At 32.7% G+C, this 72089-nt stretch overlaps 1 protein-coding gene and 1 pseudogene across 1 annotated transcript; one reads left to right on the top strand and one right to left on the bottom strand.

The window, feature by feature from the left end:
* The first annotated feature begins 16559 nt into the window (after positions 1-16559).
* Positions 16560-49883, top strand: LOC136970858 (zinc finger and BTB domain-containing protein 26-like). Its single transcript, XM_067265355.1, has 7 exons — positions 16560-16659; positions 39484-40201; positions 41621-41762; positions 41967-42089; positions 42217-42330; positions 42398-42525; positions 48943-49883. The coding sequence occupies exons 2-7, from the start codon at positions 39491-39493 to the stop codon at positions 49417-49419; spliced, it is 1695 nt and encodes a 564-aa protein (XP_067121456.1). The 5' UTR covers positions 16560-16659; positions 39484-39490; the 3' UTR covers positions 49420-49883.
* A 5565-nt stretch (positions 49884-55448) lies between these two features.
* LOC136970929 (5S ribosomal RNA) lies at positions 55449-55558 on the bottom strand (annotated as a pseudogene).
* Positions 55559-72089: the final 16531 nt, after the last annotated feature.

The following is a 72089-nucleotide window of genomic DNA, read 5'->3' as shown; positions in this document are numbered from 1 at the left end:
TCTCGTGACGTACCCTAACTGTGTACCAAATTTCAACTTTCAACTTTTAACCATTTGGGCTCTGCGCTTATTATTATTATTATTATTATTATTATTATTATTATTATCAACTCGTCTCGATTATATATATAGATAACTTTTATATTATACATTATTATAAATGCCAATAATGAGTAAAATTTTCATTAAGTGATACCTCAAGGTAGGGATCATGTGTCATCTTGAGATGACACATGATCCCTTCCTTCCTCGACACACTTTTGAGTTATGCACTTGAACATTCAATTGCCTTAATGTCCCTTGTATGTTAGATTACATTCACATATTTTCATAAATGAATATTGAATATTCCGTGTTTATCATCTATTCCAAATAGATAATAAAACTACAATTTTTTCACTATTGTATAATTATGAAAGAAAGATTCAACTTATATGTTAATTTATATCTAGAATTTGTTAGTATTATGCCAGAAAAGACCAATACTGGTACAATGGGAAAAATGAATTCCAGGTATATCGAACAAAACTGAAATTTCCTTCTAATTGTTTTGTTTTGTCAATATTTCTACAGTCTTTCCTAGACAAGTCATAGAGAGCATTTTTTTTCGTACAACGTTACCAGATTATCCGTTCCTCCATTTTGTTTAAAGAGAATTGTGGGAAGTTTACGTTGATTAGCCAACGCCGTTACCACATCTTAAAATATTGAATCCTGGGTAAATATTGAATCGTGGGTAGGAATAACTAAGGTAAATATGCAACGAGAATGAGTACTGTGAATATTTACAGACAATGTTGAAGTATAAATATATGCGATTATTGGGGTGTGTGAAAGCCGTCTTACCATGCCAAATATTGTCTTTTAATCTTTATTTCACCCTGTGATATTAAAAACATAGACAGTGCACACATATACATATATTTTCATGGATTCCTTCCAGTATATTGTTCTTTGCTTCAAGGATTCTTAAAACGTGGAGGTTTGCAAAAACCCAGTGCGTCAAATCTTATACGATTAAAGTACTTTCCGATATTATATTAAAACACCCAGAATCGTAAATACTAAAAAGAAAACTTGAAACAAGATTGCATCAATAATTACATTGTTCGAGTACGTTACTGATAACTTCATTAAGTTGCTCGAGGTTCCAGCCAGGTGTCCTGGCTGGAATTTCGTTAAGCGCAAAAGTTTTCTCTGAACATTGAACATTCTGATTTCATTTTCGCATTTTTATGATATTTTTATAAAAACGAAGCGTAAGATTACACCAAAATGACGTAATGGAGTGAACTATTCTGACGAAACAAATGCACCTATTGTGTGTAATAGACAAAACATTAACCTGTACCAAAAATTTTTATATTATTATTTTCACTCAGGGTTTATTTTTTATTACTAATTATTAATGAATTTTTCTTGAATAATCAGTTTTTGTAAATTTAGGAGGCGGATTTCTCTTCGTTACCTTTAGTTCTTACGCCTCGTCGGTTCGACTCCATGCAATTTTCGCCCGTGTTCATGTTTACACCAACAGTGTTTGTAATTAAAATTCCCGAGGATACATTTGATTGGGATTCCCTTTTGAGACCTTTTTCTATGTGGGTAAGTAACAATAGCAACTTTAGCTAATATTTAACCGAATCTAAAACGAAATTTTTGGTGCAATCAGATTTGGGTCTCTATATTTTCTGTTGCCTTCATATTTGGGCTGATAGTGCACAAATTTTTGGAGAACGACTTCCTTGCAGAATCAGGAAAACGTTGGTCACGACAGCAAATTTATTGGAATTTATATTGTACATTTGCGGGTCAAGGTAAGATTCGTTAATTATTTTTTTACCGACGAATTAAATAATTTAGTTTTTCTACATTTTAATAAACAGGAGTAAATATGAAAACAATAACGAGAGTAGCATCCAGATTGATGATTGGAGTTTGGTTGTTATCGGTTTTAGTATTAACGTCCAGTTATAGCGGAACATTAATGTCCTTCTTAACATGCCCTATAACAAAGTTTTATCCGAAAGATTTCCGTGAACTTGCCTCATCTGTTCAAAAGGAATAATTATGCATGTGGCACATCTGGAGGAAATGCCGTATGGACAGATATTCAAGTAAGTGAAAGCCGTTCTTACTTGTAAAAATTCACTAAAGAAAAGTATTGCAGTAAAAGAATATAGATAAATAATTCAATAATAATTCTATCCAGAATGAATGTATTCTCATTAGATTTGAAAATAATGTAGTATCAGGTTACGGCAAAACCCACATGGTTAAGATGAGGGGGAAAGAGATTATTTACGTATAGCACAAGTAGATTGCTATTAGTTTAACTTGATTATTTTTTTGTTTATAGAAATCGAATTCTGCAAATAATCTAATTTTCAAAGAACATATTTCATCCAATCACAATTTCTTGTCTCAATCACAAGCAAAGGAACGGATGAAGAATGAACGATTTGCTTATATCGACCTAAAATATGATACACGGGTTTTTGATAAAAAAGAAGAAATGCGGAAATATATCATTTCCACAGATTCTCTGCGTACATATAGCATGGCATATCCAATGAGGAAAAATTTTCCATTCGAGAAGGATATAAGTAAAATGTAAGAGATATTTCGTTAACTTGCTGTTACTTAAGTATTTTTTCTTATAACAGAATGATATATTTTTGCAGAGTAACTCGCATGTTCGAATCAGGAATTGTGGCGAAATATTTTCCTGCAGAAGTTCCAGAACACCCTTCTTCTTCGAAGTTTCATGCATTAACAATTGAGGAGTTGCAGAGTCCATTGATATTTCTTCTTTCTGGATATGTTTTATCTATAATCTGTTTCATTATTGAAATTATACACAGAAAAGTTATTGTTCTTATCTCTCGCATAAAATTATATTAATTTGTAATTAGTAATTATAGTTATTTATTGTTCAGGCAGAGAATATTGAAATTCGTATTTTGTCTTTTGTTGTAATTAATTACATTCTGTTCTTAGAGTATAAATGCTATTGAGGATTCTCATTTTATATATATATTTTTAAATCGTCATTGTTTACTGTAATGTAGAAAGAGTATTCTATTATATTTCAGTAATGATATTTCAGTGAGAAGAAAATGATATCTTGCATTTTTTACTAATCATCAATAAATGTATTCTGTTAGTATACTATAGAGATAGAAGAATATAAAATTAAATAATTATGTCCGGGAAATGCCACACATGAAATAGTTTAAAATCTAATTGTTTTCCAGCATTGCCGTGATAATTTATGATTCCTATCAATCGTGTATAAAATGGCATATATATTTGTTCTTCGCACATTTTTTCTATGACCTATAGTCTAGCTAAAACATCATTGTTCTTGAAGGATTTACTCTTTCAGTGAGTGTCTAACAGAAGAATCATTCTAAATAGGATGATAATGTGTACTGTGCTAGTTGCTTATTGTATATGAAATTTTAAATAAAGTGATGCTTCTCTTTTTTAAATTTCATTATTGCATTAGAAATTTTAAAGAACAAGTATAAATAAATTATATTCAATCAGTTTACTTGCTTTGTACGCCAAATTTTGCTCACTTTTTAACCGTCAGACGTTATTCTTGTTATTATTCGCTATTAGTCAGGACCACAGAGTAATAGTAGACACTGCAATAGTTGTCCACGTTTTTATTTTTGGAAAAATTAATTAGACTTTTAATAAATGTTTTGTTCACAAGAAAATCTAGATAATGTGCTGAACATTGATTACGATCGAAAACATTCTTTATATCGTAAAAAATGAAGAATTTGGGAGTTCTGCGTGAATTATACAGTTTTTATATCTGAGATGCTGGATATTTCAAAACCGTTTAATGTGTTTTTGTGGCCAATGTGGAGTTTTGATTAGAACCACTAGAGCTAAGGTATTACAAAAGTTCGGCGAAATTCAGCGGTACCTATTTGTTATAAGAATTCGGCAATAACTATCTGTATTTATATCAATATGTTTCAAAATAACCAAATATCTACTATTTATAGCAAAATATCCAAAAAATCTTTCCATTCAAACCTATAAGCACGCATCATTAACTTAGTTTAGTTTTGAGTTTTCATGAGATATTAAATATAGTGAATTAACACTTACGAAATAAATGTACACAAATGAAAAAAAACTGCGACGGAGGGTTTCAATGCATTTATTATTGATTAGAAACAAGAACACTAATAAATCTAAAAAATTTCCAATCATCAATGTTCTATCAGAAGCAAGATCATACAACACTAATAATTTTACAACCGCATTTAAGAAAAAAAAATCTAACATGTAAACTTTATCAATTTATTATGAAAAACAGTTGATAATATATAGAAAAATATTAATACTTTCCTGCTGCGTAATCTGTTTAATGAACAATCTACGACAGTGTCACAAGCAATAGTCGCCTAGATCGCCTATAAGTTGTACATATGAGCTTCCTAATATTGTCTTGATGTTCTTTAATTCTAGTGCTTAAGGATCTATACAATCTATTTATTGTTATGATAAAATTCTTAATTATCATAATTGTGATGTGCATATATTAACTGTTTACAAAGCATTTATTACAACAATTAAATTGAATTTTAATTATACCAAAAATTTGAATGTTATACCAAATATTCGTATTTTTAATTACCAGACACACATCCTTGATGTGCTTAACACTATATGTATCGACTCTTTCTCTAACATTGGAGCGACTACGATCTTTAAAAAAATAATTTTTTTAAGGTTATAAGTGCTCAGAGTAAGTTTCTTAAATTAAGTCATTTCACTTATTAAAAAACATTATTAATTGCCATAAAATGTTTCTTAAAAAGTGAAAGAAAGAGATTTACTACACAAAAATATGTCCATTTGTTTCCTCTGATCTGTAACATATTATAGTTTATAGGACGAGGGCGCTGAAGACATTCTCAGTCAGCACAGTACGAAACCAAGAATGGTTATATCATATTTAAATATGCCTAGAAGAAAAAGATCGAGTAGCGTAACTGACAATGCTTCTTCACGATTGTAATCAGGGAAGTTGCAGCTTCGAAGTTCCATTTCCGGCCGATTCTTCCAAAATATATTAAATTATTTATTAAATTTCAATTTAACGTTATGAATAAAAACAGTAGAGGAAAGCAGGGATGGTTATAACTGTTTTTGCTATTTCCTATGTATTGTCCATACTAGTAGTACTTCTAAAACAAAATTATTTACATTGTATATTTTATTGTTTCCCTCATTATACAAGCATAAAAGCTTTAAGCATGCTTTAAATCAATGGTTCTCAACTTTCCTAATGCAGAGACCCTTTAATACAGTTCCTTATGTTGTGATGACCACGAACCATAATATTATTTTCGTTGCTACTTTATAACTAATTTTGCTACTGTTATGAATCGTAATGTAAATATCTGATATGAAGGGTGTATTATCATTGTTACAAATTGAACATAATTAACGCACAATGATCAATCACAAAAACAATATGTAATTATATATTGTGAACTATTCATTTCTAATTAAAAATAAATGAAATTTTGTCATGAGCATGGTGTAGCATGAGTAACAGTCTTAATATAACAACAGTAAAAATCATTGCTACATTTTGCGACAATATGCGTAAAAAGCCATCATCAGTACGAAGGTTGAGATTACTTCTTTCTCACTAGAGAAGAAATTCTTGGGGTAATCTTTGCAAGAGCACAACAAAGATCATCTTCCTCAACAAGTCTACTTCTGTATTTAGACTTGATAACCAACAAGCTGGAAAACCCTATATCACAAAGATATGTTGTTGGAAATAGAAAAAATTGCAACAGTCTCAGACAGAAAAGGATATGACTGCAAACACTTGATCCAGAACTTTGTAACTGGCATTCTAGAGAAATTAGTTCTCGCTGTCATCGCTGTTAATAAGTTTAATGAACTCCTTATGTGCTATCTCAGGAACATCTTCAACTTTGACTGTGAATGGGCGTTTGGCAAGTGCAAATGGGGTGACAGGAAGATTTTGAAAGTACGATAAAATTTCGTCTGCAAGCAGGTGCAAGTGTTCTTTCACAAAAATTATCATCGTAATCCTTTTATCTGGTTCAATGACATCTTCCTCAAAAAAGCAGATAAGGTAGGCAACATGTAACTTTCATTTTCATTCAATCTTTTTGCCAAAAGTGAAGTTTCATTTAAAATGATGGGATCTTTTCAGACAAATCGAGGCATGTTGCATTTGATCCTTGCAGTGATAAATTTAACTTATTCGAGATGTCAAAGGTGTCAATCAAGTAAGCTATTTTCTGCAGTTCACTTTTATCACTGAAAAGTGCTTCGAATTATGGTCTTGTTTTCTGATTAAAAAACGTTTTTAGCTCACAACCATTAACACATTGCGGTTTCTCAATTCCTACTGTAATTATTGAGGTAAAACAATACTGTAAAATTCCTCACTATACTTTCTTTTCTTAACGTTCTTCTCTACACGATCCATTGTCATGAAATGGTTTCGTAATGAAAATAATATACAATAGTGGTTCTCAACGTGTGGGTCGCGATCCCTTCGGGGGTCGAACGACCTTTTCACAGAGGTCGCCTAAGACCATCGGAAAACACATATTTCCGATGGTCTTAGGACCGAGATACTATTTTTCTATCCGTTTCCATGCTGGTCTGCGCAACTGCAGATACGCCCACATAAGATTATCCGGAGTAATGACATCATCGCGCTAATCCCATCACATACACTCCGTACAAACACAGATGTATGTGACAGAGTTGGAGCCATTATTTACTTACGCAGACCAGTCATACATATGTAGAAAGCAGCTGCTGTGTTGAAAATAAAACGACACTTCACGAATTATAATTACTGGGTAAATGTAAAATCATGTACTGTAAAATCATCAACTACTGCAAAAATATGTATATATATATATATCTGTACCATAGAACTTAATCTGGATGCTGATCGGTCTTTTTATATTCATCTATGGTTGACGTGAATATTGCCCCTGGTGAAAGTAACAGGTATGTAAAAATAAACACAGAGAATGGTAAATCATAGGAAACTTTAATGAACTGTATTGATTGAATTATGCCTTGTATCATCTTTTGTATTATTAAAGCTATTATTAGGCCTATATATCAACGATTCTCAACCTTCTTAGCTCTGCGACCCCCAAAATGGTAAATATAAATAAAATTAATATTTCTCAACCTCCCCATCCAAAGAAATAATAACAGTAAGCCTTACTATTACTAATTGAATTTTGACTGTAATTATAAATGTAAATTTTTTTAAATATTACGTAATCACATTGCACTAATTTTATACATTAAGAAAACACCGACAGTATAAAAAATGTAATACAACTATTTCTATTATTTTTTGTCGCTGAGTTTATAGCGACAGGTATCAACATGCATATATGAGGTGTACATACATGAGCAATCTACAAGTTTCAACTTGATGTGTACGTGCTGGAGTCGCGAGCCCCAGGTTGAAAAACGCTGATATACAGGAATAAAAATTGCGGATTTTTGGTGATCGGTTTCTTTGTCCCCAAACGTACAAAGTAATTTCGAACATCTCGTTCTAATGTCTTAATTATAAAATCTTAAAATCTATTTCTTACATATCATCGACTTCTCTATAGAAATCATTTATTGAAAGAACTGTAGCATCTGCACAATCGATTATACTTGCAAGCAAGCTCGAAACGAAAGACTGGGTGGAAAACGAACGACGTAATGTACAACGCAACGTAACGCGGCTTTAATATAGCTATATAAAAAACAATGACATGCAATGAAGTATCATTTGAATCGGAATGAGTCATCGGTTTCTTCTGCAACATTTTAACAGGCAATGTCTTCAATGTTACAATTATATAACTCATTAAATACTTTTTCGCTTGCAGTTATTTCCGTATACTTTGGACATAAGCCTAGTTATATAACAAATATATAATTAACTTACGATTGTTCACATAAAACAATACATCATCAATATTAGGAAGACAATATCATTGTGGTTATCAGAGAATTATAAGTTATTACATAGCAGTAAACAATAGCCGGAAAAATTACAACTGGTTGTAATTGTTGAAGATTGCTGATTGTTCTATTGTATATTTTAAAATTAAAACAGAAAAATATTTTAATGGAATCTTTTTATGAAAATTATCAATTCAAAGATCAATTATTAGCAGGGAATTATATGTAGTTTTAGAGTAATCACTTAAATATACTGTATTTTATTGTTAATGTTGAAAGTATTTAAACTCCTTTTGATTTACGAATATCTTCCTTAAATTCTTTACATTTCATACTGTTATCATCGGCAAAAAAAGAATTTAAATACGCTTTTGTTATTTTGATTTCATTGATTTTAATTAAATAATTTGATATTTTTCATTAATAAAATATTACGTACGTAAATAATTTACATACAAATCCTTCATAAAAAAACTTTAAAATGAACGTGTACAAAAATCCAAAAATGATAAAACCAAAACTCGTTTGCTACTTGAAGAGAGTAAAATTAGCAAAATTCATAAAATATTATTTCAAAAGTACTTATATTATACATTTGAAAATATGACGAATAATATGAATATGACAGCTAAAATATCTGAAACCAGCCAAATGTCACATGAGAAAACAGGAATAAAATGCGATTATACCTCCCTACTTCCAGTCATTCTTGCCTTCAAATACATGAGCGTTTAATCACTCTCGGACAACAATAAAATTATAAGGAAAAGATTCTACATTAAATTTAAAGATTTAAATTTATCGCATATACTGTTTAAATTAAATTAATTAAAATAGAAAATGGCGACTAAAATCTTTATCTTGTGAAACACTCTTAATTTGGCAATGTTTTTTTAAAATTCCTGAAAGGAAACTTTCAATCCTTATCTCGTATCGTACCTACAGTACATATAGTCATATATATTTTCCGTTATATTTTAATATATGGTTATCATTTATATTATCGTGAATAATTTATATCTAAAGTTCTACTAATTACTTAATTTTACTCAACGAAAATTTTTAAAAGGAGAAAAAACATTGCACGATATGCAATAAAACATTTCGGACAAACCAACATTTACATAAACACATGCAGATTCACAGGAGTGAGAATCCGTTTAAATGCAAATTCTGCCAAAAGAATTTAAAATTCTGCCAAAATTCGGATATAAGCCATTTAACACGGCATTTGAAAGAGCATTCAGAAGAAAGACAATTCAAGTGCAATTACAAAGGCTGTAAATCTTGCTTTAAACATGAAGTTTGTTTGAAACAACATATGTACTTAAGTTATTTTGAAAAGGTTTTAAATGTTACGACAAGTTTCTATATTTTCATTTTAATATTTCCATTCTGAAAGCGATAAGTTACAAAATAATCTAACACAATATAACTGTATAGAGTTATATAAAACATTTAATTAATTCTTTAAACAATAGTGAATGTAACTATGCTAATTTACAGAAACAAATATTAAAACAATAATTATAATATGTAACTATAATTATCGTTAATGTTTTCATTGATCCGAAAAATCTTCGTCGTGTTTAACGGTTTTGACCTTTCGTTCCAAAATCATGCATTCATTAAGTTTTCTTGTATTTTCTACGCAAAATCGTTCTCTTTATTCACTCCGTATCAAATAATCACTTGAAAACATAAAATTATAGAAACCCTATTCATAATAAACTCAGCAGTGTAATTAGCATCTTAAGATAATCGCTTTTAATATACATTTCTAACTACAACTAGTTTAAATTATTAAGAGAATCATCTTTCGCAATTACTATTTCTACAATTGATGTTCTTATTCATAAAGCCGAGATAGGTTTGCATCTTTCACGTGTTGTTATTTTCTAATTTACTATTTTCTTTGTATAAATAGAAACGTGTTATTCATTGTTAACGGTGTTATTAAATTACTTCATGTTATTTTGTTAAAATCAAATTATGTTTTTAAGATTAAATTCAGATTACAGGCGAAAGGACTTCCAAAAACAGTTGTACGACGGTGCGTAATCGCTAATATCAATAATTAGATCTAAGCAAATTACTCTGCCACACGTCTGTATATTGGTTGTATTTTTATAAAATAATTTTCTATACTTAACCGGAAACATAACGGATGCTCTCCGTTGCCTTCATCGGAGTTTTCAATACCTACAGATCGATTTAAAAATAATGGCGAGAATAGAAAAAATCAGTGAGAAAGTTCAAAAGGTTAATTCAAATGTGTTATTCTTCCTATTTTAAGTAAACTTCCATTTATTAAAAGTAATCTTACAGAACATTTTGTTCAAATCCACAAAATGAAATGTTTTAAATACAATATAAAAATTACAAAACAAGGAAATAAAACTTCAAAATATACTGTTTTTAAGTTTAACACGCGTGTTTACATTTTATTGAATATTTTTCCAAACAAATGCAACAACGCGATTATCTTTAACTGTTTTTGTTTTTCTGTTTTCTTCCTAGAAAATATCATTTTACATCCTTATTAATGTGATTCTTATTAATATGATAATAAACCTGACATAAACGTTGCATAATTTCGTGGCATAAACGTCAATTTAATATTCTCGTAGACTGATTAATTTTCTTCCGTAAATAAACTGAACAAACATAATTCATAATGTTTCATGTCAACACGTTCGTGTTTTAAATTGAAATATGTTTATGTCAGTAAAAATAACTTTTGTTAAGTTTCTTGGTATTTAATTTTCTTCATATATGTGACTCGTATGTAAATGAGTATGAAACAGTTATTTCACACTGAAAATAAATTTTCAATTTTCGTTTACTATTACGAAATTTAAATGTTTAATACACAATCAATAAATCTTAAAATACAATATGCTGCAGTGAGAATTCATCAGAAGCGTGAATGGGTTAACTTCAGGGGGAATCAAGAAACGGTCGCGCGATTCTTGCGCTTGTGAATCCACCATAGAAAACAAATACGTTCTGCGAATCTCATCATCTTCATCTAGAGCAGGGGTCATTACACTTTTACATAGCAGGCCAGTTAACTGAGAGAATAAGGAGCAAAGGCGCCTAACCATTGTTGTTCAATACAACACACTTAATACACAAAAAAATAAAGACAACCCATATATTTATTTACCAATACACAAACCCGATCGCTGAAAGAATCTCGTAGTCGCTTTTGTTTGAAAATTCATTGCAGGTATTTACACAAAAAGCGCTCTTATATCCAAAGTCGCGAAACGTCGCCAAATTTTCTATTTTGCTGATTTTCCTAAAAATTATATTATTGTCAGATGCAAAATTAGATTGGACTTCTGGCATTTATACGAACTACGTATTAAAAATTAAAATTAGTGTAAGTTTATCTATTATAACAGTTCAATATAAATAATAATAATTTACGTCATTTGTGGGACAGTGTAGTGGAGGGCCGGATGAACTTACCTCGCGGGCGTAGTTTGGTGACCCCTGATATAGACATATAGAGATATTTTTAAGGAAACGATTGACTGATCAGTATTTATTAATTACAGAGGAGAATTCTCTGGTCTTGTTTAGCATGCGCTGTCTGCTAAGTAGAAAGTTTTGCTGCCAATATACTTTTCTATGAGAACAAACATACCAATAATAATTTATTCTAGCGTGCAAACTCTTTTACCATTTGTGTTAGCTTATACATTAACAGCTAGCGGCTAGTCGTTTTAATTCAGTGCGATGCTTGCGGGAACTCGATCGCTTGCTGGTATGGAGGTTTGCCGCGGCAAACAAGTGCTTGCGTATGACGTCATTCGAAGCATTTAACACGGCCAGATAGTATCGAAAGCTTGCAGTACCCAGTCAGCATACATGTGTTATGTAATGGGTGGATATACATAGGGACTAATAGAGCTTAAGCCTTGATCTCCAGATGTCAACGGAAAACAAAAATTGAATTATTATCATAAATTTTTAATACTTATTCATTCTAATATATTTACACTCATGTGTAGACATAATGGACTTTATAATAGTCCATACTTTTTAATCACACCAAATAAAGTTTCTGCCTATTGTTTCGTGCTAGAGATAGGCCTATTATTGTTGTTATAACTTCCAGCATGCCCGAAAATTTTGATCATGATTCGTCCCTGATTAATTATTACTAAGTATATAAAGCAAGGAAATAGGTTGCTCATGGAATCTTTTCAATGCTTGATTCACAATCAGATATTTTCCATATACTATAATCTACTTCTACTTGTTGCTTAGATAAAAATTGCGTTACTATTTTGCTGTTTCAATCTAACATTGCGATCTGCGTTTAGTCTCGACTTATTACGGAATAAAATAATTTAAAAGATATTGAAACCTTTATTTCCAGTTTGAAAGTACTGTACTTTATAATATTTATTATGAAATACAACAAATGTGTACAAAGGAGATTAAATATCGACAAATTTGACATAAATTAATTTACGGATAGTAAACACAATTTAATTTGAAAGGCGACATGTTTGCTTGAAAGATTTTGGATTTTGAAATGATTTTGGAGGTTGCAGAACGTTTAAATTACTTTAAAAAATAAAAATTATAATATCATTCGATTTTAAAATTTATTTTATATCTTAAAAATAATTAATTATATCTCGGGATCTCCCGGTATACCGGGAAACAGTCTATTTTTATCCCAGAATCCCAGGACAAGCAAGAGACCGGGAAATGAGAAACTCTATTATAGTATATATATGAGTATTATAATTGCCAAACATGAAGCAAGAAAGATCATAAGGAACAGCACTAAAGTTAAAGAATGAGTAACTAAAATACGTAAAGAAAGATAATACTTGTTATCGGCAATATAATAATTATACATATCACGTGTAAATTTTCTAAAATTTTATTTATTTTCCTTATAAAAATAAAATCACGAGCGAGCTCTTACAGTACAGATTTGCTTTCTATCAGAATGTGCCTTTTTATTTTATTTTCTATATTTACAACATACGTTTCTAACAAACGAACACTTAAGTAGGTAAGTATACATAAAAAATAAAGCCATAACATATTACATTACTTAGAATGAGAAAATCCATAACAACATAGAACAAACAGGAACATTTCCTATAACTGTGTATTTCATAACCAAAATGTGAGAGGCCGAGGGGGGTGGAGAAATTTCTACACGGAGATAACGATTATATAAGATATATATCGCAGTTGTTTCCATTGCCGTCTGGACTGTTGATAGTGTTGCCAAGTTAGGGTTTTTTACCCTAGATTTAGGGGTTCCTTTTGAGTCTAGAAGAGAAATTAGAGAACAGATTTTTTAGGGAGAAATTTAAGATGATTATTTTTGATTGAAAATTTTTAGAGATTTGATTAAAAAATTAAAATTTTCCATTTACTTTGAGAATTTCTCAATTTCATCACTGCTGGTGCTGTCTTCACCTGAAATGGCATCAACCAGCACCCAGTAGTAAGGCCGCGACTCCACTAGAGTACAAATGGCCGTAAAACTCCTCGCCGTAAAAGCTTTTAATCACGTAACCTATTTGCGTTTGCGCTCGGATTGCGGTGGAGGTCCGGCTAGCGAAGCTTTTTACGGCGACAGTACTATTGCGATGTATACGTGATATATCGATATAAAGACAATAATTATATTCTACGAATTTTTTCTGTACTATAATTACAAATGTAGTAAAAGTAATATCTTTACTTTCATATATTGACTTTTATTATTATATTATTAAGATAATATACAGCACTTATAAGCTTAGCTTTTTTATTATATACTCCTCTAAATTGAAAGATTTTCCTTTGGCCGTTCATATCGCGTGTTTTAGGCATCCATTATTATAATCGGGATACCTCTTGTCGTAGATACATGAATACTTTCGGATGTCTTCGATCAATCTTTCCCGATCTTCTAGAGTAGCCACGAGAGAACGTACACAAAAGCTCGTTTTCCGCCATTTCGCACTGTGTCACGATGACCTAGATTTCACTGACTTCTGATTGGTGAATAGTACCGGTTTAGGGTCGTATTCACTTCACTAGCCGTAAAAGGGCCGTAAAACCCCTCGTCGTAAAAGCTTTTAATCATGTGACCATGATATTTTACGCCTGAGCAGGTCGTAAAACCAACGTAAAAGCGAGTTGAGCAGTGTTCAACTTTCGAAGTGAATACGACCGTAAACCGGTAGCATCCACCAATCAGAAGTCAGTGAAATCTAGGTCATCGTGACACGGTGCGAAAATGGCGGAAAACGAGCTTTCGTGTACGTTCTCTCGTGGCTACTCTAGAAGATCGGGAAAGATTGATCGAAGACATCCGAAAGTATTCATGTATCTACGACAAGAGGTATCCCAATTATAATAATGGATGCCTAAAACACGCGATATGAATGGCCAAAGGAAAATCCTTCAATTTAGAGGAGTATATAATAAAACAGCTAAGCTTATAAGTGCTGTATATTATCTTAATAATATAATAATAAAAGTCAATATATGAAAGTAAAGATATTACTTTTACTACATTTGTAATTATAGTACAGAAAAAATTCGTAGAATATAATTATTGTCTTTATATCGATATATCACGTATACATCGCAATAGTACTGTCGCCGTAAAAAGCTTCGTTAGCCGGACCTCCACCGCAATCCGAGCGCAAACGCAAATAGGTCACGTGATTAAAAGCTTTTACGGCGAGGGGTTTTACGGCTGTTTTACGGCTAGTGGAGTCGCGGCCTTACGCTTTAGCAGGTCGTAAAACCAACGTAAAAGCGAGTTGAGTAGTGTTCAACTTTCGAAGCGAATACGGCCGTAAAACGGTACCATCCACCAATCAGAAGTCAGTGAAAACTAGGTCATTGTGACACGGTGCGAAAATGGCGGAAGACGAGCTTTCGTGTACGTTCTCTCGTGGCTACTAAGAAAATAACTAGAATAGATCCAGAAAGATTTATCGAAAACATCCGAAAGTATTTGTGTATCTACGACAGGAGGTATCCCGATTAGAATAATGAATGCCTAAAACACGAGATATGGAAGGCCAAAGGAAAATCCTTCATTTTGAGGAGTGTATAATAAAAAAGCTAAGCACGTAAGTAAGTAGTGCGTGTAAAGCTGTACCTTTGGCCTTTTTGTGCTCTAAGAGCGGTAAAGGGCCTAAAACCACAAAAAAAAGCTGTACCTTTACACGCACTACTTACAAAATAAAAAAATTCGATATTCTCCAAATTGGTTTACTAACTTCGTTTTCCATCATGATAGAACTTTTCACACAGAAAATTACTAATTATGTGATCTACAGCGATGCTGATATCAACATTTTCAGATATTTAACACTGAATGATGCTAATAGAATATAAAAATAAAAGACTTTTGTTTAACTTCAAGTCGTCTTTTTAGAAGAGTAAGTTATTTATTTTTCATAAACACTGTCCTTTAACTACTACAAATAATTATATATGATTGGACAAAACTCTGAAAAATAAAGTGAACATTTCAGTAAAAGTAGTCATTTCTAGCAATTTCCCGGCATTTATTAAGATTTATTGAGACATTCACAGTAAAGATCATGTCTCAATATTATGGTGAACTTTTGAGCGATCAAATCATCTCATGACTCTAATGATGCAAATTTTTTCACTGAAGAAGCAATGTGCCAACAGCAAACACATTACTTTATACTGCAAAATGTACGCAATCGCTGTTTGATAAACATTAAGATGTACTTAAGCATCTTCCTTATCATAAACAGTCACCTCACACTCACAAAGAAATTAACGATATAAATATAATTACGCCTACAACTTATCATGTGCTTTTTGTTTATATTTCATATACGAAAAAATGAAACAACATTTTGTAAACAATAGCCTGAAATCTAACGTGTGACATTAAATATTAAAATAATTTCAGAATAAAAACTAAACTATCAACGATATAAATAAATGGAGCTTACAAGGTACAATTTCACTCCATTAAAACTAGCAGTTAAGCTCAGCGTTGCTTGGGCATAAAGTAACGATAGCGAATGTTAACATTATTACATTAAAGCCACTCTTATCCGTTTTCAAAGAATGCATAAATTAGGTCCCCCTGTTTCCAGACTAATCAGAGAAATTTTAGATGGTTCTGAAAATATGTTCGATTTCCCGCAAAAACCCAAAAATTCGCATATTATAATCCATATTAGAAAGCACGTAAAATAAATTTTAAGAACTTCACGTCATTACAAACAAAACCAATGAATAGTTTCATAACACACGTGCATAAACATTGAAAATGCCGCCATCTTAAAATTGAAATATAAACGGAAATGACATCGAAATTTTTTTTGACATTTAAAATGAAATTTATGCTCCATTCTAATTAAAGTTTATTCATCTGTAGATAAAATGCGATAATAAAAGTATTTTTACCTTTAAAAATATTAAAATTCTTACGAAGCTATTAATTATCCTTAAGTTATTGTCTTAAAAATTGATTAAATAGATTTTATATTAATAACTATAATTAGAATTTAATTATTAACATATAGATAAATTGGAGAAATTAAAACAATGAAATTATGAATATACAAATACGAAAATAAGCGAAGAACTGGAGGTCAAGTTAGCAGATGACATAAGGTGAGGATTTCGTAGATCATCAATTAAATTGCCTAAAATATACCTTATTCGTATTTTAAAAGTTAATTAACAGCATAGTTTACTAGCGATATCTTTGTTCTTTGTTTTCGTTTATTTTGAATCGAGAGAAGAAAGAGAGTTTCCAGGAATTGATCATAAAAGTTGATAATACATATTTATATACAAAACAGAGCCGCCGAACTGGAAAAGTAGGGTGTCCTCTTGCGATTTGATAATAAAGTAATTGACAGTGGTCCTTGCGCTGCCAATATCTGTAATGCTACTACAGTGGGTGATCATATTATTAGAGCCATAACGTAAAAAATGCATTTTTTCAACTTTCACCATAATAAAAGCATGAAACTAAGAAAAATGTCTAAATTTTTTATTTACTTATTTCTAAGGGGTCTAATTGATAAAATAAAAATACAAATCAGGTATTTATATTCATATTTCTAGAACTAAAAATAAATGTAGAAAAATATGTTTAATGTTTTGTTGAACTGCCTTTTGCAGCAATCACCGCTTCAACTCTTCTAGGCATACTTTATATGCATTTCAAGCAATTTTTTTAAATTTCGTGCCACACTTCTATTAAATGCTCTATCAATTGCCACTTGTTGGTGATAAGACCCCTGGAAACCTCTCTTTAGCAGCTCCCAAAAGTTTTCTATAGGAATTTCCAGCCATTTCAAAACCTCAATTTGTTTATCTGCCAGGTATTTTGTGACATTTTTAGCCTTGTGGCAAGGAGCAGAGTCATGCATAAACAAAAGTCACTATTTGGATATCATTCCTCAACTTGGGGAAGCATCTTGGTGTCTTCATATATTGGTCTTGTCTCATTGTGCCCTCTACAATGTACAAGTGGCCAGTACCTTGGCTACAGATGACAGACCACACCATAATGCTTAGAGGGTGTTTCACTCTTCTTACTATACAGTCATTGCAGTACTTCTCAATTTGTCTCCTACCAAACTCTGATTCATGAGACAGAATCTGAATCGAAGACTCGTCAGAGAAACAAACATGAAAATATCCGCAGAGTCATTAAAACCTTCAAAATATGATAAAAAAGGCATTTAATTTATAATTTGGTACGAAACCACAGATTTACCTTTCCCAATCTTGAACAGTCCAATTTCTGTGATCTTTTGCTTATTGCAATCGCTTTGCCATAGTAGTGGGCGTAAGCCGCGGCTTTTTTGCTGGACGCCGACATGCCAGCCCAAGTTCTTTAAGACGACGATGAGTTGTCATTGGTGATATATTTATATTAGCATCCTGAAACTTTTTTACCAACAATTTCAGAGGTGTCTTTCTGTTCTCCATACAGATATTTATTTGATGCTTATCTCTGGGTGTAGTAATTTTTTTTCAGCCACATTTCCCCTTTGGGTTGGAAATTTCACATTAGTTTCGAGTTTCTTCTTAATTCAAGGGAAGCCGTTGAAACGCTTGCAATTGATGCAATTTGTTTATTTGAATGCTCTGTATTTAAAATGAGGGTTTTAATTTCACTTTTTTCCTAGGGGTGAGGTCGTTAACTTTCCCCATGACTAAAATAACCTAAAAATAATGAAAAGTTCATAATTGTAACAACTTTTAAACTAATAAAACAAAACAGTAAAATGCAAATTTATTTATTTATTTTACCATTACCTATTTATTAAACAGATATATTATACACAGATCTTTATGAACAAAACTTTTATTCACAATATGTAGCAATATAACAGTTTTAAACATTATAAAAGAGGTTCCGTCTTAAAAATTGTTGAAACTAATATCTCAAATACTATAATAGAGATAACAGACTGATCACAATGCTGCTTATAATATTAAAATGATAAAAGATTGCATTCTGATGATAGAAGTGTCATTTTTATGTTACCAGTAACAGGGTGATAAGTCTCTATTATCTCTACTATAGTATTTGAGATATTAATTTTAACAGTTTTAAATAGATATCTGTTTAAAACCTGGATAAATTAAACCAAAAATAATTTTCTTTTCGGTTTAATTATTTGTAATTTAATCCTCATCGGTAATTTAAAATTATCATGTTCATTTTTTTAATAAATCAAATACACGTTTCCTTCCTTTATACATGATATAAAATTTAAAAATGTAATTATGAATAAGATTTTTTGACAGAACAGTAGAAAAAGGTTACAAAAATGCTTGAAAATAGGAAAACTTCTAACCAAATAGATAAACTTCTCGCCTAATGGCGACTCTCATGCCAGCTAGGGAAACCTGAGGCATTAACTGTTCTTGAGAGCATAGCACAAGGATCAGTATATCCATTGACTCTGTTCGTACAGCTGCTAAATATTTTTAACTGTTCATTAATTCAAGAGATCAATTAAATTGAATTTTAGTGCAGAAATTAAGTTTTTAAGTTATTTATTGGATATGTGAACTTGTTTTTTTATGAAAATAAACTCAATAAAGTATAATTATGTTAAGTTTGTTAAAATATTAATAAATTATTAAATAAGTCTAGAAAATTGTTGAAAGAGGATGCTGCATGAAGGTGTAATATGGTGACCGTGGCTGATCACTAAGGTCAGATTTTTGAATGCAGTGTTAGAATGGATTGGGTGCTTGTTTGGGTGCTTTTTTTCTCTGTTTGGTGCAAAAACCAACAAGATGTACTATAGTTACAAACTACGTAATTCCTTAGTATATAATCGGCTTGCTGTATGGTATCACAATGAATTTGCTGTGAGATATGTCTACCAAATTATATGGTTTACAGAGACGGATTCACAGTGTGAAACTACATAATTGTTTATTGCAATTTAGAAATAAAGATGATCATTGTAATTTACAACAGTAACTATTTCAATGTTCTTAAAAGTGAAGTTTTCTCGTTTAGAGGATAGAACGTCTGTATATAAGGAAAAAGATTTTTTTACGTCGACCAAGACTAAGGGGACATGTTTCAGTTTTACTCAGAATTCTAGTTCAGTGTGATTCTGAATATTTTTCAAATCAGAATTTTTTGATAAACTAGATTTGAGTTTGTCCAGGGCAAAACTGTCCAGTACATCAAGCACCTGACTTACAACATTCCACTGATCCCACATTTCAGTTCCACATCTTTTTAGCTCGTTGATTTTATCTACAAATAACTTGTACGAATGCACAGAGTAGAGCTCTGTGGTCACTACTGGATCAGTGACCAGTTTCTCGACACTGTTGACAGTTGCAGAATCACCAGGAGGAAGTTCGTTGATAAACACATTAATTTTCTCGAAGTTCTCGCAGTAGAATACAACACTGTTCATCCAAGACCCCCAACAGATGACCAGATATTAGAGTTCATTGAGTTTGTACTTTCAAGTTGGTACAATTTGAACAACATTGGTTGTACATAGCACTTGGTCAGTGGTGGAAAAGTATGTTCAGCACGTACCGTTTTGTGGAATCCACTGTTTCTTCCAGTATAAACATTACAGGATTCTCTCCAACAACATCCAGGTGCTCCTATAAATATATGCTCGAAATTCCTCCTTTTTTGTTTGCCTACTCTATGCTTTTTCAAACTTGTGTCACCTGTTTTTCATTTCTTCGTGTTTCACATCAACTGAAATTACATAATCACAAATGGAACAGCAAAGAACTTTTCCATCTGTGCATATGCCTTCATCTTTAAACTTATTTGCTAAAATGTTCAGTTTACATTCAATTTCTGTTGTTTGTGTACTTTACCTGTTATTTACACTAATTATTTACACAGTGTAATTAAATGGTGGTTTAGGCTATTTTTGAACTCTAAAAATTTATTTTATTTGTCTTAATACCTTAAATTTTGTTATTATTTTTAAACATTATTACAAATGTCTGTACAGTGTCCCAAAAGTCTCTGTGCAGTGACACAAATTAAACTGCTAGTGGCTGAGTGAATAAAACTATTGAACACTGGTAGTATCAGTGGTTTGTCCCTGATTAATGGGCTGGCCACCATGCAGTGTTCTGGGTTTTTTTCATATATCTAACACCTAAACATTATCTAGTTTTCATATATGAAGTCCTTTTGTTCCCTTACTCCCTCTCAATCCACTGACACAAATCTTAATGCTGTCATTTGAATGTTTTGTGAATAAAATGACAAATGTTTTCTTTTGGTGTTCTCGTGTATTAGTTAGAGTTTAATATTATGATATTATATCACTAGTGAAATCAGGAATTGTGAAGATGAACACAAGTGTAAAGAATGATTCCTTTTACTTCAAATAATGAAATTAACATCATTTTTTACAGTTGTTTTTTTTCTTCTATCAAATACAAATTTTATATGCAGTTAAGAAACTAGACTGTCTTTAGATTTTACACTGGTCACAATTTTCACAACCTACCAAATTTTACCAGCAAATTTTAGTAGACTGTCTTGTGTTGGTGCAGGTTGCAAGGCCAGTTGTACGAGATGCCTAGGGAGGGCGTTTGAGCAGGCACGTAGGTACATGTGCTCCTGCTTTCGATCGTTTTTTTCGGCGGCGATTTCGATTTACTGGTGGAACATATATATCGTTCGACTTGTCTCAACGAGAGCCTTCATCTGATATGTGTTTTATGTGTCGTGCCATTTATAAGGAACTATAACGAAGACATTTTAGTAGGCTTTGGGCTTATTGCGGGCTTCGTGCGTAGGAGTAAAGTTTTTCGCCGACACGGGAGCTTAGTGGACTATATCGTAAGTGATCTTATCAAATGTTATATGAATCAAGCGCTTTTGTACGGTGTTATACGCTTCATCTAGGAGTACCAGAACAAAGACCATTGTTCTCTTAGAACCACGTGGTCGCTTTCTTCGCTTCTACTGTGAAGGCCCTTCTGTGTGGGGTATTACTGAGATCATCATCTGAAGCTCTATTCACTGTGCTATTACTGTACATTTATAAACTGTTTTCGTGCTGTTACGCCAGCAAACCTACTCGACCATAATTGTGTAAATCGCGGGCCTCGTATTGTCGCGATCGAGCTCAACTGTAGCTTGTTGGCTGTGTACATTGTCACGACTGTTTACATTATTTTTCGTGAAAGTCGAGCCATTTTTTACGGCGCAATAAGGGTAACTGTTGTAGCGGAAGGACAAAGCCAGTTGTCTCAGTACACGTGGCTCATTAGCTGATCGGCGTATCTTTTTCCTTTCGGCGTCGTCCAGCTGTCCGTCTTTATCTAGCCGTCCGCGCTGCCAAGCCATTTGGCGAAATCTAGTTCAAGCATTTTTTCTGGATCTTTCTTGACATCCCAATTGTCTGCTCTTTCGGTTAAGAAGTTTTGCTGATTTGTGTTAACATGGCTGAGTCTCAAGATATCCTCATGGGGCTAGGAGAGGAAATAAAGAAGAAGCTGTCCATCATCAAAGAATGTTTAGAGGCAACCCGCAACATGCGGACGGATCTCAAAGATAAAGCCATACAGAGTCTGGCTGGTGTGGGCAGTCTGATGCAGGAGCTCGAGAAAAGCTTTAATAATGTCATCAATCAGCAAAAACTCCACATTGACTCCCTCCAGCAACCTGTTAATAATGGCGACGGTTTGGGGAATTTAAGTCCCACAAGAAACAAGTGTACTTATGCGGACGTTGTGAGGAGGCCCTCACGTCCTGCTAACGATAAAGTTGTACTGGTTTATCCAGATGAGAATGCTGACAGCGAGGAGATTATTGGAAAAATTGAAAAGGAGGTGGACATCACCAATTTGGGCATAGGTGTAGCGGGTGTCCGCAAAATCAAAAAAGGGTTTGCTATAAACTGCAACAATAAAGAAGGAGCAGTTAAGTTGCTAAACACTCTAAAGAGCAGGGGAGATGTAAAAGTAAGAGCTCCCAGTCTAAGGGACCCAAGGATTATTATCCCAGGGGTTTCTTGGGGGATCAGTGAAGAGAAGATGAAAGAATACATCCTAAAACAAAATGCTCACATGCTCACTGAGGACCATATTAAACACGTCTTCTTCCTGGGCAGAGAAGAGAGGGGTATTCGGTCGTGGGTGTTTGTCATCACCCCTGAGCTCAGGAGGATGTTTGTGGAGGCGGGTGACACTCTATACATGGGCTGGAGGAAGAGAAAAGTATATACTTTTCACTACTACAAAAGATGTGGCAAGTGTTGGGAATACGGACATACTACTAAAATGTGCCACAATGAACTTCGCTGTACTGAATGTGCAGAAGCAAATCATTGCTCAAGAGAATGTAACGTGGAACCTCACGAAATGCTGTGTATTAACTGCCTGCGTTATAATAAGAGGTGCAGCCAGGATGCGGACCGTGTGGATCCCAGGCATGGGGCCCGTAGCTATCGCTGCCCTGTGTTAAACTACTACATTAAACTAAGTACTGACAGCACTAAGCAATAATGGAGCTAAAAATAGTGCAGATTAACCTCGATCACTGCTCTACTGCTGTAGATCACTTAATTAAGTTTGCTTTGGACCACAAGATCGATATAGCATTGATTCAAGATCCGTACGCTTCTTCTCGGATACTGGGTATTCCGGGGTGGATCAATTGCTATAGCCTTGGTTTGGCCTCTGCTGTGCTGGTTTTTAATAAAAGCATCTCGTCCTCTCTTATCGAGGAGCTATCGAATGAGTTTTCTAGCACTGTTTTAATTAGTGCGAATACTTCTAAATTTATTGTAAACTCTACTTATTTAAAACCATCTGGTGATATTGATGAACAGATTCTGGCCATTCATAGGCTTTTCTCTGCCTTTAAATTTCCTTACGTGATTGGTACTGATGCAAATGGTAGGTCGCCTGTCTGGTTTGACAGACTTCAAAATCCGAGAGGGGTGAGAATACTAGAACTAATATACGATTTAGATTTAGTCATTCATAATTTAGGGGGACCGCCTACATTCTCTTCCCACCAGGGAGAAAGCTATATTGATTTGACCTTAACTAAAGGTAGCATTAATATCAAAAATTGGAGAGTCTCGCTTGCTGAATCACTTTCAGGCCATAGGTATATTTTATTTGACGTTGAATTATGTACAGCTAGGACTCAAGAAACTAGCGAGCCTTTTAGTAAAAACTACAATGTCCATAGAGCTGACTGGAGCAGTTTTAGCGGTACATTCTCTGAAGATATTCCAGAGATTAATAATTTAATTCATCATAATCATCCGGTGGAATACATTATTCAAAAATACATAGAAATTATTCAAAAAGCTGCTGACAAAAGTATTCCACTCAAAAAATGGTATAGGCACTCTGTTCCCTGGTGGAGTCGTGAATTGACGGTCTCCAGAGCAGATGTTAATAGGTTAAGGCGTAGGTTTCAGCGATCTTGTGGTCCAGATCGTACAGATTTTAAGAAGCGTTATCTAGAAGCTAGGCGAAGCTATCAAAATTTAATTAAGTCTTCAAAAACTGAATCCTGGAAGAGATTCTGTACAGACAAGGGCAACATTGATCCATGGGGTCGCGTTTATAAATTATTAAAGAAGAGCTTTATTACTAGTTCTCCCAATTTAACTATCAAAAATGTTCAAGGCAAGACTCTGTACGATGACAGAGAAATTGCCAATATGCTCTTAAATCATTTCTTTCATATGGATAATACTGATAATGATAGTGATTCTCACAGTGATATAAGGAACTGTATTCAGCAACCTTACCATATGGGCGATGATCTGCCCTTTGTTCATTCGGAAATTAAAGAGGTCATTCTGGCTCAAAAGAATAAGAAGGCGCCTGGTCAGGATGGGTTGAATGCGGAGATCATAAAAAATGCCTTTAACACCTCGCCTGACTCCCTTGTTAATATTTACAATATGTGTTTAGCTGTTGGTGTTTTCCCCACAGCATGGAAGCATGCAGTGGTGAAACTCATTCCGAAGCCAGGCAAAATTCTGGATAATCCGAAATCCTTTAGGCCAATTAGTTTGCTCCCTGTATTAGGTAAAATTTTAGAAAAATTAATGATCAATAGGATAAATTACCACTTAAATCTTAAAAAATTCCTAAATAAAAACCAATTTGGCTTCACTCCTCAGATGAGTACTGTTGACCCCCTGATTAAAGTTAGGGATATTATGCAGCATGCCTTAAGTAACAAAAATATATGCATTGTTATCTCTCTGGACATTTCCTCAGCATTTGACACCGCCTGGCCCGTCTTCATTCTACGCGAACTTCGGACTGCCGAAGTACCAAAGAATCTGTACGATCTCGTGGTTAGTTACTTTCAGGACAGGAAGGTATCTTTAAGGTATAATACTGTAGTATCCACTAGGGATGTTTCGCTGGGTGTTCCTCAGGGTTCTGCTTCTGGCCCAGCTTTGTGGAATATTTTAATGAACACTGTTTTTAGGATCAAGCTTCCCGCCGGTAGTGAGCTCTTTGCCTTTGCCGACGACCTGCTTGTGACGGTGACTGACAAAAATATTTATTCTCTTAAAAAGAAAGCTAGTTCCATACTAGCCAGTCTTCAAAATTGGGCTAATGATACTAAATTAAATTTTAATACTGACAAGACTAAATTACTATTTGTAACGAGGAAGCGTAAGATTAGTAAACCACCTCTGACTTTAAATGGGAAGGTCTTGGAGTATGTAAATTCAATTAAATACCTGGGGGTTACTTTACATGACAAGCTTAGCTGGTCGCCCCATATCCGTGTGCAGTTGGGGAAGGCTGAGAAACTGCTACACATGTTTAATAGAATTGCGACCCTGCGTTGGGGACTTGCTTCTAAGACTTTAGATGTTATTTACGAGGGTGCTGTACTACCGTATCTGGGATATGCTGTAGGCGTTTGGGGGGATGCTCTCAAGTACCAAAAGAATAGGGATATGCTTTTAAAGTTTCAACGGCGTATTTGTATTAAAATAATTAAGGGTTATAGGACTATTTCAAGAGAAACTGCTTTACTTTTAGCTAACAAATTACCATTGGATCTTCTGCTTAGAGAGCATTATGATTATTTTAACATTAAGAGGGAAGGTACATTGCACCTTAATAATTATTGTGTTCAGTATGCTATCCAGGCTGGTGTGGAGCAGCTTCCTCACCCTGCATATTCACATGAAGATGCATTGATCGATTATGCTGACCACCACCTGCTTAAGATATTCACTGATGGGTCGAAGTCCGAGTGCGGCACGGGGGCAGCTGTGGCTTTCCTGTCAGGCATGCAAGTTTTGCATTGTTTAGACTTTAAGTTACATCAGGATTGTTCCATTGTTCAGGCTGAAATTTTAGCTGTCTGGCATGCTTTAAATTACATAATTAAAAACAAGCTGAACCAGGTGTTACTTTGCATTGATTCGCAGACTGCATTGGCTTGTTTAAAAAAGCCTAAGATATCCACCAAGCTTAGTTTAGACATCTACAACTTATTCAAAAAGTGCGTCGCCTTGTACAACACTAAGGCCTCTTGGATTAAGGCACACTCTGCTTGCCCTGGGAATGACTTGGCTGACCTCCTGGCTACTAGTGCACATTTAAATAGTAATATAGACTATTCTATTCTTCCTTTAGGGCATGCTAAGCATATTCTACGGCAGAGTTCAATTAAGCTCTGGGACTCCAGATGGCAGGCAGACACAAATGGTGCCGTTACGCATAGCTTCTTTCCTACTGTCAGTCACAGGATTAAAATTAATTGGGAACATCATGACCATTTCACTACGACTTTATTAACGCAGCATGGTAAACTAAATAGCTATCTTTACAGATTCAAGATCATAAATAACCCAAATTGTAACTGTGGTTGCCATGTTCCGGACACTATTGAGCATATCTTGTATGACTGTAGCCTTTTTGATATCTGTCGAAGAAAATTGATCACCTTCCTTTACGACCGGTTGCAGGTCTGGCCGGCTCCTCTCCACGCTTTAGTAGAGGACACTGAGGGTTTTAACTTACTAAAAGATTGCTTTATTCAGTGTGCTAGTCATTACGGTCCCCAATAAAACTCTTTCTGCTGGCTGCGGCTTACTGTCACTGTTCCTGGCTGGGCTATTTAGTGCTTCTACTGGGTCTATCTTGGTATTATATGTTTTTGTATAGTTGTTTTATTTAGATGTATGTACTTGTTTCTAGTTTTTGTGTGTGTTTTTGTGGGTGTCGTATGCTCTGTTCCAACTCTAATATTGGAATAGGGTATGTCGCTTCACCCGCTGTCCCTTCTTTGTGCCATCATATTATTCTCTTGTGCCAACTATGCCTAGGCTTCCCTGGGCCTCTTAGTGCTCTCTGAGCGGAAAGAGGTCTTTTCTGCAAAATAAAAAAAAAAAAAAAAAAAAAAAAAAAAAAGGCAAAGTTGTACCCTTCAAGAATAGCAGCTGTTATTAAACTATCCCTAATGTGATTGTATCTATTGCAGTGAAAAACTTGGAGATAGCTAACTTTTAATAAACAAAGCACTAAACAACTAAATCAAAGATTTAGATTTAGTGTCAAATGTATTGAATTGCAAAAGAAATATACAAAAGAAACTTTAAAACACAGAGTAATAAACACACCCGCTCAACCTTAAAACGTAGCAATAGTTTAATTACTAAAATGTTTTCACCTGTTTTAAACATTCATCTTTGTTTAGGGTACATAGTGGAATGCCAGAATAGAAACTTGACAAATTACATCATAGAATCACGGTTACCAGATTGGCTTTTTTGACGCCAAATTTACGAAATTTGGCTTTTTTTCAGTCCAATTGGCATCAAAAATTTTGTTTGGCTTTTTGTCTTTGTTTTGGCTTTTTTTGAATAACATCATGATAATTTTATTTTTTAACAAATTTGATTTTATTTATTTCAGTATCCATTCTAAGTTGTATATTATAATTTTTCATCATGGTTTATCGCATTTTGGCATTTTTATTCTAGCAAGCTGGCAACATTCTGGTATCCTATCAGCGACTCTACTTCACGCTTTTATAGATTTTAATCTGGCAACACTAAAATAAGAAATTTTGCTGCTTATTACTACTCTGCATGCCTACCTAGTAACTATTCAGCTGCGCCATACCTAAAGTGATTATAAAATCGTTCTCAAAGTTATTTTATTTTTTATTTTCATTTATAATTATGCCTAAGTGGAAATCGACATATGACAATAACAGAAAATATAATGATAAATGGAAGGATAAATTTCCTTGGATTAAAAAAGTAACCGATGGTTCTGAATCTGCATATTGCAAATTATGTAGGTGTACCATACTCCCAAGATTATCCAATCTTTCAAACCATGACAAATCAGACAAGCACAAGAAAAATACTCCATCTACATATCAAACTATTCTTCCTGTCACAAAAACCAGCAAGACAGTTGATGATAAAGTTAAGGAAGCCGAGTTACAGCTTTCAGTAAGTATAGCCTGCCATAGTGCAATAAGATCAATCAATCACCTTGGTGAAATTATTGTGAAACAAGGGTGTGGAAGTACTCTAGGCAAGATCAAATTGCACAGAACTAAATGCCTACTTCTGCTGAAAAATGTAATTTCACCTGTTTTGAAATCTGAACTTATTGAAGACTTGAAAGATAAAAGGTATGTAATAATCATGGATGAGTCAACTGATGTTTCAACTCAAAAGTATTTGTGTCTTTTAGTAAGATTTTTTAGTAATTTAAAACAGCAAATCACCACTAATTTTTTAGGATTAATTTCTGTTCAAAAAGCAACAGGAGAAAATATTTTTAATTTAGTTTCAGATGAAATTCATAAATGTGGCCAATCTTTAACAAATTGCATTGGTTTCGCCTCGGATGGTGCATCTAATATGGTAGGATGCAATAATTCTGTATGGTCTAGATTGAGTGAAGTTGCTCCTTTCTGTGTGCAGTATAAATGCATATGTCATTCTTTAGCGCTATGTATTCAATATGCTGTTTCAAACTTACCTTCTAATATTGGATATTTGTTGATTGAGATACCTAAATGGTTTAGAAATAGCAATTTAAGACGCCAAGATTTCAAAGAATTGTTTAATGTTTTAAACTTTTCAACAGATTTTGTTAGAACTGCACCACTTCCCTTTGAAAAAACATCTTCAACTTGCTGGCTAGTTCGGGGAAAGGTCATGTATAATTTATTAATGAATTGAGAAGAATTTATAGCAAATTTTATTTCTGCAGAAGTAGCAGAACAACGATTTGACACCAAATTTAAAGCAAGAATGATAAAAGAAATGATTTTGGATCAGACTAATTATTTCTATTTCCATTATGCAACTCCAATAGTTCAAGAATTTGAAAGGTTAAATGGCCTTTTTCAACAAAATAAAGCAGACCCTTATCAGTTGCATGAAAATTTATTTTTGCACTACAAATCTTTGCAAAGTAGACTTTATGATGATAATTATAAGAAAAGTATTTCTAAAGTTGATTTTGGAATGAAATTTTTGAATGAATGTAATAAATACCTGCAAATAAATAATAATGATGAAAAAATCAAGCAAAAAGTTCTAACTATCAAAGAAAGATGTTTACAAATGTTGGAAGAAGCTTTAAATCAAGTTCAACAAAGACTTCCATCGGCAAGGAATTTATTTCAAGATCTAGCGCAATTAAGCCCAAATATAATTTTAAACCAAGCTTTACGACCAAAGTTTTCTGAATTGCCATTTTTGAATTTAGCACAAGACAATCTTAATATGATTGAAGAGCAATACAGAAAATTACCTTTTGTCAATTGGATGGACGAAGATTAATTTAAGGAATGTGGAATACCCAATGAGAGTGAACTTTTTTGGCAAAAAATATTACAATATCCCCAATTCAAAGAACTTGTGATTTATGCCCTCAATTGCCTAATAACACCCATTAGCAATGCTACAGTAGAGAGGGTGTTTTCACTTTTAACTCACTTTAAGAATAAGGCAAGGAATAGAATGCAACTTTCTCTTCTAGATGCAATTATTAGGATTAGGTCACAACTTTTGTTCTCAAATATATGTTGCAAAGAATTTGTCCCTTCACATAAAATGTTAGAGTATTTTACTTCTGAGAAACTGTATTCCCCTGATTCAATTTCTTCTCTTAGTCATGAAGATATGCTTTTTAGGGAAGAAGTATTAATGTAATAAAATAGTTTTTCAAGTATATTTAAAGTATAATATATATAAGATAAATAATAAATTTTGGCTTTTTTCTGGCTTTTTTTTTTACCTTAGTTGGCTTTTTTTTTAAAATTTAAATCTTAGCAACCCTGCATAGAATTTAAATACAAATATTAAAAATGAATGTTAACATATTGTAAAAAAATATATAACGATATAGATATTAAAAATATGATTACACAAAAATAAAATTAAAAATACAAACAGTTAAATGGATTAGATATACATTAGATATAAAATAATTAAACATACCATTGAACCAATAGACTTGAAATTATTAAAAACAAAAACAAAAATGTATACAGTATTTTTCATACAGTCTTCATACACACAAACGATATTTGAAAAAGGACTTCTATGCCACTGAAAGAGAATCGTCGTCCTTGAAATTGGCATAATTCCACTTACTAAATATAGAATGCTTCTGCATGTCAGAAACTTCCAACTTTTTGTATGAATCTAGCTTTTAGGAAAAAGGAGATTTTGAGTGGGTGTGTTTATTACTTTGCATGTCAGCTGTGAATTAGATAAAACACAAGAGATAATAACTAACAAATATTTAATAAATACAATAGCCAGGACAATAATAATATAAAAAAATAGATTTTACGATTGTGCTGTATTTCTAGAATATTTTTGCATGTTTTCAAGGCATATGAATAGCCTCAAATAGAAGGTACATTCTGCCGTAAATACTTGCATTTCTAAGTTATTGAAAAAGGAAAAGATGTGAGGTATTGTTTTGGGGATACTATAGACTACCATGTATGGAATTTCGGGACTTCGAGTATATTTCTGAACTGAGGGGACTGAGATGAGTTCAATGATATCTTACTTTTGGACCGGAGACAAAAAATAAAAACATTATACTTTCTACTGGCAATCGCATGATGATTGGGAGTCTCATCACTCTCTCCACTAAGCCTATCACGTGTTTAACAGGCAATCTGGCAAGTCAGCCATATATACCTTCAACAGAGGCAGATGTCGATCCTTTTTGCACACCCTCGTGCTCCTTGACCTCGGGGCCTATGCGGCCCCTCATCCACCAACTTGCTCACTATCACTCATGGTTGGCTAGTACTACACGCCGCTATTGCAGCTTGTCCAACAAACCTAACCTATCCCTCTGGGAGATGACTGTCACCGCTAGGCTGTGGAAAAATCTGAAATGGCGTGGAATGCACTGTGAAACGCAAGAAATCGTAAATATTATAACTTTCTTATTTTTCGTCTCCTTTGGTCCAAAAGTAGGGTATTGTTGAACTCATCTCAGTCCCCACAGTTCAAATATATACTCAAAATCCCGAAATTCCATAAGTGGTAATCTATAGTATAGCCATTGTTTCTTCTAATTGTGAATAACTTTTATACGAACAATAACATCATCTACTTTCCCAGCAAATATTTTAATCAATTGACCAATGTTTTTAGCTTATTTTACATGCCAGTGCCAGGTCTACTCACTGAATTAACAAAAATTATTAACATCCTATTTGGATTGTCAAAGCATTCTACGATACCTTTTACAAATTTATAAGTTACAATGCATGCGCATTTACTGTTTATGTATATACATTCAAAATTCCAGAATTTTATAAATGATAAAAAATTCTATAAATTGTATAAAAACATCATATTAATATTGTATGGTAGAAATTTTTATACTGTCATACATGGCCCTGGTATTTAATCTTCTCCATAACAAGACTTCTATGATAGAGATGTCACAAGAATTTTCTAACTGTAAATGTTTAGAAAGAGTTACAATAACCCATAGAAAAAGATTAAATGTGAGGGCTGTGTATATGATATAAACTTTTAAAACTTGATAAAATTAGATTGTTAGTTTGAATGAAAAGAACAACTTATGAGAGACATCCAGAAAGTAAGTATCATTTGTGTATATCTATCATGCATTTTGGTAGTGTCAATGTTGCACATTCATAGTTACTTCTTCCACTCAAGAGCCATATTTGTTTTTCTTGTTCACGTTGAGGATCACTAAGCATTGGTTATAATGTTCAAAACGATCAAGCAGCTTGTCAGTCGTGAAATATGATCAATAATTAGGTTTTTGAATGCGAGAATAGTTTGAGTCCAGAAATAGTTTGAGTCTCAGTCTGTGGGAATCTAGGAACAGGGTATCTTGAATATAGTTCTAAGATATAAGTACAGTAGACCCCCCTATAACATTCCATATAAGATGGATTCATATAACATGGCGGAAAAATTGTGATCGTGTTCATATAATCTGCTAAAAGATGCTCGTATAACATGGTAAAAGAATGAGACAGATTGTCATGGCTGACTCGTGTCTCGACAGGATTGGTCAAATCTGGACCAATAGTGGACATTGCACAAATCGTTGAGTTTAAACGAGCAGCAGACCTACTAAAAACATTTTTTATTCAACAGCCATAAAAATGATATTTCTATTAATGATGTCTCCAAAGTTTAGTGAATTTTTCATGGAAAGAATAAATTATCAGGAAATACATCTGCCGTTCGATGAGCCACTCCACAATGAAAACAAGCTTAAGCAATGGTGTCTTTGAACAGTGCGCACTCAGTAAGTATTCCTGCAATTTTTTGTTTATAGCATAGTTTATATGGATTATCCCCAAAAAATTATATATGTTTTGGAAATGTTCGAGTCAAATTAGTCTAGAATCAATTAATTTTATGGAAAAAAAAACCTTTCAAACATCCGTACCCCCTAAACTGCACAAGTGCTGGGCTGTGAACGGCTCGTGTATTTGTAAAATCTAAGTGACTCGTACAACACAGAACGTATCTACCGTGTTATAGGGAGCTCTACTGTACTTCAATTTGCAGGACAATTATGTTGGAAAGTAGATAAAGTTATGTATAATGTAACGACAGTTAAATCACTTTTGTTTCAATTGCCTACTTTTTTTAAATAGCCAAACAATACTTAAAGTCTGATGTGCTTCATACTTATCTTAACTGCATAAATATGTCACTTCAATCAGTTGTTTGAAGGTGAATGAATGCGACTTAACTACAACATCAGGTCATCAGATTGATAATACACTGACCTTCTGGCAATGTTGCCAATTTTTATGTTTATATTGATGGCATTGCTGGAAACAGTCCAAAGGTCAGTGTATTATCAATTTTTACAGCAGTTCCAGTCGGAAGAAATAATAAATTTCTATGGGTCATTAGATTTTGCACATTCAGCTTTAGCTGAGGTTTTGTTTGGATAAGACTGTAATTGACTTCCCAGACACTCTGGGACCCTTTCCATAAGGAACATAAACACAACATTGGAGTGAAGGCAAAACTGGAGGAAGTAAAATTGATCTGAAAAGACTAACGAGGATCACATAAAAGCATTAGAAATACTAGAGATGTTCAAAGCAACGAAAGGATGAGGCTGCACCAAGTACAAAGATGGAGAATCATTGTCTGTTGCGTGGCAGTCACATTTTTGGTAATTTTGAATTATGACCATCTGACATACGACATTCACAGTTGGAATATACTGTCAAAATGAAAGCTTTTTAAATTTTATAGTTGTCTTCTCCTGATTGGACAGAATTTATGGCTCTGTTGTCCTCATCACCTGATTATTGGTGGACTACTTGTAAAGTGTTTCACAAAGAAGTATGAAATTAAGTCAAAATGTTTTTGTTTATTAAACTTATCTTGCTGGAGTTGCTTTAATGTATCTGAAATAAAACTTCAATACTTACTCTGGCTCATGATTCCAATAGACATGCAAACATTTTTGACCTGTATAGGGACTTTTGCTGTGCAGTGTGGTAATTCTGTTGAACTTGAACAAATTTTTAAAATTAAAAATAGTTCTTAAAGCAAAAATGTTTCATTGGTGACATGATTTAATATAAAAGGGCTGTAAAGTTAAAAAACTCCATGGAATGTTTTCACTTTAAGAACCTTTATTAATTTTATGAAGTTGGTCGAGTTCGGTGGAACTGCCGTACTACCCATTGAAGGTCTACGTGGAGTCAGAAATGTTTGAGTGTTTATCGAATCCTGATATCAAGCCTAACGTCGATATCAATATCAAAAATTTTGGCTTAGCACGTGGCTGAATAGGAGAAAGTGTGGATTACCATGTGTACGAACTCATTCAGCTAAACATACTCATGTTGATACCCTTATAACTGGAGAATAAGCATCTAGAATAATAGAGTCTAAAAAGGAAGAGCAATGAAGAAATGGAATTGAGTGGTGTAGAAAGATGGGAGATTGAGAGTGGGAAAGATGTTGACAGATATAATAAATTGATAAGGAGCATAAAAGAGATATTTTAAGCCACAAATCTTATAAATCTACATTTTTAAAACATTTGCTATTAACATAGATATAAACAAAGAAGCAATGTCTGATAATTGAATAGCTTACAAGTTGATTTTTAGATGATGATCAAATTATTAACTAAATTACAAAGTATGACATAAAGATAGATGATTAGAACTTTATCATCCATCATGTACCAAGTGTAATAATCAGTAACTAATTTTTAATTTAGTTTATTTAACTATTCTGAAGGAAGACAGTACACGAATGCATGGGCATCCATGTACTCTCTGGATAATAATTTATTTTTCATAATTATCAAGTCAAATCTAGGGAATAGAAGGTTACAATTTTAAATATTTAATTCAATAGTAACAGAATTGTCCGTATAGTTAAGTTTCTGATAAAGGCAAAGATTACCGAAAATATTTTATAAAGTAGTCTTTGAATATTTCCGGCAACGGATGTGTCACGGCAAAGATCACTCTAAAGCCTAACCGGCAGTGATTGCATTAAGAGTAGGCATCATAGATGACTTTATAGTATTTTTATTGATGTATATGTTTTGTATTGACAGATTAATCACCAGCACCTAGATAATGTGTCCATTTTGCCAATCTGTTCTGTCATCAATAGAAGGTTTAAATAGTACAGTAAATTTTTTAATTAATTTCATTCACAATTTCTAAAGTTTGATATTTTATTTAATATATTTAGTCAAGTTTTATTGAATTATTCCTCACATAGTTCTTAAAAATAGTACAATAAATTTTTAGATATGAAAAATTACTGTCACTCCTCACTTAATGATTTACCTGTTTAATGGCTGTTTGGAGTTACAATTGGCCATCTGGTACCAGGAATAACCCTTTCTTAGTCTTAGTCTCATTCTCGTTCTCATAGTCAGTTAGTATTCACTATGAGAAGTGTTTCCAAAACTACATATTTTGTTTATAAATTTGTTCATTGGAATCTCATTTGAAGGATTCGATGATTAAAATACTGATTTGAATGTTGCTTTTTATGAATCGGCCTTAATTTTTTGGTGCATCATTTTATAATTTTTGCTGATTGTATTTCTAAAAGCAAAAAGACACCACTCGTACTTCCTCTGGCACTTGAATTTTAATATTAACACTAGACGCAAAATGCTTTCAGCCACGTTTAGGATCCTTCTTCGGGTAAGAGAACCATTATATCACGATGAAGATCTCTAAATGTGGCCAAAATGTTTGTGTTTGGTTGAAAGTAATATCTCAAAAATTACAATGGTAGAGATAACAGAGTCTTATCACACTGCTACTGGTAACATCAAAGAATAGTTGAAAAAAAAATACGGGTTTATGAACTGACCTGTTTCAGATTTATTTCTACCACACTGTACAGTACTGTGAAAATTAAATTACGAACAGGCCTAAATTAATAAAATTTAAGTCCAATTACAAAAATTTTAAAATTATATTACATTTTTAAGAAGGAAGACACTCACCTACAATGTGTAAAAAGAAACCAGTTGATAGTAACAGTCATGTTTACAGTTCAACTTGCAGTGTAGTACGATTATTGTTGCCACTTCCCCATTGGGTAAAAAATGACAATCAGGATTTACATATTTCTCTTTCTTAATTATTATTTATTCTATATTTATCATCAATCTCTAATAATAATAAATTACAAAACAATTTGATACTAGAGGGAGGATTAGGTGCTATCTGTTAATAAATTTAATAATTATAATTTTAATTAAATAATTTAGATTAAACTGGATGAAAAGAATTTGCCCGGAGCTGGACTTGAACCTACAATGCTTGCTTACTGTGCAGATGCATTCCCAATTATGCTACCTGGTCCTTTGGTTCAATTTCATTTTCCAATATATATATAACATTACACTATAACTATTGTCAGTTACTATGGTGCCGTCTGGGGATGCATCAAGCACCCTCGTCCTATATATCAGCCATTATATAGCCCGTTGGCTTTAGTAATATATTATATTGGGTTCAGTAGTGTTGTTTATATATACAACATCTTATATTCTTAAGTGTTTGTAGTATTGTCTGCCTATTAGATAATTTTCATTCTTTAATATTTTAATTGACGTTTTACTTATTTCATAACCCTACTCTTTGCAGTGCATAGCCACCTCCGAGTCTACGTAACCGTATTTAATTGATGGTGTGTGTTCCGATAATCAAGTACCCAAAGTTCTTCTGGTTTCTTCCACATAAGTATAATGAGGGTTTCAATTACAATTAAAAGTATAGATCACTCCATTTTTTTGCAAAATATCAATTGCATCTGAAGGTTGTTCAATTTTAGTTAACATGGAGCCTATTTTCATTTTCAGGTCTGGTGTTACTATAATAATTACATATTTCATATTATAATCAGCTATTTTATTCTTAGATTTAACAAGAAAAGTTTTTAACCAGTTATCTAATATTTATTTTGGGTAATTATTAAGTAGATATATATTTACTACATTTTCTGTTTCTGTTTTCCGGTCATCTAATTTGGTTGTTTTATTTATAAATTTACTTATATACATATTGAATGTGTTTCTTTTTATATGCAATGGTAGGCTTGCAGTATAATTTATTATTTTAAATACATTGCTTTCTTTAATATACCTTTTATTATGAAATTTATTGTCAGTTCTAGTTAGCATTATATCCAAATATGGTAATTTATTATTCATTTCCTTTCCTATTTCAAATACAATATTATGTATATTGTATAAATTAAAAGACACAGTCGTTTCTAAAAATTCTTTAGACGATCACCATTTTATTTTCTTTCTTGTTCTAGAACAAACTGTTGACGACTTGACCTTTCTTTTGAGGCTACTTATCCATCCAGTTTGTTCTAGAACGAGAAAGAAAATAAAATGGTGATCGTCTAAAGAATTTTTAGAAACGACTGTGTCTTTTAATTTATACAAAAATTTTATCATTCGACGGAAATTCAGAAAACTTCAATATTATGTATATTATTAATAATACCCAAATTGTGGGTTCAATTCAAGCTCTGAGTGATACATTTGGGACCTTAACAGGGTTGTAGAGCATACTGATAGGTACAAAATAGTCAATGGAACCATACCTCTAGGAGCAACCCTTTGCAAGATATAGTCCCCCTAAATTTCTGTCATGTTGCCATGCTTTTTTTCTAATATTTAACACCCCTACCTCATTTTCCCTTTTGAGAAAGGCTTGGAAATAGAAAAACTTTTCTATGAACCTTACACTTTGTGTCCTTACTGTACATTGTTCTCCACATCTGGAAACCATCAAATGCAATGTTTCTGCTTACCTATTCTAACAGAAGAAAGGAAGAGGTTGTTGGTGACCCCAACCTCTACCTATGATCACTCTTTATTATCCTGCCTCCAGTGCTTTCTTGTTGCCCACTTGCTTCTTTTTGACCCTCTAGAACAGTGATTCTCAACCACTGTGCCGTGGCACTTTAGTTTGTCGTGAAATTTCTGAACTGTGCCACCACTGCAAATACTCATACATAAGTGACGTCAGACAAGGAGTTCAATTAGTTTTACCTTCCTAGGGTGCATTTGGAAATTGCACCCGGTATTACCGGTAACTGCCTGTAGTTACCAAGGCATTTAGAAAATGTGACGTAAATAACCAACCGGTGACATCATAACAGTGATTTTTTTAAAAATCACTGTTATGATGTCACTGGTTGTCCTGCGGTATTTACTGAAGTAACCGCGTGTGCTGCCAAATTTTTAAATTATTAAAAGTGTACCGTGACAAAAAAAAGGTTGAGAATCACTGCTCTAGAACAATGATGTTCTATAGAACACAGGTGTTTTGTAAACTTGCCTTGAGTGTTCCACAAAAAAGGCTTTAAAGTTTTTATTACAAATTTTTTCCAATATACTTTATATTTATAAAGTATATTGTAATAGGCAGTTACACTTTGCTATTTTATTCAATACAATAAAGTTTATTAGTTTGTTGCTTTATTTTTTTGTCAGAATAATAAACATGCAATTGCTTATAGTTTTTTGAGTATATTGATGCTAATGTCCTGTTCAATAAAAAATGTATGAATGGTGTTCCAGGATGTCAGAAAGGTTGAGAGCCACTGCTATAGATTTACTCACTGCCCACTTTGGGAATCACAGCTTTAGACATTTCCTTTCCAAAATAAATAAAAATAATTAAGCTCCTTGTTTATTGACAATTTACTTAACGACCTAGTCGTAAGAATGGAACTTGGTTGTCAAATGAGAACTGCCTATAATGATTAACAATATAAACTAAAAACTGAAGTAAGTTATAAAGGAATTGATTATTTTTAGTTTTATGTAAGGAATTTTTTAGGAAGCATAAGACAAAACAGATCTAAATTAAAACTTAACAAGTATGAAATTATAGCACAAAATGTAATGAACTGTTTTAATAATAATTAAGAAATTATGATGTACAGTAGAGCATCGATTATCTGACTTAATTGGGGACTGGGGTTGGTCGGATAATCGAAAAGTATGAAAAAATACATTATTAGTATAGTGTATTAGGCCTGGTTTAAATACTAGCCTCCCTTTCATGGTCGAGCAAGTGCTGCCAGCTAAAACATGCAAAAATTTAACAGAAATAATATTAAGGTAGCCAAGACATAACTAAATATTGTAGCGCCACATCACTAGCGGACATTTGAATTTGCCGACTAGAACGCGGTCGGTTAACCGATAAGTCGGTTAATTGGGGGTCGGATAATCGATGCTCTACTGTATATGTAAGAAAAAGAATAACAATGGAAGATATAGTACAATTATGATCCAATTTTTGGCAAAATAGGTGAAAACTCTTTTAATTCTTGCGACGTTCAACATTTTCCACAATTGTCTTTTTCTGCTTTTCTGAATCATTGTCTGCCTCTCCTCCACAACCCCTCGTTTATTTTCTTAACAGCTTAAAAATCTTACTCATCTAACCCTCACATAAATTAAATAGAAAAATGTCAGTTGAATAATGTTGATTAAAAACCTTGCAATAAAATACAAACAAAAATACAGGCTAAATTTAAGACATTTGGATGAGCAGATAAATTAGACTCGCTAACATGGACCATACTAGTAATAGAACTGTTAGCAACCATATGCATTTGGTGATCTTTATATGATTATGTCAGAGGATTGTAAGGAGAGTGCAATATAGCTTTGTATATAGGTGGTAGTTATCTAATCCTCCCTGCAGCAATTGTATAAACTGTGAGGTTGAGTTGAAATTTTATTCAAAGCAGATTTGTTTATAATGATTATACCTTGTGCATTCAACAGAGGTTATAGATTATGTTGCATGAGTCAATTATATTCCTGCCGTTGCTTGTATTGGGAATGCTTTGTATCAGTACTTTGTATTTTTAAACTGTTTGTTTAAATTGGTCAAAGAAATTATAATATTTTGGATCTTTTCAGATAAAAAATGGGGACCCAGATACGATTAAAGTGGATAAATCATCAGTCGAATTCGTTAACTATGTTCCAGCAATATCTCCTGAGTGAGAGATTTGTAGATGTGACGTTATGCTGTGATGGTATGAGTCTCAAGGCCCACAAAGTAGTCTTGTCATCGAGTAGTACTTACCTTGAGAAATATTTTTTGGAGGAAGCGCCTCAAGACTCCACCTTTTCTATCAGAGGTGCAAAATTTGAGGAAATGAAAGCAATTGTGGACTTTATATATAGCGGTGAAGTTGATGTTTTCTCTCATTCCCTGACGAATATTTTACGAATTGCACAAAATCTTAAGATTCGGGGATTAATGGAAGTTGCCAAAGACATGAACTTGACAATTTTTCCACAGGAATATTCAGACATGATTACATATATTGTTCCAGAAATCTTATCTCCACCAAATGTGGAAGAAATGGATGAAATTACACCCATAAATATTCATCCAGTGTGTCAAGTAAGTGATGCAAAGGGGACAGAATTTAACACAGAGTCTACCGAGCACGATTCTTTAGAAATAATTGCAGCAGACATTCCGGAAGTTACAAAGGATCCAAAAGAAGAATTTCAGACTTACGACAAAGGTCCAAAATTAAGGAAGAGAGGCAGGAAAAGAAAAATTGTTTCCATTAACGTGGCTAGCAAAACTAATTTTCGGCGGAGAAGCATCACTCAGAATATCGTAAGTATTTTTAAAACATTAATTATTTGATGTAATATTTAATTAATTAATTTAGAATAAACTGGAAAAAAAGAATCAGCCCGAAGCATGACTCAAGATGGGGCCTAATGCCTCCTTCTAGCGCCAAATTCATTTATAATTCATAATTATTATTTCCAAATTGTAGCCCGATTATTCACAGCAGTGTGGGTGTTCATTTGCTATGCATTGGGTTTCTACTGTATATAATTTTGATTTAATGTATATAGCATGGCCACGTCTCTTACTTTTGTGATGCCAAGCAGCAGCATAATTGAAATAACTTTTGTCTGTCTTGACACATTGGTTTATTTGTGCATCCTCCTTGAATGCCATTGCTGATACAATCCTATAAGTTAGTATTTCTGAATGTGTTGTAGTACAGTAAGTTTAAATTATCAGATTATCAGATATGTACCACCCTAGGCACAGGATTGTCAGATGGTTTCTGTACACTTTTGTAGATGCCACCATTATGTAGTATTATCCCTTCATCCTGGTGAAGATAGTGTCCACAAGGTGCATTTTTTATGTCTACATTTATCACTACAAAATAGCTGCATCTGTACAAAAGTCTGTTGGAAGCCATCCTACAATCCTATCTTCATTCTGGTCCCCTCACACAACCTATGCTTAGAATCACTATTAAGTAAAAATTCTGTAGGAATGAATTAATTTAAATGCATATTTTCCAATAAATTTGTATTTAGTATGAATTCTCTTACTCATGTTGTGATAAGTACTCATCAAATATAAGAGGAGGTGTGAAAACTTTGGGAAATACTTCTGTAAGGCATCAGTAATTTAAGCATAATTGCACTTCCTTTCAAAATTTGAATTTATTGTGCTGATTTTCCACAAATATTGGAATGATTTTAATAATATAGTGTGATGTAAAACCATATTATGGTCTTAAAATATTTAGCTGCTTTTTTTAAAAATAAGTTGTCACTATTTACATCTTTTAATACAGTCACTCCACCAAATTTCTGACAACCAATAGTTTGACCTGTCTCTATTCCAGACAAAATTATGTGAGGAAACTCAAAATTCTTGCAGCTGCTGGACTAGTTTACCAGACATCACAGGCGGCATTGTATGTAGGGCATGCTTATTTACATTACTTACACTGGACTTGTTGGTAGTGATACTACAGTTTTGCAATATATCCTTAGTTTACTTTGCTTAAACATGACTATGGTTGATCCAGAAAAATAGTTAATCTGGAAAGGCTTTCCAGGGTGCCAGAAATTTGGTGGTTTACCTATATAAAAATGTTTGGAAATAAATACTGAGCTTTTGTTTGATGTCTAAACAAAATTTTTATAAACTGTATGTTTGGATAACTTTGCTGATTAATTAAATAATTATATGGGGACTTTTGTTTGTTTGTAATTGTAGCGAGAAAGACAGAATTCTTTTGATGATGCTTTGATATCTGGCAATTTGGTTCACGCGGAACCCATTTCTTTAAGTCCGTTAAACGAAAACAGTTCTGTTTCAATATGTCAAAATTGCACAGAAGGTAACACATATACTTCAAGTAAGTAAAGCTGCATTCAGATGGGCTTTTCTTTTGTTGTTATGTTATGGCTGGCCAATCAAAGAAGGCATTACAAATAGCTCTTTCTTTCATCGCTAGATGTAACAAAATAACAAAGCAGAGCCTGTCTGAACACTGCTTAATTTGAGTGTGTCGTTCCTTTCCTTTTTTTAAAAGTAGTAATTGTTTTTATATAATTTACAGTTGTTAAATCTGAAGTAGAAATAGAAGATGAACCTGAATATATGTTACAAAATACAGAAAATTCTTTAGCGTTTCTTGATTCCAACGAGAGGATTGGAGAAGAAGTGGAGTTGATGCCACAACGTATGTGTAAATCTCATAATTGGAGTTGCATAGTCACTGAAAAGTAACATTTTGTATGCTCGATTACTAAACAACATTTCTATTATTGTATTGTCGAATGAAAAATTATACTTTTTATATTGTTTAGGCGAAATATCTAACGGGAGTGACATAGCCATACACTTTGCAAATGCTCTGGCGGCCTGTGGTCCGACTAATTTTCCATTAGGTGACAGAGATACGTCAGAATTTTGGGAAGAAGGTAACAAATGCAGAAGGAGTTATTATGTATTTAAAGTGTAATTTTAATATTTGGTATAATTTTATAGACGGCTATGATTTCAGAAGAAGAGATGGAAAGTTCGAATGCCGACTATGCAAGAAGACATTCGTCTCTAAAAACAATTTAGCATTTCATCTAAAGACGCATGTGGGGATAAGGCCATTCAAGCGCAAGGTAAATAAATTATGGAATTTTTGGTGCACATCATCATTATTGCATTAATGAAGGTAGTGTAGCAATTGGGATTACCAAACATTATCAGTTGAGTATTATCGACAATGCACTAACAGAAACTATTGCTACTGAATGAACAATATGACTGAGATAGTCAAGGTGTTTTTCTTGTATATTTCCAGCTGTTATATCATAACACAGAAAGGTACTGTAATCATCACAATTTGACTTTCTGGTGGTTTGTAAATGTTGACATTTTGACACCTGATGAACACAGAAAAGTAAAAAAAAAATAAGAAAAGAATTCTGCTTATGCATCTGTGTGTGTGAAAAGAGTATCTCTCAGGGTGGGGTGGAGATTAAGAAACTAAATTAGGTATTTTAACTTGTGTACAAGGGGCATTGATGCTGTTAAATTTTAGAGTGCAGAACTTGAGGGTGTCGTGTCATATTATGAACAGGTCATGCTTACTGACAATTTTACTTATTATTGAAATTTACAATTTTTTTTAAAAACTCATCTTTACTGTTAAAATTAAGCCTATTTATTGTATTTAATGATATAAAAACCATTGTCTGTGTGTGAATTCTCTATAACTCCTGCTGCTTTTGTCTAATGGAGGCAAAATTTTATTTTCTTTTTATGTTCCTATGGAAAGTATAGTCTACTTAATTAGTTAGTTATTAGCTATGAAAAAGTGTTTTATCGATTTCAGCTTGGTGATGTTGCTCATGCTGAAGTGACGTTGTTTACCTAAAGTTTCATTTTTAAATATTTTGTCAAATGGCATAATTTTAAATTTACTTTTTTAAATTTAAAAACTAGCCACAGACAAGGTTGTGGATTATCATCATTAATGTTTAATGTATATTCATTCATTCATTCATTCATTATCTTTATTGTACAATAACACTAAGTACAATGTCCTGCTCTGCTTAAGCACTACAGGATCATAACCATTACAGAGAAATCCTGGGTTACAAAGAACACAAATGAATTGAGAGAAACAAAAAAACAACAAAAACAAACACGGAAACAAACAAGCAATGCAGCCATCTTGCTGCAGCACTACAGAGAAACTACCTGCTGTAGTGCGAACGCGACAATACAAACAAACGCGAGAGGGCGAAACAAGATGCAGCAAGGTTGCACCGACAAACCCAATCCGTGCCAGCGGCACTAATACCATTGTAACATCATCACGAACTCACGAGACTAACATTAACGCGCGAACTTAAAAGAAAAGTTGAACTGGACAAGGAACACTACGGCAAGTAGTCCGCGGTTTTGACATACAATGCCTTGGCCTTTAAATACAAAGGACACTCTTTGTCCAGGGTGTTGTGCTCGTGCTCAACAAAGCCTTCTCTTATACAGTTGGAACATTTCGGTTTTTCACTTTTCTTAGTGCATTCTTGAAATAAATGATTATCTCCACAATGGCTACAGACTTTATTTTTTGCAGAACAGTTAATCGCCAGATGTCCGAAGCTTAAACATTTGTAACATTGTCGAACTGGTATGAAGTCATATACATAACATGTCTTCCACTGTATATATAGTAGTCCCTCTTTTTTGATTTCAGTTCTAATCTCTGGTGCCACCTCTATCACCCATGATAAGTAATCATTATCTCTCTGTTTTACTGAAAACCGAACGGCAACTTTCTCTCGAAGTTCCTCCATCGTAAACTTAGTTAAAAAGTATGTATTCTGATCCTTAATATACTCCAGCAATTCCTCTTTATTGATTGACTTGGGGACAGATGCTATTTTCATAAGCGGTAAACGCCTTCTCGCATTCCGCGCAGTCAGTCCCTCCAATTTGTTTGCTTTCTCCTGTAAAAATTCAGCATCCTCCCTATTAGTAGTATCAATGGCAATTCCACCATTGTTGATTTTTCTCACCCGTTTGATAGGCATCTGACATTTCTTTACGTCAAATTGTTTTGTAAGCAGCGCTCTGGTCTCTTCGGATGTACTATTCTCTTTTTCGTTATAGACGAGCACAGTATATGTTGGTGTTAAGGGTTTATTTTCTGGCTGTGTGTTTTTAATTCCTCTTTGCAATATATGACTATATGAAGGAGCGGTCCCTGTAGTCCCTTCCATCCTAACTGAGGAAGCCTTCTCCAGATTAAGAATATTCTGTTTAACTTCCTGTATAGCATCTATATTTTTGTTACCCTGTTCATCTATTAATAGTTTAACTTCCTCCTTAGTTGCTAGCAATTCGAATTTCTCAAGCAATACTCCAGAGATAGAGTTTTTCTTAATGACCTCTTCAGCGCTCTTAGTCAAAATTTTAAATTTTTCTACTATAAATCTAATGTGTTCTCCAGTGCCTAATCTCCCTTTTGAATTATTGCGAGAGTATTTCTTATATTCCTCGATGATTTTTTCCGAGAACTCCAAAAATTCCTCAAGTGTGCTGATGGCCATCCTATTTCAATACAGAAAAAGGTCCAAGCTCGAACACTTAAACAGTAAGAACGCGAGCAGATGGTCAGCAGAGTGACGCAGCTGGTATAACAGGTGTTCCGTCGATAGTCGTTGCTAAAGCAATGGCCGTTAAGAAAATTCGTTAAAAATCACTGACCCCGTCAAGTGATGAAAAGTGGAAAAAACCAAACTTGCCATAATTCACTAAATTCTAAAGATAATCTGCTCAAATTTTGAGAGAAAATTACTGAAGGCAAGGTGGGTGAGAGAAAATAAACAAATCCTATGGATGACAAACCGGAGGCCAGACACGGCCCACCGAATCCCGCCGAAACGAAACCGAAACTAAGTCATAACTAACTAACGGATGGGCCAATTTGCCCCAAAATTCAGAATAGTGCTCAAAGACACTTTCTCAAAGTAGTTCTGTCGATGTTTCTGATCCAGCGGCGTCGGTACTCCGGAAAATCGATCCGAAAAACATTAAACTTCAAGCACTCGTATCTCCAAAAATTTTGGGTCTATCTCCAAAATTCTCACACCACCTTACTCCTCACACTTTCATGGATCCATCGATGTAATGCACTATACTAAAACAGTTAAATCCATGGAAAAAACTTCGCGTGAACAGGAGCCAACTTTTGCATGACCGATCTGCTTTGCGACACGACGCCCTCTCCTGTTTAATGTATATATAGAAGAGACAATGAAAGAATTCTATGCTACAAATACAAAAGGTATAAAAGTGAACGAAAAGTTGTACAGCACGATAAGATCTGCTGATGACATAGTGATAGCGAAAGACACAGACGGTCTACAGTTAGCTCTTGAAAATTTAAACAAACAATTTAAAAAGAGATGTGGGATGAGAATATATAAGAAGAAAAACAAAGAACATTAGATGTTCAAAAAAAAGGAACAAGGAGGAATGAATGTCTATCTGGATAGTAAAAAAATTGAAGTAGTCAATGAGTTCACATACCTGGGAAGCATAATTACCTCAGACAGAGGTGAAAGAGATGTTGCAGCAAGAATATCCCAAGCAAAGCAAGCATTCTATAGCAAACGGCATATGCTAACATTGAAGAATATTTCAATCAACGTTAGGAAGCAATTCATTAGGGGTATTCATCTGGAGTATTTGTACGGCTCAGAGACATGGACACTCCAAACACAAAGAAAAGGAAACCAGAAGCCTTTGAGATGTGGTGTTGGTGAAGAATGATGCAAGCGTTGTGGACAGAGAAAGAGAAATGAGGATGTACTGAAAGAGGTAACAGAGAGAAGACAGATTTTGTGAGAATGATAGAGAAAAGGAGAAATGATATGACTGGCCACTTAATTTGACACTCTGAATGGATGAACGTTTTATTGAAAGATAGAAGGCAAAAGAGGACACAGAAGACCCAGAGTGAAATATTTTGATGAGTTATTATAAAAAAGACCTTATCAACAGGTAAAACAGTTAACTGAGTGAAGAGAGAAGCTATAAGACTGTATACATCCATATTTGCTTACCACCTTTGGTCCAGGAGAGAGAGAGAGAGAGCTGCATTGTGTTGTTTTACAATAAATAAAAAAACTATTTTTTTATATTGACCATGAAATATTCTATTATTCAATTACAAGTAAAGATCTAACAAGCCTGTTATTTAAAGTGTATTATCATGCATTGAAGTAATGTACAGTAAATAAAACTTTACTCTTTGACAAGGTTATTAATTAACTGTTAAAAATACAACTAACTGAGACCTTTTAAAAGTTTTTATATTTAACCTTATTAAACTTTTTAGTGTTTTAAAATTTTGCTTTGTTTTAGCATCATGAAATTTAAAAGACACTTTATTTTGTCAAAGAAAATGCCTAAGAGAAGGTGTAAGAGTAATTTGGTTAGGTAAATTTTAGGTCTGAAAGAAAAACAACATCCGATAGCTCTCTTATTGAATTATTTGAAATTTCTACTCTCTCATAGAAAGTAGTCCATCATGCTTGATTGGAATTTCTAGTTAATAGTGTACTGTTTATTTCTTTAATAAAAATCTCATAACATCTGAAAAGTTACACAAGTTGTTGCTGGATTTTTTGCTTTCTCAGTTGTTACCTATAACAGAGGGAAAGCGAGGCAATTGGTCAGAAATTATCCCTGCAAGATTTTTACAATTTTGGAGTCTGAAACCTTGAAATGTTGAGAAACACAAAAATAAAATATGGTTTTTTTCTGCGTTTGTGGCTATTAGTGTGTGTTGTGTAGGGGGCACAATTTTGTTCACATGTATTGAAGCTTAACAACTCCTGCACCTTTTGTTGAAAATTTCTGAAATTGTTTAGGGAGGTTGTGTATTATGGGAAATGATGCTATTAAATTTTGATGGTTAAAAGGTCCAGGAATGGAGAGATACATGGGGTCACTTACATCTTGAGTGCGTACGACTTAACCGCCTGTTTAAGTACCAGGAAAATCAAGCAAGAGTCTTTGCCAGCCTATTTTGTTATTTGCACTTTCAAAGTATCACAGGATGGTTCTTTATTAAGTTTAGAATTACTTAGAGGAAGCATTAGTTCCCTATTTTTACCACTAAGCACATTTTGACACTTTTCTCCCTTTCTTTACAATTAGATTGGTTTTTTTGTGTATTTTTCTATGTACAAATCTGAAATTAAGTGTTTAATAATTTTTTGTTATTTAAATATCTTACTGAGGTGTAAAATAATAAGTACCATACTGTTGTTCACAATGGTGAGGAAGGCATGTGGTAGTGACATGAGAGCGTACTGTTTTAAAAAAATGATAAAGATACTAAAGTGAAAACTGAAGGAGTTAGTAAATAATTTAAAAGATGAATGAATTATGACCAACAATAATTTTGACATGTGAACTGTGCAAAGTTACTGTAAATTTGAATGAAAAGCCATCTTTTTTTGTGGTTTAAGCAGTGTCTTAAACATGCAAAACGTATTTTCAATGCAGAAAGAAAGAACAATGAAAAGAAGGGATAAAGTGTTATTTAGGAATTGTTAACTTTGGCACAAGAGACAGAAGCAAGACGAATGAATTCCTCATGGTAGCGCGTATGTAAACTAAGTTGGAGTTGAATCTATTATCTTTCAACGGTATCGAGTAAACTCCTGTGAGGGTATCGTATCTATATTTTTCCTTATCATTTCTCAAAAGTCTATAAACCATAGGATTATGTCTATAAACTATGCGGATATTCCTTTTTCTGGCCACTTTCTTAGTAACTTGGTTTAAGAACAATATGACGTAATTTTACATCTCCGCAGAAGCCGCTTCACTTCATTCCTGTCCAATATTGTTTTTACCTTTGGGTAATTTATATACGGGTGCTAGGATTATTTTGGATGTTTAATTTTACGTTAGTAGTGACGTTATTAAGAACGGATTCATGTTTTCATCATTAGATGCACGACCAGTTTTTGAAATAATCGTTCTTTTTAAATTTGAATTTTTGTTCGTTTCTTTGTAAGTATTAACTGATGAAGATCTCTTAAAGGAATTGAAAACATTTTTATAGAAATTAACATTATGCTGGACACGTTAAAGGTGTGAATATACTTAATTCTGATACTTAGTTCCAATAAGCATTTCTTATTATACAATAAATAAGAAAGAAAGAAATTATAAGAACAAATGATTTTCAATTGGACAGTACCAAATTTTCATTTTTTTTAGGTATTATCAACATTGCATAGATACATCATTGTTAACATACATTTATTTTTAGGATGTGGGAGAATAAGTGGATACATTTAATACAGACTGTTTCTTTAATCTTGCAGAGAACTTCTATAAATTTTTGCAAGAAATTATTATTTTAACATTGCACCTTACTTACAAGATGAAGCATTATAACAAATGCTTGATATTGAAATTATTTCAATGTGTTTTCTGTATTTTGTATGAGAAATTCTAAATTTTAACATTGTGCTTAAAAGTTCAAATTGCTTATATTTCAGATACATGGTGTGTATCAACGAACTTGTATTACCAGAGGTAAATGGACAGAAGAGAATCTACAGAAAGCCATTCGTTGTGTAAAAGAGAAATCGTTAGGCGTTAATGAAGCCAGCAGGATATACGATATCCCTTCGAGAACTTTAAGGAGGTACATACAACAAGATTTAACCGTAAAACGAAGTCTCGGTCCTTCCTGTTACCTAGGTAAGGAGGCAGAAGAGAGAATAGTTATGCATATCAAAGAGATGCAAAACAATGGAATTTTTCCCACACAACAAGCAATCCAGGCACTCGCCTTTAATTTGGCTAAAGAAATGAATTTAAAAATGAAATTTAATGTGAACAAACAGTTAGCGGGACGTGATTGGGTCAAAGGATTTATGCGAAGACATCCTGAAATATCCATTTGTAAACCACGTGGCTCTACCGTAATAGGAACCAATTTAGATAAAGTTGAACAAATTATCGACACGTAAGAACAAATTATCAACCCATTTACTAAGTTTTTTTTGAATGTGCAAATGCAATTTCACCAAAAAGTGTAAGTTTGTAATATATTTCTTATAAAGTCATTGAAGTGCCATATCATTTGAAATCTAATAAATGTGTTGGATTTCTGCAGAGGTTTGTTGTGAGACTGACAGATGTTTTGTTGTAAACATTGATGATTTATACTATATATCAAATGGTATGTATATTACTTCCACTTGATATATAAAGTGTTCAGGGTGATTCAAAACTTGCAGGGGAGACAGAGAACATAAAAACAAACCGTATTTACATAGGAATTTATGCTCGGAAATTCCTTCATTATGTGCTAGAAGGTGTTGTTTGCCAGCAGTGCAGGTGGACAGTTTGGTTTTTCTCATTTGAGATACTGACCATGTACACAGAACAAACATCATTTTATAAATGCTGAAATGGCAGATATACACTTTGTGTATAGTGCAGCTGATGGAAATTGATGATACACTGCATGATTGTATTATAAACTCATTATTACTGCATTGTAGTGTATTCTGTAGTACATTAAGATGGCTCTTTCGTTCGTACATTCCTATGTGAATATGATTTGATTTTTATATTCTTTTGCTTCCCTGAAAGCGTATACCCTGAGTTTTGAATCTCTTTCTATATCAGATGGGAGCAATGTTAATACACAATAATCTTTTAATTGAATAATTTGTACAAAAGAGCATAAAAGTATTCTGTCTGCTGGATACTACAGTGAACAAGCTTACTTTCAACAATTTTAATAAATTCACATAATTTATTATAAATGTTTTGTTTACATCTGAAACACACAATGATGTATAATTTAATAAATACATTTTTTAACATTTTAATGAAGTTGATTTGATATGTACTTCATGTAAAATGAATTGTTTCTTAAAATTCTACAAAAGTTTGAGAAACAGCAATTTAAATATCATAATAGTTGGAAATGGTGATAATTCTACTGTTTCATTAAGCATACTGAAATTTCATACACAAACTGCACCATACATCAAATAGTTTGTAAGGAAAACAAAAACATTTTTCTAATTTTTGAAGACAAATTCGCCCAAAATAGGGATCACCATTTATTACTGTTGTGTTCTAGATGATACATTTTCGGCAACCGACCTTCCTTTCTAGGCTACTAGCCACCAAAAAGTTAAAAAAGTCATTTAAAAAAAAACAAAAAATTTCCAATTAAAAACACAAAGATTTTCTAAAATCGGAACTGGTGTTATACAAACGTCTTTCTTGTTACCATCTGTACCTTCTCGGGGGTGTTTCGGCCTTTTATCCACAGAGAAATGAGCGCTGGAAAATGTAGATTAAGAAGGTACCCCCTGGTGACGATATTTTACAGTCATAATTTGTAATTGCTTTGTCTGATGGTTCTTTTTATTTTCTAATTTTTGAAGACAAATTTGCCCAAAGTAGGGATCACCATTTATTACTTTTGCGTTCTAGACGATACATTTCCGGCGACCGACCTTCCTTTCTAGGCTACTAGCCACCAAAAAGTTAAAAAAGTCATTTAAAAAAACACAAACTTTATAACTTTTTGGCTGCTAGTAGCCTAGAAAGGAAGGTCGGTTGCCGGAAATGTATCGTCTACAATGCAAAAGTAATAAATGGTGATCCCTATTTTGGGTGAATTTTTCTTCAAAAATTAGAAAATAAAAAGAACCATCGGACGAAGAAATTATGAAAAACATTTTTAGTGGACGTAACGTACCATCATCAGGATTGGGCCCACTTTCAAATGTAGAACAATGTTTAATATGGAATCTGTATTTTTAAAAGGCAGACATAACCTGACAAGGATGATTCAAGTCCATTGAAAATGTTCACTTTTATAAACTGTTTGACATGTGCTAGGGTTTGGGTATGTAATTCTGGTTTACTAGTTTATTCAGTTATAGTTGTAGTGTTGAATGTTCCATTAACTTATAAATATTTTCAAAATTTATGCAAAAATATACTTATTTATTTACATAAATACATGGTAGAAGGAAATGCTTAAAGTGTTTATATTTATTAAACTATTTTATTACTTATGAGAAGGAGGTATTAGGTTTAAGATAGAAATGGACATGTGAGACTCAGTTCTCATCATTATGTGAGAAAGATTCTTTTATCCAGGTTTTAAATTAACCTGACAACTATGTCATGAAAAAAAACGTGTTTATTTTGTAATTTGCATTAAATCTTTGTAGCAATTTTTTGAACTTGTGTAACAGGATTTTTGTTATACAATTTCAGTAACCGTGAAAAACATTTAATGCAGAAACTTGCAATCCTAAAACTATCCTAAAGTTAGAGAAGATTGGAATATGGAATATGGATGACAGAGGAGAAATTTGAAGGGTGAAAGTGGAGAAGTACCTCTAAGCCCAAAATGGTGGATGAAGGCAATGATGTTTTCTTTGTAAACATAAAACGCGGATGGTTTGGTGTTGGGCAGTCCTTCTTGTCATTGAATTTTCTTTCTGTTAATGATTTTTTGGTCCTTGTCTTGTATAAATTCCCTTCTCACCACAACTTACCTTTTTCTCGAGCCTTCTTTCTATAAGGATTACCCCCTCTACCACAGACCACAATGGGGGCATCTGGGTGTTGATAAACGGGGCCCGATGTATCTAAAGGGACACAAACATGCAATCAGTGGCTTATATTATTAGATGCTTGTTTATGGTGGAATTTAATAATAGAGATATTGGAATAATCCAATTATTATTTATAAGTTTTAAAATTGTCCAAAATCAATAATAGTTTAAAAATTTTAAAATAGTAATTTTACTGTGAAATTCAATTTTGTAAATAGAAACAAAGATAAGCTATTAAATATAAACAGGACAATTCAATAATTTTTACGTAAATTAAGTGTAAATGCAGAAAAAAGGAATTATTTCAAAGATGGGACCAATAAGCTGACATTCCTAGAACAGAGAATATAATTCATTGTCATTTTTAGCCTGGTTCCTACTTCAACTCTTTTATGTTGGTAAAAAGTTAATGTTTTAAGATAAAAGTACATGTTCTTAGTGAAGAAAGATAGAAGTATCGAAATATAATATTCACACCCAAAAATATTTTGCACAATTTGAAAAAATCATAAGAGTATTATTAATGTTTATAAATAATTTCAGTGAAAACATAAAATTTATGTAAATTAGCTAAGCTTTTACTACAAGCAGATTTAACGTTAATTAATTATTTGTCAAAATTTTCTGTATATTTTTCATTTCATCCCATTTGAGAAGACATAATATCGTTTAATCATTATATAATTAATTTCTTAATTTACTAACTTTTCTTAAATTTTCTGACAATAGTGTAGAATTAAAACCTATCAAAACTTAAATTTTCTATTATTGGATATTGAGTTATTTGACGTAAATGTCAAATTACACAATTTCTGTTTGCTCATCACGCCAGTTACTTGCACCAGAGAAGAAAAAATTGAGTATAAAGCACTCACCATCTGTAAACCAAGGCAATTGTTTATTGCATAATGGATAAGCATTAACTCACTGACTTACCCGAATTATAAAATTTTTTCAAATGTAAAAAAAGTCGCCAATAGAAATTCCAATTTTCGGTTTTCCGAATCTTTTCATGAAACAATTAATCTTAAAATAATAAACTAAATAATTAATTGGTCAAGATCATAACTAATAACTATGTTTAAAATAAAATTAATCCGAACGAATGTTGTTGTTCAGAATAACAAAAGCTCAAATTTATGCAAATTAAACTTTTTGTAGCGATTACACTAACAGCATTTTGCGGGTGGCCGTCGTGACGCCCAGCGCCCTCGGAATTGTTGGTCGTAGCTGCCTCGGGTTTGAAACTACAAACTATAGTGATTTCGGAAGTTCGTAGCTTAGCAAAACCTTATAAAGTAAATCGTAAACGTTTGTAAATTAAACGGTTTCCATAAGCGCTGTAAAGTTATGCCCGATTTTAAATTAAGTTTAGGCTACTATCCTTTACAAAAGTTATAATTTTGTGTAACTTACAGATACCATTTAAACATTGTAAATAAAAAAGAGTTTATTAAAAGATTGCGGCCTGAAATTTACTGTAAACCAAAATTTTCGCCATGGCAGTATTACCCTCGCTCTCCCTCCTATATGCTTAGTATCCAGCAACTACATACAAATTCTATTTAATTCTAAACCCACATTATTATTTCACATTTAATGACTTGTGTATTTTTAGTAAATAAAAAAAGGTTAATGTTACCTTAGGATCCAAAATGGCGGCCAGGGAAATTTTTCCCTACTTCGGAGACTGCGACAAGGAAAAATTTTTTCCCTAGAGTCGCGACGTCGATGACGTGGGGAATTTTTCCCCGTTTGGTTTCTACCCTGCTTTCGACGTTGCCGAGTATCCTGTAACCTCGAAACGGAGACGGTAGTGTGTAAATTTGCGACGGTAGAGGGAGCCTTTTCGTGACGTCGTGCAAGAGTAAAATCGGCGGAAAATTCGTAGGTGTGTTACGAACGAATATGCAAATGCATGATCTGTGACGTGAATTCTGTTCATTTCTGGGAAATTTTATGCAAATCGACTAGTTTCCAGTTGGAATTGTTTACTGCTGTGTTGCGACGAATTGCGTATTGGATTAATTGCTGTGGTTTTTTTTTTCGTAACGATATTTCATTTGCACACAAATTGCTATCCGTGAATATGTATTGTTATTAATTCCTCCAGTATTAGTAAGTATTTTTATTTCTGTTTTTACAATTTAATCCTAAAAGTTAGAGAACCAAGTAATCAGAAATTAAGGAAAGACCGTGTTTTTTTCCTCTCCTTACTTCCCCGCGTTTAGTTTATTGCCAATTGTTCGATAATGACTAGTTTTGCCGATTTCAGTTGCAACGACGAATTTTGGTCGAGATGCACTTCCCGTGATTTTTAAAAGTAAATGGAAGACGACTTTTCGGAGCTAGGTTTGCCTCCCCGTATCGATAACACATCGAATTTTGCTGTAAAATTAAGCATACAGCCGACCGAGTCCGTTTGTATTCATTGCGATGAAGATAAATGCTTCATATGTCAGGTGAACCACAGATCAGAAAACACTGTGAATTGGATCGTTTGTAAATACGTGAATTCCGGCAGTACGATAATAACGGACGAATGGAAAGGATATATGCACATTGACGACATAGAAGGAGTAGCGGTCGAACATAGAACAGTCAACCATTCGAAAAATTCCGTCGACCCCCAAACAGGAGATCATACTCAGAATATCGAACAATCGAAAAGTGAGTAAAAAAACTCCTCTTTTTGTTGTTTTTTATTGTTTATTTCGGTTAAAAAATTCGTGGAGTCTGCAGAGAAATTCAAGATGGCGGCCGGAACCGCGGCCATCTTGAATGCAGGGGAAAATTATTTCCCTGTCGCAGTCTCCAACGTAGGGAAAAATTTCCCTGGCCGCCATTTTGGATCCTAAGGTAACATTAACCTAAAAATATATATATGTGGGGTTTAGACGAGTAACATTCCTAAACCGTTAAGATTTACGAGGGTTGCGGGGGAGACGAGAACGACAAAGGGGAGAAGTGGGAAAGACGACAGTTGGTGACGGCGCGAAAGGAAGAAAGAACGAATGACGTTACGATGAAAGGACAAAAGACGTTAGCGAAGATTATCGTTCTGTCAAGACGGTTGCAAGACTGTTGTCAATTCTGGTTCTCTCTATTTTTATCTCAATCACTATTCCCTCATATATAATAGGCTATTGCTTGATTTTGATGATAGCCGAAGTATGTTCTTTTACACGTAATAAACGCGTTTAAACGCGTTTATTACGTGTAAAAGAACATTTTTTAATTGATACTTACCGAGAATTTTTAAAACAATGTACAGGAAGATAAAAGTTACAGAAAAGAAATGTTCGCTTGACATAATGTATTAAAGAAAAATTACTGCGCCAAGTGATAAATTTTATTAAACAAAAGAAAAAGAGATAGGTCGAAGAATGAAAGAAAAAGAATAGTGACAGCAGCACCCGGTATTCCCAGGTACTGAGTACTGAGCTGGCCCGACGCTCCTTGACTTCGGTGATCGGACGAGAACCGGTATTTTCAGCGTGGTATGGCCGCTGCCCGAGACAAATCGCCTGTGCAGGCGATTTGTCTCGGGCAGCGGCCATACCACATAAATCACTTATGCATATTCGTATCCAATTCGCGCCTCGAATATCGCTTTTTGTCCTTCTTCCCATCACATTCCACTTTAAACCAGGTTTTCTTAAAGCGTTCGATATTACATCGACAGGATCGATGGGGAAAAGAGTTCATTAAAAATTGACAATATCAGTCAATTTTACTAACTTAATATGACTTATTATATGTGTAATATTATAAATAATAAACAATCTAAAAATCCTACTAGCAATTCTTTTATTCGTCAATATTTTTAAACATTGTTAAGCCGAATATCACAATTATTGGCTATGATTTTCCGACAGAAATACACTTAGATAACAATTGATCGGTTTCGTCACAGAGACGACGAATGGATCTTTTCACTTATTTTAGGAGAAACTTTTCACTTTCTTTATTGTTAATATTCGTTTAGCCCAGATTTAATCGAATTGTTAGAGTTCTTCAAGCAAAATGGAAATAAATGAATACATTAAAATGTTAATTTTCGCTATGGTTTATATACACATTATATCTCATATGAAATTCATACCGCTATACTCAAAACTTTAAAGCGCCCTCCAGCTGCTTAACTAAATTACAAAGGTAGACAAAATTGGGGTTTCTATACTTGAAGTTTATTGTTTTTCCGGTTGTAAGGGACATGATAAGATCGAAATTTCTATTCATCTTTATACGAGAATATTAGGTTTTTGCGTACATATCGACGTTAACATCAATGTACGAGTATATGCAGGGAAAATCACGCAATTTGGCCAAACTCTTAATATTAATTTTCGTGGCAACGCAACAATAAAACACTGTGCACTAACAAATTGTCAGAGTTTTATTGTTGCGAGCGGTCGTTGATTGTTAATGCGAATGGTTGGATTTTTAGTTCGTGCGGTCAAAATTTTCTCGATTCGAGTGTTTTTCTCAGTTTTGTTTCGTTTGCGTCGATTTTATCGGTAAGTACGGACTACGATGTTTCTAATTTTACGTATTTTTTGAACATCGTTAAGCCGAATATTACAATTAATGCCAATGATTTTCCGACGAATCTCTATTTCCATAACAATTGATTGGTCTTGACAGAGACGACGGACGGGGTCTTTCCACTCATTTTCACTCTTCGTTAAGCCCAAATCCAATGGAATCTCAATTAATAAATACATTACATTGGTGTTAGCGCGCTATAGTTTATATACGCATCACATCCCATATGATATTTGCACTGTTATAGTGTGAACTTTAATTAAACAGAATAATTCGAGATTATTCGTCTAAATTTTCACAAATGTTTTGTGTTAGGCAATGGACAGAACTGTACAATTTGTGGAAACTGATTTTTATAGCGAACATTAAAAATCGTTTGAAAGTTAAAATTACTATGTTTAACAGAGATTTTATTATAATATTCATTTGTGACTTTTCGTTATAATTAAAACGATATTTTTAAAATTATTTTTTTCATTATTAGAAATCTTACAATTTACATAAAATTAAATTAACAAAACGAATACGAGTTGTATTTTCATAATAGTCGTTTCTTTCTTTTGCAGAATGGAAAATTTCAAGCAATTAAAGAAGTGGCGCACATCGGCAGATGGTGAGGAGGAGGAGGAAGGCTCTTCGTCGTCTTCCGTTCCGTTTCCGGTGATTCGGGTGCTCCCGAAAGATGTCGAGGAGAGCGGAGAGTGCGTCAAACGGGCGGTCGTCATTACTCCCGACGACAGCGCCTCGACTGTGGTCGACTACCTGGGACTGCGGTACCCGGAAGTTGCAGAATGGACGGTGGAGTGTCGAGGGGAGTCCAAAGTGGTCGTGGAAACATCCGTCGAGCAGAAGAAACCTTGGTGGAAAAGGCTCTTCTTCTGCTGCATGAAGTGAATCTTCTCTCTTCCGAGATCACTTCCACCCACGTTCCACTTTTCACCGGCTATGACTCTGCCACCCGAATACGACTTTGTCACCCGGAAATGACGTTTCACCCGGCTACGACTTAATTTACTGGACTTGACATTTCATCCCTGATTGGGTTTTTTCGTTTTCAATTGACGGACAGACATTTCTGCACTGGTTGTACAACTTACTTCGATTAGATTAAAGTCTGATGATCTGCAAACTGACAACCAAAACATAAAGCAATGTTATTACCAGCTCAAAGACTCTGTTAATTGTCTATAAATAGACAAGGCAACTTATATTGTACGGACATTCACACTGTATTTAAACCGGTGTTCGACTGTCATTGTAGTCCGAACCAGTATTATAATTACTTCAACAATTCAACTGTTTGAAGTGTATATAAACTTTCAAATTTAATAAATTTTAATATGAAATTTAATTTTAAAGGTTGGCTATTTAGTAAAGTAAATATTAAAATTGCACACTTGTAGATTTATTGAAACGTTTCTACTTTTATCAATATTTATTTCCATCCCTGTCATCGTTTAGGTTTACAATAACGTGACTATTTTTAATATAGAAACGGGCGAGAAAGTAATTAAAATGAGTACCATAGTTTTGCAATGAATTGGAAAATATCGGGAATTCATCAACAAAACTGCTCTGCCGATTTTACAACGCCGAATTAGTGAATTCCGAAGCAAAAAGGCCGTTCTGCAGTATCGCAGTCACACAGCGCCAAGTGGAAAATTCACTGATACACGAACCAAAATTGCCGATCTCTCCCTCTATTAAACGAGATATTCACATTTACTACAGACGTTTAGTCTGTAGTAAATGTGAATATCTCGTTCGAAAGATACTTGTTTTCTTAGGTAGCGTGCAAAATTTCGGGTTTTTCTGTAAAGGGATTGTCGAAATATAACCAGTTGAAAAGTGCAAAGATCTCCATAAAAGCTGTGACTTTTCTCTTTCTTATTCATTTGGCGGTGCAGATGCTCTTAGAGAAAGAACACCGCTGGCTCTAGAGAGGTCATATTTTAAACTTAAGCCTTTCTCGTTATCAGTGAGGTGCTGGCGAAACTTGCGGGTGGATAAATCAAACTTGGCGGGGTTCTATTTTTTGGTTTTATCGCTCTTTAACTTATACCTCTCCTTAAACTTGAATTGAAGTGACCAAGTGTTTGGAGAATATCTTTGTATGGAAAGGAAGTTATCGTAGATCTAAAATACAGAATAATTTTATAATAATAGAAACTTTATTATTTTATAACTTTATGTTTAATATTGACCGTTTGCTTACATTATCTATATAAATAATTAACATTAATCTTGGCAGCATTAGATATACTCTGCCTGCTGATGATAATACCGCTGAAAAGTATTGATAAAACTGTAAGAAATATTTTGGTATTTTGGAGGATTTTTAGTAATAACGAGCGAAAGTTATTGGGACATTGTCGCAATTCCAAGGCAGTAACTCTTAATCATATCTCTAATATATTTCACTTAAAATATATGATTTATGCTCTCGATCTTAAATTGAAAGCGTTTTGCTTGTATGTGTCATACTTGTCTGATAGCAAACAGTTACTATATTAATAAATACATAATACAACAATGGTGAAGCAAAAAGCAACTAGAAATGTTCGCTTGTTTTATCGTATACGTTACTGATAAATTATAAGACAATCAAACAATGTAGTGTTCAGCGACTGCCGGATGGCCGACATGGTGGCAGTTTACCTCTCAGAAAACGGGATCTGTAGTGATTCCTTGTAACTGTGAACGAATTAAAAGGCGAGATAAGATTAACGAGAATGTTTATTAGCTTACATACATCCGACTTGAATTTTACATAAAAAGCATCTGCTATCGTGAAGAATTGACGAAATAAAAGTATATCTTTATCAGATAATAAACAATTTAGTTTTTGTATATACAACTGACAAGATTATGTTTCAAATTATAAAACTCGATTACGAGCGATCTTTTGATGGTCGGACATACAAAAAATGAACAGATAGCGCCTAACTCAAGCGCGGTTTACAATAACGAATACGATTAATTTTAACAGGATCAAATTCTAGAGAAATCGAAAGTTCCACAGAAATTGTTCAGGTGGTTCGGTCCACGTCACTCATCACCGATACGATTCATTGTGGACCTGGTTGAACCCTAAATTGGCCTACTATAAAAAGTGGCCCTCAGAGGAAAAGAGTTAAAAAAATAATGTGGATCAATATTACAGAAAATTATTAATAATATGCAATTTAAATCTGTGCTCTTTATTTATATTTTTAAATTAATATTTTAGAGAATACTTTCTAGACAAAATGTAAATAATTGACTAAAGAAGCAACCAATCTTACGGAATGATTCCTCGCTGTATAGTGGTGATAGTATTTTAAAGTGAATACAATTTTGACTGAACATTGTATTTATCGTTATACTGATGTTATCATATTTGCAAATACTGTTAATAATTCATATTTTTGTTCCTTTTCCCGGTTTATACTTTCTGATATAGCTCAAAGTTCGGTAATTTCATAGACTTAGTACACTTTGTGATGACGTTGTTCAATTAGCCAACTTACGGCTATTTCAGAAAGTACTTCTTAAGTTAATTTTTAATTAATATATCTGAAACTTATTAGAAATCGTGAAATTGTTTTATGTTTTCATTTATTATAGATATTAATTTAAAGCATGTCGTTTTTCTTCACAGCCCATTACTGATCAATTAGATATAACCACTTAATATTTATTGGTCATTAGCTCATGCATCATCAACAGACAGATTACGCAAATTTTCCAAAGATTTCATCTCGTATATCATATCTAAATACAAGTCAGTTTTCCATATAAAATCTTTCCGGAAAGACACTTATAGAGCGATTTCGTACCTGTGACATTGCCACATTCAACATAACTTAAACTTTTTGACTTTGATGTAAAAGAAAGTGATCAAATAAGGCATTTGCAGATTGCCATAAAACAGAGATCTGTAATAGGGAAATACCTATCGGAAAGACTTGCATTATACAAAATTTCCGTAATATTCTGTACGTAGTTAATTAGTATTATCAAAACTTAAAAATAATAATTACCAGAGATGTCAAGTAAGAAAAGCCCCAGAATACTAGAACACATCCTGTTAAGAACATCATCGACATGCCGCCGAAAAGTACTCGAATTACAACATCGAGGTCAAAAAACATCGTGGCAAAACACAGAAAGCATGTCTCGTATGCAAAGTGAGCATATATTAACGCATTGAGATCTTCAAGTTCTTTGTTGTTGTTTTCAAAAAATTCCCAAATTTCTGTGTGCTTTTCTCAAATTTCTTGTAATTCGGTTTTCAATGATAAAGAAGATTTGTTTGTTTGTTGTAATTCTTCAGATAACTTCGTAAGTCTCTTTCCTATGACTAACAAAGAAACGAAAAATACAAGGAAAACTGAAAATACTTATCCTATTTCTAACAGTAAGAGAAACGATAAGTAAATGCAGCAGAACGTTGCCTCGAAATCACTTCCACCGTATTTTTTCATTGTTGGAAACAGAATCATTACAAGTGCATTCGAACCAATCAAAACCACAAAGAATATGCTGAAGAAAAATCCTAACATAGGCAATTCCATTTGCAGTGGCAAATATTTTTCATCTTCGTGCGTGCTTTTCATGAAATGACCAGAAAGTTTGTTTCTCTTCAATATTGAAAATTGAATAGCGACATAGGTATTCACAATTAGAATCACGACGTTCATTTCTCTACTATATGTTCTGAATATGTATATAGAACTGCAGCAGAATAAACTTTCGTCGAATACAAACATAAATCGATAGAACGGAACCATAAGAACTGTTCCACCATTTTCACGTAAAAGTCACACAATGCGCTTTTCTTATTCTGTGGTTTTTCGAGACTTTCTTCTTCAAAACAGCTACATCTTTCGACGAGATCGATGTCAAAAACTTTACAAACAGACGATACAGCTTGAAACTTGTATGACAAAGAACGATCCGATCGTGTCCAAATGAAATTTCTATTGTTTTCCTTACTGAAAATTTGTATTTTTTCAAATCTGTTGATGAACTTTGAAATGCAGTTTCCCATTATTTTTGTTGGATATATATAATTTGTAAAAGTGGTAAGGAAAGAATTAAAGTAACAGACGTAATGAATTTTAATTCATGTGATTGTTTTTCTGATATGAGAACTTAAATTATGTGTTATTTTTACAAGTAATTTAAGCTTTATGGATACAGAACTGTTTTTAATTAAGCTGTTCTTCATGAAGACTTTATGAGACTTAATTTTTCAATGGAAAATTAGATAAAAGCAAACCTGCAAGGAAAAAGAAAATTTTTAGATTAATGTATAATTTATATAGAGTGATACCAGTTCACGTTACTGACTACCTGTGTAAAGTGACGACTTTGACCCATTCTTTTTAGTAATCACATTAGCAGGTTTTACTATTATTAAATAATAGTTATGATTTACGAGTTTTCATAACGAGTATTTTGTTACAGTATTAGAAATATTTTGTGTGAATAGGAGGAAGAGCTTTACTCTTATTAGAAATTGAGGAAAGAATAATTGCATTTTTGTTTTTCGTCTGCATTATTTTATGCCTATTAGATAAAATGTGTAAAATATATGTCAGTTAAAATTTAAAATATTCAACCGAAAAGTGAAGAGTGCGTGCAGATAAAACAGCGCTTGCAGAACAATAGGCTAAGCACCAGTTGTGAGTTCAGTTGCAGAGGAAGCCATTCAGATATTTCACAGGCAACCAAAACGGTTCAATATTAAACATTTGAAGGTAGGTGAAAACGAGAAAGGAGTTGACAGACAGGAAAACCAAAAGTGATTTACTATGCAATTAAGTTAACGTCAAAAGAACAAAATTTATTTTAAAAGTGATATTATGCTGTGGCAGACAACTATTTATAATGTGTTTCTCGGAATGAACATGCAATGAACTTTTCTAGATTTGAGCAAGGTGTATAACCGAAAATTAACCAGCAACGATTTGCTGAACTTTCTCGGCAACATTTAAAATTTTATTGGCATCATATGTTATCATATTTTACTAACGAATTTTTACACTTTTGACTATTATAAAATTGCAAAAAGCTTAATTTTCAGAGCAAGGATGAATTTTATAAAAAAAAGAGCTGTAAATGCAAATATTGAATAAAACTTTCATTACATAGTCCACAGATACTCACCACCCCCATTATTTTCCTACGTCCTTGACTTTTAACCAACAACATTTAACAGCATCAGTCCCTGTAATAAAAAACCCTATCTGCAAAATTTTAGAGATTTCCGAAAAAAGCACAAGAGTTATCAAGCAGGGTGAAAAAATCGTGCCTTCATATATATATGGCAGCACGATTTTGTTCACTCTGCTAAAAATATTTATGTACTGTACATATATTATTTTCTGCTCTATTGCAATATGTACCGTTGTATAATTATTTTTTCAACGAAATTTTAAATTTCTAATTTTAATGAACACATGAAAGACGTTATTTTTTTCTTATTCTATAATAAATATTTTCGGTTGGAAACTTCAGATAACTGAGACATAAACTAGAAATTAACGATTTCGACTTAATATTTTTCATTTTTATGCACGCAAATTAAAAATATAAACATAAATGGAAAATAATTGTATTTAAAGATTTATATAACTTTGTCCATATTACTTACCTATTTTGTATAATGTTCTTAACTCAATATAATTGCAGATAAGTATTATTCAATAATATCAAATTATAACAAAATCACATTTACCACAATAATTACGTGCCTTATAAATGTGCACAAATTGGAACTGTATTCTTATGTAAGTAATGTACATTTTTAAACTTTAAAACTTTATGAACAGACAGTACAGCTTGAAATTTGTAAGATAGACAACTGCATTTAGACCATGCGCATCGAACTCGAATTTAATTTTCAAGACATTAATGGTTATCATCGTCAGACGCAGTGAACATTAATGTCTTGAAAATTAAATTCGAGTTCGATGCGCACGCGGAAACGATACTATTTTCGTAAAAATTGCGTTACATGATATTCGCGTAATAAAAATCGCATTCAAAAATCCACGTTTAAAGCTGTATAAGATAAATGATCAGAATACAGAGTATTAAATTCAAAATTTTTATATATATATTAGATATATAATATTAACATTACATTGTATGCATTTTTATGCAATAAATACATTTAAACAGTAAAAAATAGCTTTCTGTTGGAAGTCCCACAACAAATGAATCCGTTTTAATGACGAGGCTATGTCTTGTCTCTAAAATCATGCTGCTGTCAACGGCTGGACACATTAGAAGTATGAAGGAGTACATGTCAGATGTTGCAATTTGGCACAGATTATTTGGTGCCCAAATCTTGCGCACATAAAATAAACGAGGCTTGTAGGTAGTCACGAAACTTACAACCGTGTCTAAATAAAATACAAAATGCTGAAATTGTTTCTACAAACAGGCGCGAGTTCGAGTTTTGTGCTTGCGTTGCTCGCGCTCTCCAAGGAATAGTCTCGTCTTAAGAGTGGCTTCACCGTTTTACTTGTATTGTTTCTTATCGAAAAATGTTTCGGTCTTTGAACAATACTCAGAAACGAGTTGTGATCGAAAAACGATGTTCAACTGTACTTATATAGTTTGATTTTTTTTTCACAAAAAGTTCAAATCAGTTTCAATTTCATTTGAATAGATCGATGCGTTAATTTTCGAAAATACAATTTCACATTAAAGCATTCTTGCATCATGTTGCCAGTGCAAAATGATGTATAAAATTTAATACTTCCAATTTTTCAACAATCAAAATTTACAACTATTACATAGCATCATTCATTTATTATGTCCCAAGCATTTATTTGGTAACATTATTCGGCCAAACCATTTCCGTATTGAATCGGTCTGCTCCCACTATAATTGTTAATTAAATTCTAAGTATCTTTGTTATAAAGGACAGAGATAGGTGACATTTCTTATTAAATTGGATAATTTAGAACATTCTGGACGAAAAGTATCGCGACTTGAATGGTATTCAAACCCACCCTTCACTCTTATTGCGCAGTTGCGTTGTCGAATGAAAAAAGTTTTGAACCGTTGAATGTCTGTGTTTTTCTCGAAACAGCAACAGCCCAAGACAGTGGGAACGAGACCTGCACAATGGTCTGGTTCCTACTGTCCGGTTTCAACTTTCTCTCTTTCCTTTATACATGTAACATAAATATTTTTTATTATTTTTGAGTCATAAGCATTATTATTACTATTATCATATCTCATGTGTAAAACTTATGAAACAAGATATTTCAATGTCGTTACGTGATTTCCTGTTTAGTGAAAGGTCTTTTATGCTTGATTCTTTTTCGTTCTGAAATAAGCTAAACATTCAATTTTAGAAAATTATTTTTCTAGAAACGTTTAAAAGTGGTTTTTTTTTTATTTTTATTTGTACAAGTTCTTTCTGTTTACGACTACGAGCTAACCAAATCTCGTTCGAATTGGAGACATGAACGTTTAGATTTCTTGTTGAAAAACGTTATCTTATAAGTTTGGTAATATAGACTATAATTTTACTTTTATGTAGATTTTCTTTACTTATTCATATGTTTTTTTAGCCCTGTCAATTAATGTAGCCGGTTACTGCTTTCGAGGGCGGAAATATATTTAATTCAATAAATGAGTTTCTTATAAGTAGGAAGGAAATGAAATTCACTCATTTCTTAAAAGTGCAGTAAGTCGAACACTTTGTACTAAAAATAATAGGTTTTGAATTCAAAATTATAACAAAAAGTACAGTAAATATATTTTTTATGTACATCTGTTTAGCTGAAGTCTGCCTTTCATCTTTTTTCATTATTTGCGCCCACAATTTAAAATAGGCATAATGTTTCAAATGATTTATTCCACTGTTTTAATAAAGGATAAAAATATATAAACATTGGCAAAATTCTCAGCTATTGCAAACCATTCTAATTATTATAGCAAGAAAAATTTGAAAAGTTAATTTCAAGAAATGTTGTCTAAATATTACGTCTGGATAACGTTGCTTCGAAAGTTTTCCTTGTGATAATTCAAGATGTTAGAAAATATTCGGAATATTGTGAAAATTTTATCTTTTAATTATATAGAATATGCAAGGAGATAATGTATTTTAAAAATACTGAAGTAATTTGGACTTAATTTTAGTTTTTATGTGGAAAAAATTCACATGAAATGTTGTTCAATTACTTACTGTGAAATAAACAATTTACACTAAAAAATGAATATTTAGTTCTGTTATAAAGTTTAATCATAAGCTGAGTACTCGATTTAGAAAATAACGGTAAACAAATTTGTCAGTAATAATAAATTCAATAAATAAAGGAAAAACTTAAATTAAATTATTTTTGCTGTAGCTACTTTAGCGAGATAAATAAACGTAAGTTAAATGAGCAATTATTTGTTGTGGAGAATTGTAATTTTTAATTACTTGTTATTCAAAAAAATAACTCCAGTTCTGGCTTACACCAAAAGATTATGTATAAATAAACTGTGAGTTTGCCCCTAAGTTTTTTATCCCTAGGGTGCATTTCAGTAGAATTTTATTCCTACACCTCACACTTTTTCTGACACAACGAGTCATGCTGATAATGCCGCTGTATACTAAAAATAATTCGAATTAAAATTATCAGACATTTAGTCTGGTATATTCGTTTATAGTTAGTCGGGCGTTTTGCTCGTCAGCTTTTTATATGGAGTCTCGATTTTCAGCTATCTAACTTCGTTCTCCAAATCAACGAGGTACAGACACACTGAAAATAATAAAATTGTATAGGTCTGCAATTCGACAAGTGCACATCAAGTAGTAATATTACTACTGTAGATAGTTTTAGTTCGAATTTAAACTATTAAACCACAAAAATTGAAATACTTACGAAAATTATTCAGTATATATAGTAGTTTAACGTATATTTGAAAATATTGTAATACAGAAACAACTGGAAATTCGAACAAGTAACATGATAAAACGAAGACTTATAGAACAATAACTACGAGTATATCGCTCTTAAACGATAGAAATAAATATATTTTAATATTGCATTATATAATTTTACTTCATCTTCACTTTGATTTGCGTGCATCGAGTCCTATAAGCCAATACGGCGTTAAAAGTTGTCAGATTTCATTTATTATATCTCCAAACAAACCATCGCATGTCCATTTGTATGTCAATTATATAAATGAAATAAGAGAAATGGAAAATTATACAACATTAACTTGTAAATTATGATTGAAATGCAAACGATGTGATTGATAAATGCGATAATAAAAAGTATTGTATGGTCCATTAAACAAATATCCGTTCGGAAGGAATTAATGTTTCTAATATTTCAAACATTTTGCCAAGTATCTTTATATGTTTAGTACAATTTGTAATATAGAAACAAGATTTATAAATGTAAGTTTTATCTCTGTGCATTGAGTATATGTATTAATAGTAATTCATTAGAAAATTGCTACAAGATTCTTCTATAGGAATGTGTAATATTTTACGAAACAACTAACTAATATGATGTTTCTGTTTATATTCGTTAAGTTTGTGATTATTTATTATTTATTCATAATATTTGTAATTATACAAATATTTTGGATAATTTACCGAATGGAAAATCTTTCCATTTTGAATAACTTTTAATAAGTAAATTCTAATTCTATATACGAAGGAACACTCGACGATGGTAAACGAAATATGTTGAAATTTGTGAAATTAAAAATATATGTTCAAATTTAATTAGGAGTTTTAGCACCTGTACTTTTACCGCCATGATTGTGTAGGGATATCTCCAACCAATTTTATATGTTAATTAAGAAAACAAGTTTAATTTGAGAATAGTCCGGATGACAACCTAAATGGTGTCATCCGTACTATTCTCAGTTTAAGTACTAGTACCACATTCATATTTATCAGTCTTAAACGTTTTGGGCCATGTGAATGATTGAAACTATCTAAAAAGTGAACGATTTCAAAATTATATGATTTTTCATGATTTTTAAGTTATTTGATTTAAAAATTTTATGATTAAAAGTCATTCACATTTTGAGTCGTTCTCATTTTGGGGCGTTTGCATCTAGGTGGGGCATTCTCGGTATATAAACACTACTTATGTTTCATGCTTTTGTTGAAAGCAGTTGTAGTTATAATAAGTTTATTAAAGTTGGTAATAATACTTTGATCTGTTTATTATCTATAAGTGAGAAAATGGAAGTGCTATTGCTAAAAATATAAAGTAGTACTGGCTCGCGAGTTTTGATTCAGTTATTACGTAAAGAACTACCAATACCTTTTCTTTGCTGAGAAATGTTTATTAAACAGGACAGAAAGGTTTTCATTCTATAACGATAGCCCATCTTCAGGTGTAAATGAATTATGTAAAAAATATGAAATTTGTCAAAAATCTTAGTTAACTATTGATAAGTAATGATTTTTGATTTTTAACAAGTTTACATTGTCAGATGATAGCTTAAAACATTCAACATGCGCTGGGTTGGTTGTTTAAAATGAGAAAAAACAAAATTTACAAAAAATCGCAGTATTAAAGTGTCTTGTATTATCACATTCACTATCTATCAAAATCTGTAAACAAATTGGTAGTTTTCGTGGAAAAATTTGTATGTATGAAAAAACACAAACCAGATATTGAATAAAGAAAATATTTTATAAATAAAGTACATTTAACTAAATATACACTGTGTATGACATTAATTATACTTATGATACTAGACAGTAAATAATTATAAAGATGAGATAACATGAAAAATTAAGCAAAACACTTTTCAAGTTTAATATTAATAAATGCTTTAGAATAGTTCGAGTATTGTATCTGCATAACATCCCATAACCCGAAAAGTAATAAAGTATTAATTTAAAATAAAGCTGAAAAGATATTTTATTGATAGAAGCATAGAAACGACAGCAGTAAAATTAATTTTTGATGTTCAGTTATATTTTTGAATGTTCACTTTATTGTTTTCTTCACAACTTAATAACAAATAAGTAGAACTTGTGTATTTTTCAAATAACAAGTAAATTATTAAAGTAATATTTAATACACGACAAGCAAAAATTTATCATGTTTTTATGTTTAAACACAATCAATCATTTGGGTTTTTTTTTATAATAGTGATAATAAAACGATTTGAACAATTTAGCGCTAATTATATACAAGACTATTATAAATAGTAATTTACTACTAATATATTACGAAGTATTTTTACACTATTTGAAATAATAACTTTGAAAATAATATTAACGTTAATAGATAATAACAGTGAATACAGAAAAATTTTTGTAAATTAGCTAATTTCTTACTGAAAGCAGATTTCAAATTTTAATTTTTATTAATAAATAATTTCATAAATTCTCTGTATATTTACAATTTTTTTAAAACATTTATTACATTATATAAATCATTTTTAATATATTTATTCTTTTCAGATATTCTGACAGAAGTGTAAAAATAAAAACTATTAAAACACAGACTTACTATTATCGGATATTGAATTATTTGGCATATAAGTTAAATTACACGATTTGTGTTTGTTCATCACTCCAGTTACTTGCACCACAGAAGAAAAAATTGAGTATAAAGCACTCGCCATCTGTAAACAAAGGCAATTGTTTATTGCATAATGGATTAGTATTATTACACTGACTTACCCGAATCAGAAAATCTTTTCGAACGTAAAAGAAGTTCACCAACAGAAATTCCCATTTTAGTTTGGCCGAATCTTTTCATGAAACAAGTAATCTTAAAATATAAAAATATAATTATTGAGTTAAGATAATAATTAAATAACGATATTTCACTTATACTTCACCTTAAACTTGAATTCCACTGACAAGTTGTTTGGAGAAAATCTTTGTATGGAAACGAAGTTGTCGTAGATCTAAAATATAAAATGATTATTTAATGATAGAAGCTTTATTACGTAGGTTGATTATTTACCATTTTCCTACGTTTTCTGCATAAATAAATAACTTCAATTTTGGAAGATTTAGATATACACCGTCTGCTGTTTATCATAGCTCTCAAAAGTAGAAGTGTAAGAAATATTGTGGTATTCTGAAATATGTTCGGAAATTACAATAAAAATTATTGTGACATCGGCAAAATTCTAGGCTGAAAGTTTTAATCACATCTTCAATTTATTTCATATAAAATGTCTGACATAAGCTTAGGATTTCTAATTGAAAGTGTTTTGCTCCTGTAAACCATACTTTTCATTATAAGAAGAGTGTCATGCCAGTAATGTATCTAACACCAGTATGGGAAAAAATATTAAACTGAAATTGCGTAATTTCGGTCTATACCGGAAGTTCGTATATCGTTAATCGAAGGCTCCTACCCCTAAGCTTTCTATATTATTTTATTTCGTTTTTATCTATCTACCACCGTACCGGCAACTGAAACACAAAGGCAGTCTACAAAGAACAAAACAGTTCTATGTGAAAACGACCTCGATCTGTTTTCCACATATGACAAAAACAGGACAATCAAACAATGAAATGTAGATCGGTGGCCGAATGGCCTGTCACTCTGGAAATCCTATTCAGACGAGGTCCAGAAATTTCAAGGAATTTTTCAGGTTGTGCGTTTGATTGTGTCGGGCCACGCCCCTCATTACCCTGTTGCCCCCATTTCTAGACCTGCCAGAACACATAATGAACCTACTAAAAATAGAATAAAAAAAATTTATTGTGAATCAATATTAGAAAACATCATCAATAATAAGTAATGTAAATTCGCATTCTTTATTATCAAATGACAAAAAACTAGATATTTTAAAGTTAAAATTAGTATTTTATAAAAAATTTTCACATAAAACGAAAAATTTGTTTGTGAAAAGTGAACCAATTACAGGGAATGTTTTGTTTCACTACGGCGATCAAAGTATTTTAAAAATAATACAATTTTTACTGAACATTGTAGTTGGGGGTTTATTGACGTTATAATATTTTCAAAATATTATTTTTAATAAATATTATTGCTCTTTCTTTCGGTTGATGTTTCCTGATTTATCCCATAGTTGGCTGATTGCACATACTTATCACAACCTGAGGTAACTCTGTGATTCAGCCAACTTCGGACTAAGCCAAAAAGTACTAGTCTTAAGTTAATTTGTAAGTAATATATCTTCAATGTATTAAAAGTAAGAAATTGTTTTATGATTTTGTTCATTACAATTTCTAGTTAAAACTTTGTCTTTATATCTCCATAGCCCATTAGAAGTCGACTGAATATAACCGATAACCGTTTGTTAGTCAAAAAGTAGACTACTCGGAGATTTCCGAATATATAACATCTAAACACAAATTAATTTTCCGTAGAAAGACTTTCAGAGAAGCAACCCCATACATAGACAAACAGCATACCTGTGGCGTTGCCACATACAACAAAAGTGCACCTTCATATCTTTAATGTAAAAAAAAACAACGCTGAAATGAGGCATTGGCAGATCGCAATAAAACAACGATCTGCCAAAGGGACGTCGCAATTAAAAATTCTGGACATACACAAAACTTCCATAATAATTCCTACATTGTTTGTCAGTATAATTAGTATCGATTATGTATATTAGTATGATTATAAAAATAAAAAATGATAATTACCAGAGTTGTCACACCAGAAAGGACCCAGGATACAAAAACACATCCTATAAAAAGCATAATCGAAATGCCGCCAAAAAGTACTCGAATGAAAACATCGATGTCAAGAAACATTGTGGCAAAACACAGAAAGCATGTCTCGTATGCATAGTGAGCATAGATCAAAGCAAAGAGATTTTCCCATTTCTTGTTGATTATATCAAAAATCTCACAAATCTCTGTGTGCTTTTCGCATATTTCTTGTAATTCGTTTTTTAGTGATAAAGAAGTTGTGTTTGTTTGTTGCAATTCTTCAGATAACGTTATAAGCCTTTTTCCTATGAATATTAAAGCCACTATAAATATAAGAAGAACTGAACATATCTGTCCTATGACTTTCAGATACAGAAACGATAAGTAAATGGAGCAGAACGTTGCTTCAAAATCACTTCCATCGTATTTTTTAATTGTTGGAAACACTCTTATCGCAACTGCATTCGGAACGATCAAAACCACGAAGAATATGCTTACGAACAGTACTAACATAGGCAATTCCATTTGCAGTGGCAAATATTTTTCATCTTTGTACGTGCTTTTCATAAAGTGACCTGAAACTTTGTTTTTCTTTAATATTGAAAATTGAACAGCGACGTAAATGTTCAGAAATAGAATCATGACGTTCATTTTTCTGGCATGTTGTCCAAATATTTGTGTAGAACTGTGACAGAATGAACTTTCGTTGAATGTTAACAGAAATTGAAAAAACGATGAAAACCATAAGAAAAATTAAATCATTTTTACATAAAACTCATATAATGCGCTTTTTCTATTATGTTGCATTATGTGATTGTCTTGTTCAAAACACCTACATTTTTCGAAGGGTTCGATGCCAGAAACCTTAAAAGCTGAA

The sequence above is a fragment of the Centruroides vittatus genome, unplaced genomic scaffold, assembly GCF_030686945.1.
Source record: "Centruroides vittatus isolate TY-2023 unplaced genomic scaffold, ASM3068694v2 contig_221, whole genome shotgun sequence".
NCBI lineage: Eukaryota > Metazoa > Arthropoda > Arachnida > Scorpiones > Buthidae > Centruroides > Centruroides vittatus.
This window is presented reverse-complemented; position numbering and strand designations above follow the sequence as displayed.

Coding starts and splice junctions, on each gene's coding strand:
- LOC136970858 (XM_067265355.1), top strand. CDS start 39,491: ATGGGGACCCAGATACGATTAAAGTGGATAAATCATCAGTCGAATTCG. Junction 41,763..41,966: donor AGGTAACACATATACTTCAA/GTAAGTAAAGCT, acceptor TATAATTTACAG/TTGTTAAATCTGAAGTAGAA. Junction 42,331..42,397: donor GTCAGAATTTTGGGAAGAAG/GTAACAAATGCA, acceptor ATAATTTTATAG/ACGGCTATGATTTCAGAAGA.